We start from the raw sequence: 72,089 nt of genomic DNA on the forward strand, positions 1-72,089 counted from the left end.
TCAAATCATGTAGAATAATCTGTACTTATCTTTGAAAATTACATATTTAGTCTCTGTGGAATACTTGGCATATTTTATATACCCTGTGCTCTTTACCAAATAAGACATGGGGTTATGGCAATAATGAATTCATGCTGTTAGAAGCCAATAGCCAGTAAATCCATGGGGAACTGAAGAGGAGTGCCTTGAGAGTGAGGATTGTGTGAAGTCACACAATGAAAGATACCCTTGAGAGCTTGTGTGGAGATTCTAGCAGGGGAGTGCTGCTACTTGTATACACATGACTGAGGATTTGTCCTGCTCCAGTTGGGAAAAGTCCTCCTCTTTGAACAAGTGTGCACCTTCAGGAAGGATGTACATGGAGTGGTGAAGGAGGAAGGGAACACTTTCCTAGCCAGTCAGATCATATGAGTCAAGCCTGGCCCTCAATGGGGTGACAAATGTTGCAGCCAGACCAACCTCCAGCCATCATTGCAAGGAGCCTGCTTGAGAATTCGGATGGTGTTAGTAGTCATAGGTAGACACAGCACCCTAAGCAGGTATGGATGACATCTTGAGAAGTTTATCAGTTAGTGAATGTTCAATAAGGCCTGTCAGTGAAGTCCAATAGAAGTTTACTAACATTACAGTGAAGGCCAGCATTATCATTAGAGGATATAAAAATAAATAAATATAAAACTATACATGAGGTCTGTCATCTTTCAATACCGAAATCTTAATGTTTTCACCTTTTTAAAAGAATCAATTTGAAAATGGTCAAATATTATGTAGATTATGAGGCATATGGCTGAACCATTTTAAGATATGAAAGTATTCTTTCAGCTTAGTGCTCTATGTTCAGGTAGCTTATGAAGCTTTGGATGGATAAATATGGTAATAATATTTTCTCAGTTACCTCATACTCTGTTTGTATAGGGGTATCAATTACTTTTGCAGAAAAGGTAACTAAACGTATAAAATTCACCTATGATTCAGTATATCTTAATATACAGTTATGTCTAATACAAAAAGTATGTGTTGGTCTTTACACTGAAATATCCCTAACATGTCTGTTTCAACAACAGCAGTATGTGTAGCTTTGTAGAAGGTACACAACTCCTCTGCTTTGTGACAGAATAATATATATGCAGACATGTTTATCAGTTAGTTATTTTCCTTGATGCTCTGACCAATTACTTGACAAATTGGCTCAGTTTGAGAGTACTGTCCTCATGTCAGCGAGAGCAGAAGCTGCTGGGCATATTGGTACTGTAGTCAGGAAACAGGGGGGGCAGGGGGAGAGATGAACACCCTGAGCTCCACTTTTTTTTTTTTTTTTTTTTTTTGGTCTGGGACTCTAGGTCATGGAATGATGCCCGTACTCTCTCAGTGGGTTTAACCCCTTCCACCAGAGTGAGACCCCCAAACTGAAATGCCCTCACAGACTCAACTTATTTGTCTCCTCAGGAATTCTAAGTTCCATCAAAATGAACCATTGCAATCTGTCTCTCTTCCTGCAAAATAATTAACAAATCTACTCTATGAGAGTGCAAGTTCACTGAGCAAGAGGGGACTTATTCTCATTTTGGGAGATAATGAATATGAATATGTGTGTGTAATCAGATTATGGTGCCTGTAGTAAATACTTGAAATAAAAAAAGATAATCTTGGTACCCGGAAAATCGTGAATTCAATAACTTGTTTAAATAATTTCAATAAATATAAAATTGAATAAGTCAGTTTGGAAAAAATTTTCAACCAAATGAAAGCATGATATAAATACATTGATACTTATGTATTGTTTATTTTTGATGAAACTTACAAATTACCATTAGGAAATAACCAAAAAATTACTCCATCACACACTAAGACTAGTAAAAATGTTTTATATTATCAGGCAGTGGGGGCACATGTCTTAATCCAAGCATTGTAGAAGCTCTGGCAGTCATATCTATGAATGAATTTGAGGCCAGTCTTTTCTACAGAGTGAGTTCCTGAACTGCCAGCACTACACAGAGATACCCTGTGTAAAAAAAAAAAAACAAAAAATCACTTTTATGCCTATCTGTTAAATAAATCTTTTCTCCATGCAAATGACTAAATACTAAACAGTTTCAGAAACGTAAGTTTTCATGCTATGAAGAATCTAATAATTCTTATTTCTGCATGAACCGTCAGAAAATGAGCAAAGTGGAGAATCCAATAAACTCCATGAAAATAGATACAATGACAGAAAATAGGCCAATGACAGAAAAAAAAAATACAAAGAAATTAGAAAAAAACTCTTGATAGTTAACTCACATTACCAATTCCTACTTGATGGATTTCACAAGGAGGGAGTCTTATGAATAAGTTAGGTTTACATAATTTAAGTTAATAATTTATGACTATATAAAAAGGTGAAAATTGCCACGTAAAAACAAACATTTTTATGTACAATGATAAAGTGAATAGAATTGTTCACTTCAAATCCCAATAAAGACAATGGGTAGAATCAATTTGAAGTTATTGATTTGAGATCATTTAGGAATTTTCACTATGGAAGACTAATTTACTTGGGTCTTAAACTGTGAAGAGAAGAGATGTAGGTATCATGCCAGACAACTGGTTCTGGAAAGACTCTTGGTATAAAAGGGGAGCTTGAGCACAGCCTCAACAAAACTTTTATTTATGACCAGATGTAGATAATTGCGTGAAGTGTCCTGATAGACACTATGCAAACACACAACAGAACCACTGCATCAAGAAAGCCGTGACATTTCTGTCCTATGAAGACCCCTTAGGAATGGCGCTCTCCTGCATGGCCCTGGGCTGCTTTCTACTGACAGTGGGGGTTCTCAGTGTCTTTGTGAAGCACCACAACACTCCTATTGTCAAGGCCAACAATCAGGCTCTCACTTATATCCTGCTCATCTCTCTGACATTCTGTTTTCTCTGTCCATTGCTCTTTATTGGCCATCCCAACACAGCCACCTGTATCCTGCAGCAGATCACATTTGTGGTTCTATTCACAGTGGCTCTCTCCACTGTCTTTGCAAAAACTCTCACTGTGGTTCTGGCTTTCAAGGTCACCATTCCAGGGAGAATGATGAGGTGGCTGATGATATCAAGGGCCCCCAACTTCATCATTCCCATCTGCACCCTCCTCCAGCTTATACTCTGTGGAGTTTGGCTGAGCACCTCTCCTCCATTTGTTGACTCAGATGCTCACTCTGAACATGGGTTCATCATCATTGTTTGCAACAAGGGCTCAATTGTTGCCTTCCACTGTGTCCTGGGATACCTCTGCCTCTTGGCTCTTGGCAGCTACACTATGGCCTACCTCTCCATGAACCTACCTGACACATTCAATGAAGCCAAGTTCTTGACTTTTAGCATGCTGATGTTCTTTAGTGTGTGGATCACATTCCTTCCTGTGTATCATAGCACCAAGGGGAAGGTCATGGTGGCCATGGAAATCTTTGCTATCTTGGCTTCCAGTGCAGGCCTCCTGGGCTGCATCTTTGCCCCCAAATGCTACATTATTTTGTTAAGACCAGATAAGAACTCACTGCATTGCATCAAGAACAAGGCACTTTCTAAGGGAAAATTCCAACCTATAACGTAATCCACATGTTTCTTAATAACATATAAGTCTTTAATACAGTTTAGCACCATCCCAACAGTCAGATATAATGTAGCAATTTCAGATTTTTTTGTTTATTGGTTTCCTGTGTTGATGAATTCAGTATTTATTCTCTCATCTTCCAATATAACTTACTTTTTTCTCTGCATTAGAAACTTGATTTCCATAATATTAATTATATTTGTCTTCTAGTATTAAAGAGAAAGGATATGATTTGTATATTATTCTTTACCTCTTCAAAATTTCATAACTTTGCCTGTGAAATAACATATACTTCCTTATGTATCTGAATGATTCTGATGTTTTTGATATGTTCCACGAATACATCCTGCTTTCATTTCATATATGCTTTCACTCTGAATAAAAGCACATTTTAAAAAGTGAATCAGATCTTGACATGATGGAAATATTTTGCCAACTGTTTGCTTAATGAGGTGCATGCTACAGGAGAATGCAGGTCAATTTATATCTTTATATCATAACCCAAGGTTAGATATCAGAAAACTGGATACTCCCATTAGCAGATAATTACAGGAAGCTTCTGTTAAATCTGTGAAGAATGTCAATGTCCAGGTGTAACCAGGTCATCAGAACCTATATTCAGTTCTCCCTCTGATCTTCGATATTCAAATAGTGGTTTTTGTACTCCCCTCTTCACAATTCTTCACGTTTGATATTTTTTCTGTATTCTTTCCATTGAATTTGTGCATTTTGTTGCAGGGAGCCGGGACAATCGCCATTATAAGATGGCGCCAACTTCCTTGCATTCTGAAGATTTATTACCTATTAGACAATGCTTTTGATGAAATACGCGCCTCGGCTTTGCACATGCGCAAGCTATATATATTGGTCCCTAGCCAATCCTGTGGTGCCTGGTGGTGGCAAGCTAATTTCAGCCAGTCAAGGAGCGATCCGTGCTTCTTTTCCCTATATAAACAGCCGCTTTTAGTGCTCGGGGCCCCTCGCTTCCAGCTCTCCCTTAACCAAAAGGCTCTCCAATAAAGTGTGATTTGAGAAGAATCCTTGAGTGGTGGTCGTTCTTTCTCGCTGGTCGAGAGGAGACTGCCGCAACTGGTGCCGAAATCCAGGGAAAATTTGGACACCGAGCGAGGGGCGGAAGAGGATTCAGAACTCAAGACACGGAGAGGAGACATCAGTAAGTATCAGCTGGTATCTCCAGGGATGCTGACTACTGGGGCGGAATTCTAGTTGCTTGCTTTTGTCTTTCCCTTATGGGTATTTCTGGTGCTTGCCTGTTGCTTTTGTTTGCACTGTGACGAACCCGGAAGAGAGTGTTGGTGCTTTTTTGAAAAGTAGCACGGAGTTCGCCTAAAACCAAAAGTAAGTCCGCGGTAGATAACGCGGCTTTTCGAGAGAGAAGTCTGCCTTTGTGCCGCCTTCTCTACCCGTGGATAAACTCACTCACAGATAAGAGTGTGCCATGGGCAACACGCAGGGGGCTGGCGCGGATGCCGCCAATTTTCATGAACCCCTACCGGCGTTACTCCATCAACACAACTTAAAGATCTTCGCAGGTACTATAAAAAGGATTATCAAAGACATAGATAAGATTGCACCATGGTTCGCGGTGTCCGGAGACCTTAATTTTGCTTTCTGGAATAAGCTTGGAAAGGATCTAGAGAGGGTGAAACAGGAAGACAGGATAGGGAAGGGCACTCTGCCTCTCTGGCGGCTTGTCCGCTCCTGCCTCAGGGACGATCGTCATCTTGACATCATTAGGGAGGGAAGACGAGCATTGATGCAACACCAGGATAGCCTTTCAGAGTCAGAAACAAAAAAGGAGGATATAGTTAGGCCTAAAAAGAAAAAAAGATAAAAATAAAGAAAAAACTAAGAGCTCTAAAGAGGATACCGAGGAGGACCTTTGAGTCCTTCAAAGGACTTTGAGTCCTTCAAAGAGATAGAACAGGAGAGGGAGGGGAGAGCCAGGGCAGTAAGACAGCTTTATCCGACCCTGGACGAATTTATAAGCTTAAAAATAACAGATGAGGAGTCCAGCGATAGGGAACCTCACAGAGAGTCAGAGGGGGAATCAGACTTGGAGTTAGAAGAGGAATTAGACCCTAAAGACAAAGTTCTAGAGGAGACAACTGCGAGGTATGAGAAAAAAAAGATATGGGCGGCAGCGACCTCTTGTGACTGAGGATAGAAAGGAGACTACACCTTGCGCGCCCCGCCATATTCTCCGGCGGCTGGGAAATATCACTTTATAAAAGGAAACACCTGGTCCTGCTTGGCGGCCATGTTCCCAGTTTTTGAAAATGCTGTTACATTTGAGAGATTTTCTTCGAGCCCGTCTCCTACAAACAGATAAAGGACTTGGTGGAGGCAGTACGCACTTACGGAGTAGCCGCCCGCTTTACAAAAGCTTTGCTGCGCAGGCTCACTGTTAATGCTATGACGCCTAATGATTGGCTTGAGGTCGCTCGAACATGTCTCAACCATGGGCAGTTTCTTGATTTCAGATCCATAATTATGGACAAAGCTCAGGCCCAATACAAGAGAAACGTGCAGGAGGGACGGCAGATATGCTTCTTGGCCAAGGGCAATGGGCCATTGATCAAACAAATTATCCCTGGGAAGTATACAGGCAAATAAATGAAATTTATTATAAAGCCTGGCGGGCAATTCCCAATAAAGGAGAGATGGCCAGTAGCCTCACTAAGATTATCTAAGCCGTGGCCGAGCCATTCTCTGATTTTGTCGATCGCATGATTGAGATGGCAGAGCGTGTTTTTGGGGATCTTGATGCCTCCATGCCGTTCGTGCAACAGCTTATCTTTGAACAAAGCACAAAAGAATGTCAGAGAGCAATAACACCAGTCATGGACAAAGGTTTAGAAGTCTGGGTAAAAGCCTGTAGAGAGGTGGGCGGTCCCTTGACCAATGCAGGCCTGACTGCAGCTGTTCTGTCTGCCGCTAGGGCAGCTAAGGACGGAAAAGGAAAGGGCTGCTTCAGATGTGGCCAACAAGGGCACTTCAAGCAACAGTGCCCTCAGGCTGCCCCGCAAGGCCTTCCAGGGAGTCAGAGAGTTCCAGGAACCTGTCCTAGATGTAAAAAGGGAAAGCATTGAGCTAATGAATGCAGGTCAGTAAAAGACATTAATGGACATCCCATTCCCCCTGCCAGTACAAACCCAGAGCCAAAAAAACGGGGGGAAGGGCCTTCGTCCCCAGGGCCCGCAAATCTATGGGGCACTCCAAACTCCGGCCCCCATTCCCAGCCTACAACAGTCATTCAGGCCAGAAGGGCAATCTCAGGCTCTGCAGGGTTGGACCTCTGTGCCTCCTCTGGATTGGTCTTAACACAGGCCATGGGAGTACAGATATTGGATACTGATGTGACAGGGCCTTTAGATAAAGATACTGTAGGAATGGTTTTGGGGCGCTCCTCTTCTACTATGAGAGGACTGATAGTCTTTCCTGGGGTCATAGACTCCGATTATACTGGAGTGATCTGGAGTGATAAAGGTCCTTTGTCATGCACCTTATGGTGTAGTTTCCATAGCCCCAGGAGACAGGATTGCTCAGCTCTTGATTTTGCCCTCAAAACACGGAAATTTCCCCTCACTACAAAAGGAAAGAGGAGCTGCAGGCTTAGGCTTTACAGGAGTCAACCTTGCATGCTTATCCATGGAGTTAGACCAGAGGCCCATGCTGTTCTTAAAAATTGAAGGAAAACATTTTCCTGGTCTGGTGGATACAGGGGCAGATTGGAGCATTATTCAGATAAAAGCATGGCCAACACAGTGACCACTACAAAAATCCTCCCAAACTCTACAAGGTCTTGGCTATGCTAACACCCCATGTGTGAGTGCAAAAGAATTGATTTGGAGAACTGAGGAAGGCCAAAAGGGAACTGTACAACCATTTGTGCTCGATGTCCCCATCAATCTATGGGGGCGAGATGTACAACAACAATTAAGACTTAGATTAACTAATGATTTCTTAGAGGCCAGTCAGAATATGATGAAAAGACAAGGGTATATCCCGTCTCAGGGACTTGGAAGATGCCTCCAGGGGCGTCAGGAACCAGTTGAGCAGGTTCCTAAGTCAGATCGAAAGGGACTGGGTTTTTCCTAGGGGCCGCTGAAAAAGGAGCTTCCAATGAAGGTACGGTGCCCATACCCTGGCTAACCCAAAAGGAGGTGTGGGTACCTCGGTGGCCCCTTTCACAAGAAAAGTTGGAAGCTGCCAGAGAACTAATTAAGGAACAGTTACAATTGGGCCATATTGAGCCCTCTGTGTCTCCCTGGAATACACCTATTTTTGTCATCAGAAAGGCCTCGGGCAAATGGAGGCTGTTACATGATTTAAGGGCAGTCAATGCCCAGATGAAAGTTATGGGGGCTGTCCAGAGGGGACTTCCGCTGCTTTCGGCACTGACTCACGACTGGCCTGTCCTGACTCTAGACATCAAGGATTGTTTTTTCTCTATCCCTCTTTGCCCTGAGGATAGAGAGTGGTTTGCTTTTACTTTGCCATCTGTTAATCATGAGCAACCAGATGCCCATTATCAATGGAGAGCCCTCCCACAGGGCATGGCCAATAGCCCCACTATATGTCAGCTGTTTATGGATTCGGCCCTGGTGCCTGTTAGACAAAAGTTTCCTTTAGTCTGGATTGTCCATTACATGGATGACATTTTGTTAACCGCTTCTTCGCAGGAGGTGCTCCATAAAGCTTTCCAGGAGGTTACCTCTGCTCTTATTAAGTGGGGACTTACCATCGCCCCTGGTAAGGTTCAACAATCCCAAGTAATAAAATTTTGGGGGGCCATTATCTCTCCCTCTGTTATTAGGCCACAAAAGATCTCTATCTGGATGGCTCAGTTAAAAACACTTAATGATTTTCAACAGTTGATGGGCAATATCAATTGGATCAGGGGGTATTTAAATGTTCCCTGGTCAGAGTTGTTGCCCTTATTTTCCATTCTAGAAGGCAATCCTGATGTTACATCTCCTCGGGTGTTGACACCGCTGGCCCTAAAATCCCTAGAAAAGGTCGAGGAAGCAATGACCAGAACTCAGTTAAATCGTTATGATCCGACCATGCCAATTTCATTATGTATTTTGAAAACAAAAAATTATCCTACAGGGGCCCTATGGCAGGATGGCCCCCTGTGGTGGCTTCATGGTAATTCTGTTGGGGCTAGAACTGTTCAATATTTTCCCGAGCTTGTTGTAAATCAGGCGTTATTGGGCTTAAAATGTTGCTTGATGCATTTTGCGAGGATTCCAGAAAAATTGATCATTCCTTATACCAAGGATCAAGTAGAGACCTTGGCTGCCACTGTGGATGCATGGGCAATCTTGATGTGTGCGTTCCCTAACCTCATTGATAATCATTATCGTAAACATCCCTTGCTTGCAATTGTAGAAAAGGATTTGGTTTATTTTCCTGTTGTTACTTTAAAAGAGCCTTTGGCCACCGCCTTGACAATTTACACTGATGGCTCCAAAACAGGCCAGGGTGCCTTTGTGGTTCAAGGCCAGGAACCAGTGATTTTGACTTTCCGACCAGATGTTCCACAGGTTACAGAATGCCTGACAGTCTTAGAAGTGTTTAAGAAATTTGATGAACCCTTTAATTTGTTTTCTGACTCACAGTATGTAGTAAATGCAGTTGCCTCTCTTAAAGTTGCAGCCTCTGTCAAGAGTACGAGTGCTGTTTCTAATATTTTATTACAAATTCAAGACCTTATTTTAAAGAGAAGATATCCCTTTTATGTTGGTCATATTCGGGCTCACACTTTGCTACCAGGCCCTATGTCTGAAGCTAATGCTTTGGCAGACCGGGCAACTCGAGCTCTGGCTCTGGTTGTAACAAATTCTATTGAATAGGCAATAGATTTTCATAGGTTATATCATGTGCCTGCCAATACTTTTAGAAAAAAGTTTGATATCTCTAGAAATACAGCTAGAGATATTATTAAGGCCTGTCAGTCCTGTGTAACCTTTCTTCACCCTCCTCATGTGGGCGTAAACCCTAGGGGACTAAGACCAAATGCCTTGTGGCAAATGGATGTAACACATCTGACAGAATTTGGAAAGCTAAAGTATTTACATGTATCAGTGGACACCTTCTCTGGTGTGATTCATGCCATGCTCCTGGCAGGGGAAAGGGTTTCGAATGTGAAAATACACTGCCTGGAGGCCTGGGCAGCCTGGGGGAAACCCCTCAGGCTAAAAACAGATAATGGACCAGCATATACATCTCATGGCTTCCGCGCCTTTTGCGCCCAGATGCAGGTAGCCCACACCACGGAGCTGCCATATAACCCACAAGGTCAGGGCATTGTGGAAAGGGCCAATAAGAGCCTAAAAGATATGCTTCAAAAACAAAAAGGGGGAATAGCTGAGACAGCGTCCCCCAGGGAAAGACTTTCCCTTGCACTCTTTACTCTTAATTTTTAAATTTTGAATGATGCTGAGTCAGCTGCAGATCGACATGTGTCAGAGAAAGCTACAAAAACAAAGGACACAGTTATGTGGAAAGATGTCATTGATAACAAATGGTACGGACCGGATCCGGTTGTGACGAGATCCAGGGGAGTTGTTTGTGTTTTTCCACAGAATCAAGAAACACCGCATTGGGTTCCAACCCGTTTGACAAGAGTCATCAAAGATGTTCCCATGGCCGAATCCGAGTTGCTGGAAGATGAGTCTGTTGCTGCTCCTGATGATATGGGCCCAGGGGAAAGCGGAGCAGAGATGGGGGATCTTGTCAGCCTTCCCCAAACCCATGCCAGTTCGTCATAATGCGGCTGTGTTTCCCCGATTCTTCACGACCCAAAAGGCACTAGGCCTCCCCTTACTTCCCCTAGACAGGCAAGTGGCTCCCTTGGGAGAAAATAGAAGTTTCCAGGAGGAGGGGTTCCTGTGTTTTATGCTAGAAAGATCAGAGGAATCCAAAGGACCATGTATGATCCTTAGAAAGCAGGGCCTGGCGTGGTTTGAGAGTCAGAGAAAGTGGGGAGACACATCGTTAGTAGAGAAGGAAGATTGCGCCGAAGCAAACGTTTCAGCCTGCTATAGAGTGCTCAATGCCTCTTTTACTGAGAGGGCGGTGTGGTTTAATGGAACCTTCCTGGTCCCTGGAAATGTTTCACGAATACCACCACCGCCACCCCAGCCGCGGCTTGCCCCGCATTGCTGGGGCTCCTATGAGAATGAGGTCTGGCCATGGTCTGATTGTCAGTCAGCTATAGTCACCTGGGCAGACAGCAACAAAAGGTTCACTTTCTCACCTGACATGCATGGTCCGCCTGACACAAGTAACCCATGGACTCAGGGGTTTTTCCTCCAAGATGAGAGAATGAAGCCTTACGACAAATGGATACTCTGTGGAGTTAATGGCAGTTGTACTGATCTGACCACTTTTTCCCTCCTATGAGGAGGAGTGGCATGTGTCAGTAATTTCTCAGGAGCATTTTCTGAGGCAATGACCATGAAGGAGACACCCACCAAGGATTGGGGCACTTCTTGGAATGTGGGAAATTTGACTGGTGGTATCACTGAGGCAAAAGAACATTTTAGTTATACCACTTATTTGCCTGCCCCGGTGTGTGTTTATCCCCCATTTTTATTTGTGTTAAGCAATTTTTCTTTCAAAGTGTGCTCCAATAATACATGCTTTTTGTCTCAATGTTGGGATGCGGAACGCTTCACCAAAGCCTTGGTACCCAGGGTCCCATGTGGGTCCCTGTGCCAGTAGAGGCACCTAGCACCATGACGCTGTTCCGACTCAAGAGGGATTTTGGCATTACTACAGCGGTCATAATTGCCATTTCTGCTGCTGCCACTGCAGCCACTGTTGCAGGTATAGCTATGACCACCACTGTCCAGACAGCTGCCACTCTAAATAATCTGTCTACAAAGGTGGCTCAGGCTCTGGATTCCCAAACTGCTCTGGACTCACATATAAAAGGAGGATTGATGGTTGTCAATCAAAGAATCGATCTTGTCCAAGAACAACTGGATATGCTTTGGCAACTGGCTCAGTTGGGCTGTGAATGGAAGTTTAATGCGCTGTGCATTACTAGTGTGCCATATGAAAACTATACTAGAGCTGCCAATTTGTCTTGCTCCTTGTCTTTACATCTTGCAGGGAATTGGTCTGAGGAGTTTGATGTTCTGGGAGGTCTCCGGCGCGCTGTGGTTGCTATCAACTCCACGCGAGTGGACCTCAGTCTGGCAGAGGGAATGACATCCTGGATCACCTCTGCTGTTTCCCTGTTTAAGGAGTGGGTGGGGGTAGGGATGCTTTTGGCGTGCTGTCTGGGAGGATGCGTGGTTTGCCTATGGTTGGTCTGTCGCTTGCGAGCCCAAACCAAAAGGGACAAGGTGATTATTTCTCAAGCATTGGCCGCAATGGAGTGTGGCTCCTCCCCTCAAATTTGGCTTTCTGCCTTAAAGAGCAATTGACCTACTCGGCCTTTGCACCCTCAGGGACAGAATTGCCCATTACACAAGGTAAGGCGAGTAGAGTTGTCTTGGCCTTAGCACTGCCTTTGCACCTCCGAGGGCTTGATCCCATTGCACCGGAGAAGGAGTGTCTATCTGGCCCTAGGCCTCCCTCGATCAGTCCACACATCATGAGGTGGGGACCTGAATGGGAGCAAGTCCTCATTTTGCTCTTATATTTAAACAAAAAGGGGGAACTGCAGGGAGCCGGGACAATCGCCATTATAAGATGGCGCCGACTTCCTTGCATTCTGAAGATTTATTACCTATTAGACAATGCTTTCGATGAAATACGTGCCTCGGCTTTGCGCATGCGCAAGCTATATATATATTGGTCCCTAGCCAATCCTGTGGTGCCTGGTGGTGGCAAGCTAATTTCAGCCAGTCAAGGAGCGATCCGTGCTTCTTTTCCCTATATAAACAGCCGCTTTTAGTGCTCAGGGCCCCTCGCTTCCAGCTCTCCCTTAACCAAAAGGCTCTCCAATAAAGTGTGATTTGAGAAGAATCCTTGAGTGGTGGTCGATCTTTCTCGCTGGTTGAGAGGAGACCACCGCATTTTGTGAATCCTGCATATTTGTAAATACACTTTTCTAAGAATTTATGAACCTATTCTCTGAGAACAACAGGCTTTCATCCTCTCTTTTCTAGGGTACTGCATTTTGCATAAATATGTTAAGTCTGCCATGCATGCTTTGTATATTGTCATCTCTAACCCTCTTTTAATAGTCCTCAAGCTGTAAACTTGCAAGAATAATGTAGGGGATACATTATTTTAAACTGTATAGTTATATTAATAAGAAGCTAGATTCTATCTTTGAGAATTGGTTCATTTGTTTTTTGTATGTATATATGTATATGTATGCATGCATGTATCCACATTCAACATCTAAGAGTAGTACTGGGATGATCTGGTCCCCATGAGCACATCCCATACTTTCACATCTGCATGTGTAGACGCATTACCTCTGCTTATTTCAGCTACACACCATATATATGGCTTTCCTCAGCAGAAGATATCCTAGATGCAGTATACTCTCAGGTCAATTTATAGAGACTCAGAGCCAGCCTTACCCTACTTGTTTTCCAGAATTCTGAAACCTATATACAAGCTACCTTGAACCCTTTATTTTTACATCTTGTTTTGCTTCCTAAATGACAGAAAATTTAAAGTATAGTCTTATTTTCCCCCCATCTGAAAGTGTAGTTTTGTCTATATGGTATGGTTACAAATACCAGGAGATTGTGTTTTTAAGGGACTTTTTTGATTCATAGGCAGAAAGTTGTGGTGTACCCACACATGGAACAGACAAGTAAAGCAAGCTCTCTAAGGGCTACTATGAATGCATGGTCTCACTTCAGAATTTTACCTGAAGTGTGTTATACATCATGATAATTCTAGTTCTGGTGAGGCTGGGATAACATTATACTTTTTTTTTTTTTATAGAAACAGGATATTCAGGGTAGGAAATATAGTCCATTAAATTAATAGAAATTTTGCATATGAGTCCTCTTTCTCAGTGTTGACGATTCCTCTCTGGTGGTTCAGGACAAGAAACTATTGGTTTTCTTTGGCCTTTATATTATCTACTAAGGTAGTCAATAGAACCCTAATATTTTAATCAATACATCTCTTGTATTAAATCTGTACTGTCAAGAACATCCAAGGGAAAGTTTTTCAGGAAGCAACATATGCAAATATTGGGAGTGTGTTGAATTTCTACAAATTCCTATAGCTGAAGGTTGTGAGGGAATAGGAAATCAGATTTCCCCTGGAGAGAGGTGGAGTCATTTTTCTCTGTAAGGGAAGTAGTCAGAAATTTTCTGATGTCACATCATATGCTCTGCTTGGGATAGAGAAGAGAAAGAGCCTGGAGTTAACACAGATATTTTTGAAACTCTGAGTTTCATCAGGAATTCACTGTAAAATTATTCGGAAGTGAGAATGGACTTTTTCAACATTTTTTTATTATTTTTTTAAGTATTTTCAACTTTTGGAACTAGAATAATATTGTTTTGATGCAAATGTTATTCATCATATTTTCAATTAGTTTCTATTTCAGCTTATATTTGGGTCATTTGAACTATCCTGAATGACCATGTCCAGTTCTGTCATTTCTGTCAGACAGTCCCGCTGGGTGCAGCTGTCATGTGCTATTGTGTCTTTGATGCTTAAATTCATCTGCACTCATGTGGATGGTCCACATACATGACCATAAAGATCATTTCAGATTCTATCCTAATTGAGAGGAGAGATGGACAGGAAGAAATTATGTACAGCTTTTGCAAAAATGAGTCCAGTCATCCTGGTTTTCTCTGAAAACACAATCATGACAATTCACCTGCTGTTCCAAGAATCACTGTTAAATGCGTTTACAATTTATGATGACCCCAATTCTCTAAAAGGTTTAGTAGTTACTTTATCACATGCTTTTCTGACATGGAAAGTCTGGGTTTGGAAGTCAGAGTGACATGCTCCTGCACATTCTAATTGGCTCAGGTTTTTTCATTCCATGGGAGTTTAATTTTTCATACCACCATGCAGAAATTTCTTGTTTTATGCAGAAAATTATCCTTCCCAATATCCAGAAGACATTTATCTTGATATTTTGTAGCAAATACTCTTCAACTGCTTATTTAATGGACCTGATTATGAAACTTTGGGTAACTATCTACCAAATGCCCCCTTGGACAAGTTGCCTGGTAAACTTTCAAATGTTTTTTCATGACCAAACTGAGTTATTGTGTATACACGCCTGTGCATTTTGTGTCTCACAGTCTCCATGAGGTGACTCTCCATCAAGTACAGATACAACTTTCCAGGTATAGATAGAGAAGGGAATTTCTTCCCATGGCAGCTACATTAAGTTGTATCATCAAAGGCTTTAAATACTATTGTACATATTTGTATGTTTTACTAAACAGCATAAGAGAATTTTTGCAATTCTTTGCACAAAAGTCAATGCAGAACAATGTGTCAGTGTCTCTTCTGAGTTGGGTGTTATTAGCACAGAGTAGATGTATTTAAGTAAATATGTAGTTTGTGTTACAAATATTTTAAAAAATTTCTCATATTGTTATCTTCAAAGAAATATGAAAACCCCAAATTCCCCAAATATTTCTCACAGCAGATATAGGAAGACTAAATCCTCACATGTCAACATGCTGGTGAACATGACTACAGTTGTTTTCATGGAAGTGATCAGTTTAATTACCTTCTGGACACCAACACACAAGTTTTGTACACTAAATTCTGACTGTAGTCCTTAAATAAATATAAGAAGCTAGCTCTTCAAGGAGCCTAAATATTCCAAGTCAACATTTAGGGATTATTTAAAGTTTTTTTTTTTTTTTTTTTAAAATCAATGCTGTATTTACACACTGACATTCTGGAAACAGATTGAGGATGTTTTTATCAATGCTGTATTTTCACACTGAGATTCTAGAAATATAAAGATAGTCCTATTCTCCAATGTAACCATTCACTTACTATCATTCATATTTAGGTTCTGGTTTTATTTTAAAGACATTCAGAGACTTTTCTTAATTGTGCTTCTGTTAGATGTCACTGTCTCCTGAATATTATAGGAACATGCATTGTTATTTATTTTTACCCACTGTAAACATATATTCAATTTAAAAATCATACTGGCAACAATGTTGGTTTTGATTGGAATTTGATATAAATTACAGTATTCTATCTTTTTCTCTCACCCTCTCTGTTTTTTTGTTTGTTTTTTTTTTTTTTTTTGTTTTTTTTTTTTGCTTTTCAAGAAACAATTTCTCTGTATAGTGTCACTTCCAGCTTTTGAAGAAAGTCATAGACTAAAAGCCTAAATAAAAATTTTTCTCCTAAAGTTTTACAGGGTAAAAATGTAATTTTGTCCGAGCATAAGATAAAACAACCCACAAAATTTATAGAGAGGGGTTCATACTTATCTAAAAACGCTGAACTGTACATAAATAAAAATATGTTTCTAAATACAATACCCTCTTGTGGCTCATCAGGACCTTCCAAATACACAAAAGAACTGCCTTTACAGGATTTTTTAAATTGCTTTTTAATGTAATTGTAATCAGTGTAACTGATTATTTTCCAATATGTTTCTTCAGGGTGACTTATTTCATGTTAAAAATACAGTGTATGTCTAGAAAAACTTGTGTTGCTAAAAAAATACCTGACAAGGGGATTGTTCAACAACAGCTTAGGAAATACCAGTGCATGATCACTTGACCTTTGCTTTTAGTTCTTTAAAATACTTAACAATTTCAACTTCGAGAAGGTGGGTTTTATTTTTCTCATGGTCTGGGATGCAGTTATTGCAGTGGATGAATATGCAGGAACCTGAGAGAGTGAGTCACATGTTTTTACAACCATGAAACTTGCAGCAAGTAATGGCATTGCTCACAACTACTGTTGTATTTTTAAAAGTCAAGTGTGTGTCTATATGGAGATGTGTTCTCATGAGCACAAGCACTCATAGAGTTCAGAATACAATGTTGGAACCCTTATAGGTTGTATTTAATGAGCCATTTGATGTTGGGTAATGAGAAAAAAGACTCAGGTCCTCTGTGTGAGCAGTAGATGCTCTTAACTGCTGTATCCTTCTCTCTACTTCTTCCCTGCCAGGTTCTTTATCATTTGATATGGGACATCAGCCAGTAAGATGATTCCACCTGCTACTGCAGTGTATCTTCCCACATCTAGTCCCCTAATATGGAAACTACCTCACAGAAATATCTAAGAATTTGATTTCGTGTTGCTCCGCAATTTTGTCAAGGTGACTATAGATATTAAGCATCACAATGGTAAAACAGCTGATCACTTCAATAGAAGGAAGTACACAGGCAATGTCTATCTTGAGTCACAACATGCCCTTATGTATATGATCTCCCTGAGCTAATTTACTGCTACTTGGCTCTATCTTTACCATTTCCACAATTGTGCAGTAGAGTCATCATTCTAGGGACAGTGTTTCAACTCTATAGCACACCTTATTGATAAGTAGCATGGACACATAGTCTGCATGTATAGGTACAAAATTTTGTCCCTTGACTATTCAGTATTGTTGAATTCATAATACTGTGCATTTGTTAGTATATTCGTGTAATTGTCAGGTTCCTTGCCCTGTGTGCAGTGCTGTTGTCCATTATTCAAAAATCTCCTGGAAATTGGAAACATGCTTCTTGATTTGATTTCAGTCTTTGTCTTGACAATGAGATGTTGATGAAGGAGAATAATGTAATTCTCAGTGGGAAGTTTCTCGCCTCTTTGTAGTCTTCTACAGTATGTTAGCAGAGTTTAAGACTGGGAGAGAATGGTATTAACAAGCTTTTTTCTTCACTCAGAAGTTTCATTATGCATTTTGACAAGATTTCACATATGCTAACAAAGATGGCCCTTCCACTGCCATAGGGAGTAAGGCAAATCAAAGGCTTTGAAAACCAAGAAGGCTATGCAGAGGATCATCCACAGCCACAAAAAGAAAAATATCTTAACCTCAAGTACTTTAGGAGGTCAAATACACTGCAGCTCCAGAGGCAGCACAAATATTCTTGCAAGAGCAGAGCCAGGAGAACATATCATCATTATGTTCCCTCTGTTCACCTGGTCAGGTTAAATGTGACAAAGTACAACAACACATTCGTGTTCATAGTTTATATAAAGTCTAACAAACCCCACTTCTAAATGGCTATAAAGAAACTATAAGACAATGATGTGACCAAAATCAGTAACATGATACAGCCTGATGGAAGGAAAAGGTGTGTTTATGACTGCTTCTAGAATATGATTTTCTAGATATTGTCAGAAAATTGGGATCTAAAATATGTACATCAGCCAATTTTAAGCAAAAAATTTCCCCATAAAAGATTTATAATTCCAGGTCATTGTATTTGGTGGTGCCACTAAATAGATTCTATGATTATTGCTTGGCTAAGGAGCAAAGTCCCAGTTCTTATAACTTTGTGAAAGAGACTGTGGATGAAATTCTAAAAGGTCTTATTAAAATAAAAAACACAGAGCCAAATATAGGAGTGAAAAACCTTAGAGATCAGGGAAATAGGAATAGCTATCAGCCAACCTTATCTTACCAGCTCTGTGGATTCCAAATGCCACGACTTCCTGTCTACCCAGGCTTTTATTGCCTTGCTGTTCTGCCCTCACATTGGCTATCTTAGCCCAGCTACGTCACTTCCTCTTCCTATGCAGCTCTGTCATTTTCTGTCTGTCTGCACAAACCTCCATGTCTCTATGGTTGGTACTGGCATGTGTCACCATGCTTGGCTCTGTTCCCTAGTATGACCTTGAACACACAGAGACCCTATCTGCTAAGTGATCAGATTAAGGGCATGTGCTACCACTGCCTGACTTCTAGGTTTACTTAAAATGACTTGCTGTTTCCTGTGATCTCCAGGCAAACTTTATTAAAGCACAAATAAAATATCACCACATTTCCCCATTTTTGTCTAATAAAAATAAAAAAAATTAAAGAAAGTTATAACTAATATAAGAAAAACTATATACAATAAGTACAATAACTATATGCAATATATACAATCAATAAATACATCAACAATGTTTGGTCCATTTGCACTGACAAATTTAGAGAAAATATTTTATTATCTATCCTATTTTGGTGAGTCCAAAATGTACCTAATCGTTTATCAAATTATTATTCAAAACTTCTTATATATGAAATACATAATTGTGAAATAATATTGTGATTACTAACTAAAACGACAGTTAACACTTCCAGTAATATTACTAGAGTGAAAAAGCCACTTGTACATGTGTCACAACATCTCTGGACACGGAAGAGGGGAATCCTGATTTCCAGGCTATGATGTGCAAAATATGGAAACATTTATATTGAAATTCATTCAGAAAACATAAAAGAGGCAAAAGTTATAATTATCATCAGAGTGGCTTCATTCAGCAAATGATGGATACAAATGTGGATACACACAGACAAATATTAGGCATAGCTCAGGGAATCCTTGGACAATAGGGAGGAAGGAGTCAGAGGGGTCAAGGACATTGTAGAGACCTAGAGAGGTTTCCTCTTGAGAACTTACTTAGGGTCCAAAAATCTGAGCTTGCTTTTTCCAATATGGCTGCATAAGGGGATGATTTGACTATGGATGTGGTTACCAGGTATTTGGAAGGGTCTACACTTGGCTGTACAGTATGCTTTGATCCAGCAAGGGGGATGTCTTTTTACTCACCCCTTGGCATTGTTATAAAAAGCCCCTTTGAAGAGACAGAAGGGATTGATCCAGGTTTTCCCAAAGTTATTCTGTGTTTCTGTCTTTCTCCTCTTCAATATTGTTCCATCTAATATTTTCTTATCCCTCGCTCTTCCTCATAGGAACCCTTTAAAAGGTGAGAGCTGTCTTAGCACATGACACTACAAAAAACCCCCACAGAATCAAATATCTTGGGCTTATAGGGTCTCACAGAGACAAACCTGACAGTCAAGGAGTCTGCATGGGTCTAGCCAAGGCCCTTTGCATATATGCTATGGTTGAGTAGCATTTTCTTCTTATGGAACTCCAAATAGTGGGAGCAGGGTCTGTCCCTGACTATTTTGCCTATTTCTGGGACACTCTTCCTCCTACTTGTTTGCCTAGTCAATTGTTAATAAAATGGGTGGTGCCTTGGCTTACTGAAGCTTGATATATCATGTCCGTTTGATACCCCAGAGAGACCTTCCATTTTCTGAAGGGAAAGGAGGAGGAGGAGTAGATGGAGGAGAGGTAGGGGAGGAACTTAGAGTGGGGGTTGGTGGGGGAACTGTGTTTGGGATGTAATAAATAAGAGAAGAATAGAGGGAAAAAATCTAATTTGGGCTGAGTTCTGAAGTGATTTACTGAGACATTTTCTCTATTTATTATAGAGCAGTCTAAATTATGGACAACTAAAAACAAAAGAATTGATAATATTTCAAAATAAATTTTCATTCACTGTTAATATTTATTGGAAACCCATCTTGGAAAACATATCTGGATATACTATCTCTCTGAATAGAAATTTCACTATCTTCTTAAAATTTATGAAACAACACAATGTTAAAATGTAGTTTACTAGTAAAAATAAATACAGTAATTTTGGTAATACAGTAGTGAATAGTGGTAATGAATACATTACCCCAGTCTTGGTTCAGCTACAAACCATTCATATGGCTTTCCTCAGCAAAAGACATCTGAGATGCAATATTATTTCAGGGCCTCCTTACAGGACTGTGGTCATACCTCACACCACTGGTCAATGGATTATGAAACCCTTATGGAAGCTTCCTGTCTTCCATGTTCTCCATCTTGGCCATTGATCTTTCCAACCACATTGGTTCTAACAACAATGACCTTATCCACCCTCATACTCTCATAATATAACCCATTTTCAATAAGGAGTCACAGTTATCAGGGTTTAGAGTCTTAACAGAGCCATCTGGGAGACACAAGTCTAAAGTTACTTATAACCTTTGTCAAGATAAAGAAACTGCAGGTCCCTGCGACAGTCAGTAGATGTCATTGTTTCTTTCAGACCTTGCTTCTTAATACACAGCAGATGAATATTAGAGGTGCATGGCAAGTGTTCAGGTCGGAAGCTAGCTGCTGTGTTCAACTTTTGCCACATTTGGTCTGTAAACTAGTACAATGTAACAAACATGAAGCTATGGCTGTGATATTAGTTATATGTGTTCTTGTGAAATTGTTCAGACTTTAAGTTTACAATCATGGCACTTTCTGCTTTTCAGATTAATAGCATTTAAAGTATTCAGAATGAACATTTTATACATGATGGGTGGAGTATATGAGCTCTTATTTACTTATGGAAAATGGAAGGGGTTCTTTTAATACTTCATATTCAAAGAAAAGAAAACATAGTGGCTGAATCTTTTCTTTATGACTCAACATTGAAAAGACACACAATAGAAGAGTAGGTGAGAGTTCAAAAAGTAAACTGAATACCTAATCTCATCATTGATTGAGCCATTGATTTGGAATTCATGAATTCAGCCTATCAGTTTGCCAAGACTGAGACAGAAACATGTTAGAATATTGTAGATGTAACCAACCATCTTATTAAATAAGAAACACAGAACCAATGCAAAGAAGAAAGCCAAGAGATCAGAGTTAAGAGCCTTACCCGCCTGCTGCAGCTAGCCAAGAGACCTCTCCAAAAAAGACCTACTTCCTGTGTGTTTGTCTTTATATAGTCTTTCTTTTCTGCCTTCTCATTGGTTGTAAACCCAAACACATGACTGCCTTGTCACTGCCTGTCTGTAGAGACTTCCAGGTCTTCTATGGTTGGTATTGAGATTAAAGGCGTGTGTCTCCAATGCTGGCTGTACCCTTGAACACACAGAAATCTACCTAGCTCTGCCTACCAAATGCTGGGATTAAAGGCGTGCACCACCACCGCCCAGCTCTGCTATGGCTTGCTATTAGCTCTGAACCCCAGGCAACTTTATTTATTAACATACAAACAAAATCACATTTCAGTACAAATAAAATATCACCATAGAATATGGGGAGACATGGAAGGAATATTGGTATGCAGACACACAAGATTTATAGAAAAAGTCCTTTTAGACGCCTCCATGACATTCACAAGTTAGTTTGACACAGGCAATAATCAGTTTTAAAAAGCAGGGTGTCTTACTGATTTCCACAGGGCCATGTCTGGTTGGGACATTTTCCAGGATGTTTTCTGTGTCATCTCCCTTGACATCCTCCCTTGCATCATCCTGAGTCGTTGTCTTGTGTAACTTTTGTGATAGAGAGCTTTTGACAAGTCTATTCAAGAGGAGTCATCCCTGGGGTCTTGATGTCCTGTCCTCTTAGATGAAGTCATGGGGCCTGTGGTTAAAGAAGATCCCAAATGTATTATGAAGTTTGTTTTTGTCTTTAATGGAGGGTCTCAGATGGGAAGTCTCAGGGAAGAGAGATTTCCAAAATTCCCCACAGAAAGTAGAAGAGGCTTGTCAAAAATACATGTGATTAGAGTAATGACTTCAGTCACCTGGAATATTACAAACTCTTGTGTCTGCAAAAATATGAGCTCTATATGTAGCTGATAAACACATTGGGATCTGTGTCCCTCATGCTTATACTGTGGTAGACATTTCTGCTTTTTGATGCTCTCTCAAATTTTTATTTTCTTGCTCTTGCAGACTCTTGTTCCTTTGTCCTCCTTGGATGATTTTTTGTGCACGTTAAAAGCACTAAATTCTTTGCATAGTGATGGAAATATGGTGATTGCTGCACTTGTTCCTCTTTTCCATTATTATCTCAGGAAAACAGATGATCTTAGAGGTGAAGATATGCGTGATCTCTGGTAAGTGCTTTTATAATTTGTTCCTTTTCAAAATTCAGACTTCAGTGTCCTCAAGTAAGTTTGGATTCATGTGAATTTAATGCTAATTTCCCATCCTGGCATTCCCTTTCTTGTATTCACAAATCTCTTTTTCAGGTGTGCTGTCCTGTTCCCTGTTTTCTTCTCTCAAAGAAAGAAGAGTTTGTTTTAATTCATGTTATTTTACACATGCTACTCTGTATCTATGTTCTTCTGCCTTGCTTTTAGCTGTTCAGGGGTAGACATGTTCATGGTTTTGTTCCTTTTCAAAATTCAGACTTCAGTGTCCTCAAGTAAGTTTGGATTCATGTGAATTTAATGCTAATTTCCCATCCTGGCATTCCCTTTCTTGTATTCACAAATCTCTTTTTCAGGTGTGTTGTCCTGCAGATGGAATATTTTTAAAAAGCTGACACACTACTTCGGGCAGTTTTCAAAGTCTAGTTGTTCTCCTTTGAGAAGAAATGATACCATTTATTGCAGTGGCTATAGAGTCCTTCCTGATATGATGGTGGAGTGACAGGGACTGCCTGTGCTAGTTGCTGCTGTTTTGCAAGTCAGAATACAATAATTTGGAGTTGGAACCTCTGCTGTGAAAATGCTTTCAAAATGACTTACAGTTTTCATCTATAATTTTGATTAGTAATCTTTTAGACTGTGTCAATTTTGCACCATTTGCTCCATTTCATTCCGGTGTTTCTGATTATTAACAGTTGGTATGGATGTGTTTGGAGATCATATAGATGTTGAGGGCGACTTCTGAGTGTTGGTTCTTAGTTTTAAGGCTGTGGGGCATTGGCAGACAAATTGGTAAAATTATGTGGACTCTGCTGGAGATAAATGTCTATGTAGGATTCTTTGTGAGGGATGTGAGATTTATTTATTCCATGCAGACATTTCTGTAGTTGTAGAATCCATGTATTAAGAAATACAATGGAGGAAGATGGCTTGCATTCAATTTAGAACAAAACTCTGTAAAATAGAAATGCAGAAGCACTGTCCAGGTATAATGTCAGCAGATAGACAGGCGTGAACAGAAATTTTGGTCCTTGTGATGCAATTGTGTTTTTGCTGAAACTTGAATGCAGTGCTAAGTCATCAGCCCTGGGAATATACAGCAAGATAAATGATCAGAGAGGAAAATTTGGTAGATTAAGTATGTTTTGACAGCTTAGTCTGAAATAGACAGAACAAATATGGTGAGAGAACTCCATTCACAGGAGCATGCCTATCTGACTATATATGGAGAGTGGGTTTCTCTTGTTTTTTCCCGTCTTACTTGATTCTCCTCATATTTTGATTGAATGCACACAGGCAAGTTCTTTCCTATAATCATAAAATGTACATGAATGTACAATAATGTTTTTGTGGCTTAATCTCTAATTTTATTTTATTTTGTGAGGTCCTAATTTAAAAGATGATAAGGAAACACTATATATATCCATATATAGCATTGTAAATACACATACATATATTCCAAGATAATAAATATGTATTTATTACTATATATACATATATAAGTAAGGATAATATTTCTTTCCAGATTAATGCATATTAATGCCTATGAGAAGTATGGCTAGTTTCCTGGTCAGGTACTTTTTAAAGTCTCTTTGTAAATGCACAATAATATCCCTCATAAGAGATTACAAACAGAGAATCTCTCTACTAGTCTGTGAGCATCATTTTTTCACATTTACTTAAAGGTAAATTTGACAAGACAAGTCAAAATAGCATTTGAACATACAATTACAAGTTTATATATTGTTTTCAGAAACTGAAACAAATGCATGCTTCTTCCCTTCCCTTGAGCCCTCCTCATTACTTAGCTTCTATGGGTTTGTGGATTGTAGCACAGTTCTCATTTATAGCTAATATCCACTTATAAGTGAGTATATACTGTGTTTGTCTTTCTGGGTCCAGGTTGCCTCACTCAGTATGATCTTTTCTAGTTGCATCCATTTGCCAGCATATTTCATGATGTTATTGTTTTTAATAGTTTTTAATGAGTAGTACTCCATTGTATTAAAGTACCAAAATGTCTTTATACATACTTTGGTTGAAAGGCATCAAGGTTGTTGCCAGTTCATGGCTACTAAGAATAAAGCTGCTATGAATATAGTTGAACAAGTGTCCTTCTAGTATAGTGCAACATCCTTTTGGTGTACTTGCAAGAGTGGTATAGCTGGGTGCTTGAGGTAGATCTATTTCCAATTTTCCAATAAACCATCATTTAGATTTCCAAAGTGGTTGTACAAGATTTTACTCCTAGTATCATTGGAGGAGTGTTCCCCTAGCTCCACATTCTCACTAGCATGAGCTGGCACTTGGATTTTTGATCTTAGCCTTTCTGACATGTGTAAGATGGAAGACCAGTGTTGTTTTGATTTGCATTTTCCTGATGGCTGAGGATGTTGGCCATTTGAGATTCCTCAGTGGAGAATCTCTGTTTAGGTCTGTACCCCGGTTTTGAATTAGATTATTTGATTTTTTGATACTTAGTTTCTTGAGTTTTTTCATATGTTTTGAATATCAGCCTTCTGTCAGATGTGGAGTTGGTGAAGATAATTTCCCATTCTGTAGGCTGCCATTTTTTTCTTTTGACAGTGTCCTGTGCCTTACAGAAGGTTTTCAGTTTCATGGAGAATATATTCCTTGATAATTTGGATTTCATAATGTTTCTAATTAGATGCTTTCTTCCTAATAAATATACTTCACGTTAAAGGAAATAATACTTGCTTTGTGGTTACCCTAATAATTCTCACAGTATTATGTTCATTTCAAACACTTTTTATATTTATTATTGAAAATAAAAATATGAACTTCAAGATTTCTCAAAAGATTTCCATCCTTATCTTGATCATTCATTTTTCTCATGTATAGCTATGGTCCAATTATGGATATAACCACCTCAAATTTTCTACTCCATTTCCCTTCATTAATAATATGAACTGCATGTATTTGGTTTCCCCTGAAATATCAATGGATTAACCACCTATTAATTTTTCCAGTGTTTATTATTCTCCTTTTAACTGAGTTTCTAACAATTATATCTTCTTGGATTTTCAGTGGAAAAGATGTGAAACAGCAAACATTCAATAATCCATAGCAGGCATTTCTGTTCTTCGTCTCTTCCTGCTGATGTATCTTTGAATCTTGAAACATTATTACTCTACTCAAAATATTTAAAAACAATCAATGCTTTTTTTTTTAGTTTTGCATTTATGTGATGATCGCTGATGTTCAAAATTTTTGAAAGTGGCTGCTGGCTATATGTGTTTTTCTTTTGTAAAGGATCTGTTCATGCCATTACCCATTTGTTGGCTGGATGTTTTGTTTCCTTGATTTATAACTAACTTCTTTCAGTTAATTAAAACTTTAGATATTAGATCAACACTTAGAAAACAAATGGAAGATGTTTTCTCCTATTATATGGTGTTCTGATAACAATTTTCTTTGCTCTACAGAGTATTTTTTTTTCATTTTGTTGTAGTTGTACCTTCATTTTGTATGGCTCCATCTGTTGATACCCAAGGCTAATTTGTGTAACACTGGCATTCTCTTCAGTAACTTCTTGCCTACACCAGTGTCTCGACAATCATTAAGTATGTGATCTTCTATCAATTTCAGTTTTTCATGTTTCAATCTAAGGACTGTGATTCATTTTGAAATGATTCCTATTCAAGGGGAGGACAATGATCCAATTTCTTTCCACTTCATGTTGATACTTAGCCTGTCAACAGATTTGTTGTATAGGCTGTTTGTCTTCAATTTCTCATTATCTTCCTTGGTTATAAATAAAATACTTGACTGTTCCTTTTGTATTTAAAGCAAATTACAACTATCTAGAAGTATAATAGTTATCACCAAGAAATCTAATCATAAGTATTTGAAAGGCTGTTGGCAAAGAGAAATCCTTATTTTCTATTGGGGCATGAAAATGTTTAGAGATATTATGGAGATCATGTTGGAGGCTCATCAAACGTTTAAAATAGAAATAACATGACGTATGACCTAATTATTCTACTTCTGGACTCATCTATAGGAAACACTACATGCTGTCTTGTTCATTTTCTATCATTGAGAATGAGGTTATTAACATTTTTTAGTTGTTTTGTTTTATAATTTTAAAATATGTTTTGATTTTCTTCAGTATACATTTATATTTTTTTCAATATGTTTTCATAACTAGGTACACAATTCTACAAAATATCCATTTCTTCATGAAGAGAGAATTCTATTTCTTTTCCTTGCTCTTCAAATGCATGGGTTTGTGTGCATGCGTGCGTGCGTGTGTGTGTGTTTTGAATTTTTGTATAATGTGGTGCAGCATGAATACTTTATGTTATTGGAAACAGCTTTCAAATTTTATGAATATATTATTTTTTATATTTACATAATATCTTTTTTATTTTCATTCTATACATTAAGGTTTATTTTATCTCTGTTGCCAGTGTAGTTATTATTATGTGCATTACTACTCAATGGATATGTTTTTTTTAAACTTTACACATGCTTGCATGTATACATGTACTCCTCTGAGTACATTATGTAGAGGATCAAGGTAAATACCATAATTAGATATTTCAAAGCCACGTATCTTGATATATATTCTAGAATCCACAAGGAGTAGGTTCTTGTGAAGGAATGGATTAGGTAGTGGCATGGTAGCATGCAAGAACAAAAGCTTCCTTCTCCCATGTCCTTATATAGGTGCTCATCAAAATTAGATGTGCATTAAAAGTGTTTCTTCCTGACTAAAGATCAAGATTAAGGAAGTGTCTAAAATACCTGGATTAAAAGGATGTTTCCCTACCTCTAAGATCCAGATTATATGTCATCAAATAGATAACCAAGAATAATGATCAGAAGTCTGTCCCTTGCCAAAGAGACACATGATCATACCTCATTTTGTTGTGATTAATTTCCAAATGAAAAGACCATGAGGCATAGGAGGTTTAACAACTAAATTTACTGTCTATTGTGAGAATATTCTTTCATTGGGGAGGCCTCAAGTAATATGTATCCCTTCTCTTTAAGTTCTCAATGACACCAAGTTTCATTCTTGTCAAAGTTCACCATAGAGAACCCATGAATTCATGAGGCTTACAGAAAATAAGTAAGATCTTTCTGACGACAATGTGGGTGACCTAAGTTTAGTCACTGAAAATTCTTTACTCAGTATATATTAAGATAATTTATCATTACATAGATAGATATCCCCCTCCCACCTTTTAAAAATATTGTTGTCATGTTCTCATTTTTTTAAAGTCCTATTAATATTTAACTTGTTCTGGTGTTGTCATTTTAGTCTACCAGAATTGTAGGTAGAGTCTGCTCGTTGTTGTTTTACTTACTAGACAGGACAAAATGCCTGTGTTGGATCTTCAAACACATATTTATTTATTTATTTATCTATTTATTTATTTATTTATTTTTAATGAGGCTTCATTGGTGCGAAATGTTCTTATAATCATTAAAATGTTTATTTCTTTATATGAATTCATACATATATCATATCTATATATATATCACATTTACAAGCACAAATATATCTTACTCATATATAAATGATGGCTATATTCCAATATGACTAAAATATCCTGGTTTAGGAACAATAATATCTTAAAGGTTATCAATAACCTTAAGTGGTATGAGCTATATTTTAGAACAAGAGTTGGGATAAGCATCAAGGAGATATAATTTTGACCAGAACTATATGATTCCATAAGTCTTGGACTTAAAAGTAGACATTAAATTTATATGTAAAACCTCAGGTTAATTGTTCCAAAGAAGTGTTCAGAAACATAGTCATTTCTATTTATTTTATCTATGTGGTCATGTTGATTATATACATATTTGTATTTAAGATTTTTTTTTATCTTTAATATTACTATGAACAAAATAAATAAAGGCCAAATCAATAATTGTAGTTCACAAGAGCATTTACCTATAATCATTTTGTTATTAAGTACATGATATGAACAACAAACCATAATTTCAAAGGAACTGTCTATATATAAGTAATGCAAAAGACAAATGCTAATAAATGAAAATCTTATGATTATTGCTTATTGGCATTAGAGTTTTATTTTTTTCATTGTGAAAGGGAAACTTAACGTAAGGATCCTTAGTAAATATTTTGTAAGTTCATGCAGAAACAAAAGATATTCAAAGAACAAAGGAGCAAAGGACATTTTAGAGGAAAAGTAGTTTGGACTTACCAGTCCAAATCAGCAGTGAGACCCACTTGAGACTACTCTAGTAGCACTTTCCTGGCTGCACCTTGTCTTTCAGTTGGCAATTCATTCTTTGCATCTTTGTTGGGATCTGTGGATTTCAATTAGATTTTATCTTTGGAATCCAGCAATTATATCATGCAAAGCCTATTGATGTTAAAACAAAACACTAAAAGTTACAAAATAAACACCATAGAAGTCCAAAATTTTCTCCATGGTTGTATATAAAATGGGTGTGGTGGTCCTATTGTACTGAATGGGACCATGAAGCATAATGGTGGCCACTATTTTGACTTGTCCCAAGTGGTGACATTAACCATGATGGTGGTGAAGTCACATGGCATGTGCTTTCTTTATGATATCATTAGCAAAGTTAGCAGTCAAGTCAGATGATGGTTCTATCTTGATGAGAATCCTCAAGTCATGTGTGCAATAAACTTGGTCATATTTTCTGTTCAAGTTGAAATCAGCTGCAGGGTAATAAAATTACATCTGTCATCTGGTATTTGAGGTTGTTGTGTAATTGACTTTGTGTGGGTGGTAAGAACATAGTGAAGGGAAAGCAAAAAAGGCAGTAAGATTAGGGAAAATACTAAAACCGAGCACACACACAAACAAAACCCCCAGAGGATTCAAATCAAGCCTGTTAGGCTGTTAAACCATTGGGAGCTAACTCAGTCATTCTACTCTTAATTGTATGGCTCTCAGAAAGGAGAGAGAAATGGCAATGGAAGAGAGGAAATGAATTCAAAGGGATGTGCTTGGGTGTGGGATACCCTCAATCTCCTCCCAGGTTTAGATCCAAATGTTGCTTTGGGGTTGATACATGTGATACAGGTAGACATCACCATAAGCATCATTGGTCCTCCATCAGAACAATTGAAGGGCTACAGTCTCTCCGTCTATGTACAGACATAGTGAGTGTGATGTGGAGGACTTGGGGGTTTTATAGGACAAAACAGGGGAGCCTTAAAGGATGGAAGCTTAACATCTTCTGGTTATTTCACTACAGTGTCAAAGAATTAGGGGAGTTTGTTTGTGTTTGTCCTTACCAGAGATTCCAAGGTTGCTATCAGCTCAGGTCAACATTCTTGTCCAGAAATTTTAGATCCATCTGAGGCTTTTAGGTTTAAGCCATCACTTACTGTATACACTGGTATTAAACTTACAACCATTACCGTGATGACAAAAAATATTACTTGTAGATGTATAATACTGAAGGTATAAAAGCCCTTGCATCATACTGTTCAATATGATATGATTCCCCTTCATAAATATTGACAATCTTTCTGTGCAGGTTCAAGTGGAGGAGCTATCAATTTTCTTTGGCCTTCATATTTGCCATTGAGGAGATCAACAGGAACACTCATCTCTTACCCAACACATCTCTAGGATTTGATCTCTATCATGTCCCAAGCAATCAATGGCATATTCTCCGGGAAGCTTTTACTTGCCTCACAGGAGCTAGAATAATCATTCCGAATTACACATGTAGAGGACAGAAGAAGGCCGCTGCTTTACTTACAGGAACATCATGGGCAACCTCTGCACATATTGGGAGACTGCTCAATCTCTACAAATATCCACAGGTGAGGGACTTGGCCATGAAGAAAAAAGAAACCAGTATTATACTGCAGACATTTCAGGTGTTTTCAAATGTAAAGAAATGATGCTGTGTCATTTATCTTTCAAAGTGTATAAATCAGGCATTTGGTTATATAGCCTCATATACTTTGCTTGAGATTAAAAAAAATATGGTGGAGCCTATACTGGTTGTTTAGAAAAACAAGAAAAACATATTCTGTCTTTGAGTAATTCTATAAAGTTCTTCAAAAACAAAATGAAAGTTTAAAACACCATGAGTAGAAGTTAGTTTATACCAATCCAAAGTGTCACCTCAGGTCTTAAATTGTGTTCTATGTCAATGTTTTCACTCTTGTTTCCTATTTGAAATTTCCTTCAGATTAATTTTGGGCCATTTGACACTATGCTAAGTGACAGAGCCCAGTTCACTTCTCTCTACCAGACAGCACCCAAGGACACATCTCTGTCACAAGGCATTGTCATTTTGATGATTCATTTCAGCTGGACCTGGGTGGGACTGGTTCTCATAGATGACCACAATGGGGCTGAGATTCTCTCAGACCTGAGAAGAGAGATGGACAGGAACAGAGTGTGCATAGCTTTTGTAGAAATGATTCAGGACAACTTGATTTCCTCCAACGACTTTTCCAGAACAACTTACCTGAAGATCCTGAAATCATCTGCAAATGTGGTTTTCATTTATGGTGACACCGAATCTTCACATGGTATAATCATAAATACAGGGATACGTTTAATGAATGGGAAAGTTTGGATCATGAGGTCACAATGGGATTCAACTACTGATTTTGAGTATTTCATATTTGATTCATTCCATGGGAGTCTCATTTTTGCACACCACCGTGCTGAGATTTCTGATTTTAGGAAGTTTGTCCAGACGTACAACCCTTCCAAATACCCAGAAGATGGTTATCTTGCTGTTTTGTGGAACACATACTTCAATTGTCCTTTTTCTGGACCTGATTGTAAAATTTTGAGTAGCTGTCTACCCAACGTTTCCTTGGAAATGTTGCCTAAAAATGTTTGGGAAATAGATATGACTGAAGAGAGTTACAATGTATACAATTCTGTGTATGCTGTGGCTCACAGTCTCCATGAGATGACACTCAAACAAGTACAAGTTCAGCCCCATGGAAATGGGGAGATAAGTAAATTCCCTTGGGAGGTAATTTCTCTGCCTGTATATTTTATCAATGTTTGTATACTTGTATATTTTATCAACATTTTAGCCCAGTGACATACTGAGGTTTTACAAAAGCACACATTTCATGATTGTACATTGTGGCAGGTTTTGCAAAAAAGCACCTGAGAGACTGTATGTAATTCAACATATAGAAGTGATTGCAGACACATGTCATTGTTCATGAGAATGGGTGGCAATAACAAGGTTTAAATGTATGTCATTATATACTTTGTGTTACATTTAACCTCAGAATATTCTCATGATATAATGCTCAATAGAAATCTCATTATCTCTAAATACATTACAGAACAGAAATAGGAGAACTATATCCTTAATGGTCAAATTCTATTAGAACCTTGTGGTTAAAATTCTGAAGCTATGGTTATGTTTCCTAACTGACCGTTTTCATTACATTTTGGACATAAACACCCCAGTTTACAAACTGAAACTTTGACTAGATTACTTCAATATTTGGATGTAGCTAGCACTTGAAGTCTGTGGATATTTGCTTGAATTCACATTCATCAATTAAATCTATTTGTTTATTTGCTTGTTATTGTGTGTTTGTGTATGTCAGTTCTTTCTTTTGAAACTAACTTGTGGTGATATTTTATTTGTACTCTAACAAATAAAGTTCACCTGGGGATCAAAGGAAAAAGCCAGCCACTATATCAAGCATAGAGGTCAGGCAGCAGTAGCACACACCTTTAATTCTAGCATTGGGAGGCAGAGATTCATCCGGATCTCTGTGAGTTCAAGGTCACACTGGGAACAGAGCCAGGGTGGTGGTACACGCCTTTAATCCCAGCACTAGTTAACCATGGAGGTCTGTAGGTCTGTACAGACAGACAGGAACTGAAATAGCTGGGTGGAGAGAGGAAGTAAGATGGAAGGGCACAGAAAGGTATATAGGTGTGAGGATACAGGAAGTATCTCTTTTGGGATGAGGATTTTCTAGTGGTAAGAACTTGTGGCCGACTTATTCTGTTCCTCTGATCTCTCAGCTTTCGTCCCAATAACTGGCTTCAGGTTTTTTGTTTGTTTGTTTTATTAATAAGACCATTTAGCAATTTGTGTTACACTAGCTGTCTAGAAACGTTATGACAATATTCATATTTGGTCTTAATCCATTAAAAGGTTGATAGCTTGGTATAGCTAGCAAATAATGGCAGGGATTTAGGACAATGAGACCCATTGCTTCATTGGGTTCTGTTGATCTTTCTAGGAACAAATACATCACCAAATTCTGCATCTCTTTTAGCTTCACCCATTTCTCAAGAATATCCATTTCAAAAATGGTGCTGGAAACCTTGTGGTTTTGGATTCACAAAGGAAATTAGATGCAGAATATGATATTCTCAACTTCTGGAATTTTCCAGATGGTCTCAGGCAAAAGATGAAAGTTGGAACATTTTCTCCAAAAGCTCCACAGGGCCAAGAACTATGTTTGTCTGACCATATGATACAGTGGGCTACAGGATTTACAGAGGTGGGCTGGATCTTATCTCATTGCTTTGATCTTTATGTCAATAGACATTTGTTTGGGAATGTAATGATTGTTGTTTCCTTACTCAGTGCCCATCTGTACGAACAAAACTACTGTTAGATGAGAAAGCATTTGTTGCCTTATTCTGAGGAATGGGATTGTTTATTTTTCCATGCCTTTTTTTCTATGGGTACTTATTTCCATTGGTAAATACAGTATCTATTTATTAAGATTACATTCCTATCATGACACCACCTGACAAGAGTACTAGTTTGACTGCCAAATTTGAAAATATCAGTGCATGGTCATTTTGCTTTCAGGCACCTGATAATGCATAGTAGCATGGATGGCACATGTGAATGGTTTAATTGCATGTTTTGCTGCTGAAAAAAGGAAGCAATTTGTCAAACAACCAAAAAAAAAAAAAAAGAAAGAAAGAAAGAAAGAAAGAAAGAAAGAAAGGAAGAAAGAAAGAAAGAAAGAAAAAGAAAAACCTGGCAGACATAAGTTAAGAACATTGCTGTGGGATGGTCTGTATGGCAAATGTGTTGCTCCGATTGGTCAATAAATAAAACACTGATTGGCCAGTGGTTAGGCAGGAAGTATAGGCGGAACTAACAGAGAGGAGAAAAGAAAGAACAGGAAGGCAGAAGGAGTCACTGCCAGCCGCTGCCAGGACAAGCTGCATGTGCAGATGCCGGTAAGCCACGAGCCACATGGCAAGGTATAGGTTTATGGAAATGGATTAATTTAAGATATAAGAACAGTTAGCAAGAAGCCTGCCATGGCCATACAGTTTGTAAGCAATATAAGTCTCTGTGTTTACTTGGTTGGGTCTGAGCAGCTGTGGGACTGGCGGGTGACAAAGATATGTCCTGACTGTGGACAAGGCAGGAAAACTCTAGCTACACGTTGACTTTATTGGGTCACACTTAGCATGAGCATTTCATAATGATTCAGGCAATCATGTTGGCAAGAGCCTGAAAAAGTGAGTCATGTTTATCTTCAGTCAGGAAGTATACTGATGTGAACACTGCTCTTCACATCCCTTTTTTTCTTTCAGTCCTTAGCAATAACAACCAATGAAATAGTGCACATACTTATAGAATATGTAATCTCTCACAGAAAGTCACAAAGACTAGTTCACATGTTTATTTTGAATCCTGTCAAGCTGACAAACGTTAGCCAAGCATCACTACTGAGAAACAAAGCTGCTCACTCCAGCTGTCAGGAAGTACAGAATAGGATCAGTATGTCATTACACTTGCCCATTTAGACACGTACTTCATGACCTAACTTTTTCTTATTTTGCCCTATCTCTTATATTTTCACAATTGTTCAGATTTCTGTTGTCTTTAGATCATTGTTTAAACACATTGATCTTCTTGGATATACTATATTGAAATTAGAAGTAATGCATCAAAACAAAAATCTTCAAATAATAAATAATAAATGAATAAATGAATCTTGCCATATCATTGTTCTATATTGAAAAAATATTGTTTTTATTATTTTAAAACTATACACTCATGAATATTTTCTCTTTTATATTTAATTCTCAGCTTCCCTGCTCTGTGTGCAGTGAGAGCTGTGTTCCTGGTTTCAGAAAATCCTCTCAGGAGGGGAAAGTTGCCTGCTGCTATGATTGCATTCGTTGTCCAGATAATGAGATTTCCAATGAGACAGGTAAGTGCCAGTCTAACTGGGGTATTTTCCACCTCTCCACAGTGTTCTTCAATGTCTAAACAGATGGACAAGTTCTGTGAAGTAACAGCAGAGATAAGTCCTCTGATTCTTTCAGTTAGAAGTAAAAATATTTTAGTTCATTTTTTCAGTAATTTGGATGGTGCTCTGGACATTGAAACTCATACTTGATGTATGTTGTTGATCTACAACAGCCATTATTTCCTTTGGAGATAAGCTTTACCCATCACAGAGTAGTCTGCTTTCTTCACCATGGCATTTCACACACACACACACACACACACACACACACACACACACACACACACACACACACTATAAATTACTGACTTATCTTTTATTTCAAACCATAGTTAGTTCATAGTTAGCACACATTGAAGGGTTGATTTCTTATGGCCCTCAGTTGGATAATTTCAGTCATGAGTCTGGGTTCATCAGGAGTGATCAGAAAGGTCATATTTGATTTACCCATGTACATATTTAAATTTTTTTATTTTATATTTTTTCATTTTGTTTTATCTGTGAATGTTTTGTCTGCATGCATGTATGTGCACATGTACTTGTTTAGTGCACATCAAAGTTAGAAGAGGACATCAGATCTTCTGGTGATGGAGGCACAGATAGTAGCATTGACCCCCATGTAGGTGCTTGCAACTGAAACTAGGTCCTCCTAAGAGTAGCAGTATCCTGAACCACAGAACCATTTATCTACCTTTATCTTTTTTATTTCCAGTATAAATAACATTCCACATTCCCTTAATGAGTATCTTTTCTTTCCTGTTTTCCTCCATCCCTATGTGAGTACTAGAAACATCAAACTATGTAACTTCCATGGTGAGGGATATCCTTTAATAACATAGGTATTAAAGATCTTATACATGTTGTGGACAAATATATATCCATTGGGGAGGTGTGTCAAAATATTATTATGAGAATCTTACATTGAACACATTTTTTTTAAATCAATAGATGCTATGTGTCATAATTTGAATGTAGATTTGTATCTCTTCTGTTTTAATTTGATTAATATAAGCCAAAGAATGTGATAAGTACTCATTAACTTGTTTTATACAAATAACTCTATTTTCTATAAAGAGTTAATGGAATCATTATTAAACATAGAAGTGGTAAATTATGAAAGAATGTCTTGTGACAACTAGTTGAAATGACACATTACCACTTCCATTAATGGCAGCGTTGTGAATATACAAGGCATAGGTGTACACCCTTGTTCTTAGAACAAGATAGGACACTGAATTTGATGGATCCTCTTTTTCAGTCAAAGGTGGACATAGTAGAGGAACCTTATGTCAAAATACATCCAAGGAACAGAAAATAGGCAAGAGACAATTGAAACAGTGAAAGTGAGGAGCACACACAGACACAATGTTGAATATAGAGAGAAAATAAAAGAGGATTCCTCAACCTTAACATTTATGTCTGATTATTCATGTATCAATAGTAATGTTTTGAGCAACATAATGGTTTTCCTGAACATTAAGATGTTTTAACTTTGCTTTGTATAGATAGAAACTTTCAATTTTTTTTTGGTTTCTTTAATTTGCCTAATTTCAAACTGCATATTGATACTAGCTATACATACCATCAAAGATTTAATGTGCATATAGGTGCTTTGAGTACATTTGTGCCATAGTAAGTTCATGCGCATGGTAATTATATTCATTGGTGGACTAGAAACATCAATATCAAATTCCCAATCCCACATGGTTGCAGATTAAGTAGAAACTTTGAAATATTTTTAGTAAGAAAGAAAAAGCTAAAACATAAATCTAAATATTTCAAAACAGTGAATGCTATAACTCAAACCACATTGAATGAGGTGGGTGTATATTTAAAAAATGTGTTTAAATCTCTATAAAATATTTATCATGACTTACTTATTCTGTGCTTTCACTAAAGTATATATGAGGTTGTGCGTATGAAGCATTCATGCTCTGTTAGAAACCAATAGATGTAAACACATGGGATATAGTAGAGACAGAGTGCCTTGATAGTGAAAGGTTAGCAAGAAGGCACATCTGGAATAAACAACAAATAAAATGCTGACAATGGAATAAAAGATTCTGTAGGCAATATCACAATGATGAATTCAATAGATTTTTAATTAGAATTTTCAACCAAAATTAAATTTCAAATTCCACTTTGCAAAACTATGTACATTTTATGAAAAATACAAAACAGAAATATTTAATGAAAATATGGAATAAATACGTTGATATTTACATGTTTTGAATTCATGATGAAACTCACAAATTATTGTGGTGATATATTGTGTATCAAATGAAGCTTGCCTGAGGATCAGATGACAGAGCCAGCCATTAGATTAAACATACAGGCCAGGTAGTGGTGGCACATACCTTCAATCCTAGCACTCGCAAGGCAGAAATCTGTCTGGATCTCTGTGAGTTAAAAGCCACCCTGGATTACATGAGATTGATTCAATCTAGGAGAGAAACAGAGCCAGGCAATAGTAGTCACACACCTTTAACCCCAGCACTTGAGATCTCATGCATGTTGCTATCAGTATTTGGAAAGCACACATGCCTTTAATCCCAGCGCTAGGAATTAAGTAATATGGCTGAGCAGAGAAAGGTATATAAGGTGTGAGAAGACAGGAACTAAGTGCCTTTCCACCTAGGTCCTTTTGACTGAGGACACAAAGGAAAACAGTCAGAAGATTCATGGAGTGGCGAGGTGAGACATGGCAGTGGCTTGTTCCTTTGTCTCTCTGATCTTTCAGCATTTACCACAATATCTGGTTCCAGGGTGTTTTTTTTTATTACAAGACCCTTTAGAAATTCAAGCAACAAATTATAAGTAGTAAAGTATCAAAAAATTATTCCATGGCATACTAAAATTAAAACAAGTATTTTACATCTATCTGTTAAATAGATATTTTCTCCCTGAAATGATTAAACAGTTTCTCAAAGGGAGTTTTTCCATCTTTCAGGAATCTAATAATTCTCATTCCCACAAGTACTGTCAGAGAAAGAAACACAATGAAGAATTAAATCAATTCTATAGGAATAGTTAGCCAAAATCTGATGACTGAGAATAACATTGCAAGAAATTTCAAAGCACATACTCCTTATACTGAACTCACATGACAGTCACACAAGGTATTTCAGAAGGAGGTGATCCTATGACCTAGTTAGGTTTATGCAATTTAATTCAATAATTTTGACAATAAAAATTAATAGAAATATGTAGCTAGAGTTTTCCTGCCTTGTCCACAGTCAGGACAAATATTTGTCACCTCCAGTCCCACAGCCGCTCAGACCCAACCAAGTAAACACAGAGAATTATATTGCTTACAAACTGTATGGTCATGGCAGGCTTCTTGCTAACTGTTCTTATATCTTAAATTAATCCATTTCCATAAATCTACACCTTGCCACGTGGCTCGTGGCTTACCGGCATCTTCACATGCTGCTTGTCCTGGCGTTGGCTGGCAATGACTCCTTCTGCCTTCCTGTTCTTTCTTTTCTCCTCTGTGATAGTCCTGCCTATACTTCCTGCCTAGCCACTGACCAATCAGTGTTTTATTTATTGGCCAATCAGAATAATTTGACATACAGACCATCCCACAGCAGTAATATAAATTATTACTTAATTAAAATTATATTTAAGTATAACAATGAAAAGTATAGACTTGTTCACATTATGTCCAACAAAGAAGATAGTATCGATCTGGTATGATTGATTAGAAAGCATTTAGTAATTATCACTATTGAGAACTGATTTACTTGAGTCTGGAACAACAGAGGAAATGTGGTCAAATGCCAGAGAACTGGTTTTCTGAATTGGCTTGAGACAAAAGGGGAAACTGAACAGAGACTCATAATAACTTTAATTCCTGAGTAGATGTGGATCATTGTGTAAGGTGTCCAGAAAGTCATTATGCAAATGCACAACAGAACCACTGCCTCCAGAAAGCAGTGACCTTTCTGTCCTATGAAGACCCTTTGGGGATGGCACTTACCTGCTTGGCCCTGGTCTTCTCTGCACTAACAGCTGGTGTTCTTTGTGTCTTTGTGAAGTACCACCACACTCCCATTGTCAAGGCCAATAACCAGGCTCTCACTTACATCCTGCTCATCACTCTGATCTTCTGTTTTCTCTGTCCATTGATATTCATTGGCCATCCCAACACAGCCACCTGCATCCTGCAACAGAGCACATTTGCAGTTCTGTTCACTGTGGCTCTCTCCACAATCTTGGCCAAAACTATTACTGTGGTTCTGGCTTTCAAGATCACATTGCCAGGAAGACTGACAAGGTGGATAATGATATCAAGGGCTCCTAACTTCATCATTCCTACCTGTACCCTCATCCAGCTTGTGCTCTGTGGAATTTGGCTGAGCACCTCTCCTCCATTTATTGAGTCAGATGCTTACACTGAACATGGCCACATAATTATTATATGCAACAAGGGCTCCACTCTTGCCTTCCATTCTGTCCTGGCATACCTCTGTTCCATGGCACTTGGGAGCTACACTTTGGCTTACCTGTCCAGGAACCTGCCCGACACATTCAATGAAGCCAAGTTCATCACTTTCAGCATGCTGGTGTTCTTCAGTGTGTGGCTCACCTTCCTCCCTGTCTACCACAGCACCAAGGGGAAACTCATGGTGGCCATGGAAGTCTTCTCTATCCTGGCTTCCAGTGCAGGTCTGCTAGGCTGCATCTTTTTCCCCAAGTGTTGTATTATTTTGTTAAGACCACATAGGAATGTGCTTTCTCATGTCAGGAACAAAGCATATTCTAGAAGAAAAGTCAATCTTATAGCTTAGTCTGTGTTCTCTTAATTACATGGATTTCTTCAAGCTTGTTGAGCACTAATATAATTGTCAGAGATAATATAGAAATTTAAGGTTTTATATATATGTATATATATATATAAATTTTATTCATTGATGAAAGTCATCTTTATTCTCTCATCTCCTATTATTTACACATTTGTTTATATTAGAAGCTGACTTCTAATTTAGAAGTCTTCAAGCCTGTTTATTACCAACCCAGTTATCAGAGATCATATAGCAATTAAAGATTTTCTATTTATTGGTTTCATTTATTGGTGAAATACATCCTTATTCTCCCATCTTCCAATATTTTTGTACATTCCTCTAAATTAGTATGCTTACTTCAATAAAAATTCATTATCTCTCTCAATTAACATCAAAGAAAAAAATGAATGGGATATATGTGTATTCTTCACCTCTTCAACATTGTATAACTTTACCGTCATAGTACCAAAAGTTTTCATACATATCATGTATTTTTGATGCACTTGATATGTTTCCTGGATTTATCATGCTTATATTTTATGTATGCTTTTGCTATGAACAAATGCACATTAAAAAAATGAATATGATTTTGACATGAATATATTACTCTGTTAAATATTTGCATAATGAGATGCATATTAGAATTGTGCAAAGACAAATTTATTTCTTAATTATAACCCAAAGTCAGATATCAGTTAATCAGATACATACCCAAACAGTCAATTACATGAAGCTTCTGTTAAATCTGTGGTTTGAAAAGCCCTTCTGTAGCCACTTCTGTACAACATGTGCTCATGTCTATCTTTGACTAGAGATATCCAAGCGGTTTGTGTGCTCAGTCATCTACAATTCTTCAATTTTGATAAATTGTTCTATATTTTTTCAACTGAAACTGTTTATTGCATAACTTCTGCATATTTATGAGTACTCATTTCTCCATATTGTATCAACATTCCATAAAAAATATGAAATTTTTAGGAACAGCATTTCTGACGCTACTAATTTCTTGTGTAATGTACATTTGCATAAATTTCTAAGACATTATGTTCTGTGTGCCTTGTATTGTGCCATTTGTCTGTAATCAGTCTTTTTCTAGTTCACAAGCTGTAAGCTTTTAAGAATAAGGTAAAGGATAAATTATGTCAATCACTATAGTAAAATTGAAAACAAGCCAGATTCTAATTTTGAGAATAGTTTCATCAGGGTGACTCTTAAAACACATTTTTGTACAATACTTTGTGATCATGGTTTGTCCTCCCTCGTCTCCTCCCAGACCCTCCTTAATAGCCCACCCACCCAACTTAATGACTTCTTTTTCTCTCTATTTAGAAAACAAACAGGAAAGAAATCCAAAAAGAACAAAACAAAACAAACAAAGAAACAACAACAAAACAAGGCGAAGTATGTAGAATACATGGAAATGTAGACACACATACAAACACACACACACACACACACAAACATAAATTCACACACAGGTGCATATACAGACTGCAGCATAAGCTACTGTAATAGTATATCTTGGGGGAGTAACCAAGCCACATCTACTTTGACTTTAGGTCCACTCCATGAAGTGGAAAATACATCTCATACTGTTTTCATGTGTCAAAGCATCTGAAGCAAGATAGCTCAAGGGCCTAGGGTAAAACCAAATACTACAGTTCTATTAAAGGAACACAGCAATAAAATGAATACTAATGACATTCTACAATGTCTCAGTGCCTTCCTCAACTATTGTAAAAGTAGCTTTCTTCTGCAGCAGATGAGAGCCAATACAGAGACCCACATCCAGATAATATGCTGAGAGTGGTAGGCAGTGGAATTCTGAGCCCTAAATTGCATGCCTCCATCTAATCCCTCCCCTCAGCACACACGGAACACTGTGGTAGGTGAGGCACAAGGAGTGTTGGGCACAGAGGGTATAGAGGACACCAAGAGAACAAGGCGTCCAAATTAACAAGGTAGATGCACATTTGAACTCACAGAGACTGAGACAACATGCACAGGGCCTGCAGAAGTCTGTACCAGATGAGTTCCCAGAGCTGAAATGGGAAGCATTCATATTCCTCTATTCCTAACCCAGTAGCTATTCCCAATTGCTAGCCAATTGCAAATTAAAGTCTAGTTGTCTCTAAGAGAGTCTCGTGAAAGCAACAAAAACTTTTAAGTATAGGCTGCAAATGTAGCACTAGATTGTCAAGTAAAAACAAACTCAGTGGTGTTGTTCTAGTATCATAATGTCTTATCTGGCTTTTCATTTTTTTCTCTTTTATTTTATATTATGTATTTTGTGTATGTATTATGGCTTCTAGATAAGTGGTTTTATGAAATTCCTGAGAGTGTGAACAAGTGGGTCTCTCTGTCTATATCTGTTTCTTATGTGCTTTCTTGGGCAATTTTCCTCTTGTGTGGTAGTTTAGTACTATTTTGGTATGGTACTTTTTGTTTCATATGCTACTGTATTTTATTTTGTAAGTATTGCTTAGAAGCCTGATTGTTTTCTTCCCCCCCCATTTTAAAAGAGATTTTCTACTCACCCTACATAACACCCACAGATCCTCCCTCCTCCCACCCCCCAGCCCTCCCTCACAAGCCACCTCCCATCCCCACATCCTCCAAATCAAGGTCTCCCATGGGGAGTCAGCAGAGACCGGAACACAGAGCCTAGGGAGGTCCAAGCCCCTCCCTGCCTCACCAAGGCTGCACAAGTTGCCACACCACAGGCACCGGGCTCCCAAAAGCCTGCCCATACACCAGGGATGGATCCTGATCCCCCTGCCTGGGTGTCCCCAAACAGTTCAAGCTAAACAACTTTTCCAGCCTCTTCCCACTCCCATAATGTTTTCATCTATCACAGTATCTCCTGCCCTGCTCTCCCACTCCATCCCCGCTCCTGCTTGACTCTCCCATTTTCCTATGTTCTTGCCCCTCATTCTGTGCCCTCCACAACCCCAACCCCTACCCCCCGTCTGCTCATGCAGGTCCCATCCACTTCTACTTCACTGGGCTATCCATGTGTTCCTTCCAAGGTCCCTCCCTGTCAGCTAGTCTCTCTGAAGCTGTTGGCTGCAGTCTGGCCATCCCTTGCCCTATATCTAGTATCCACTTATGAGTGAGTACATACCATTTTTGTCCTTCTGAATCTGTGTTACCTCACTCAGGATGATATTTTCTAGTTCCATTTATTTGCCTGCAAAATTCATGATATCATTGTTATTTACTGCTAAGTAGTAGTACTCCATTGTGTATATGTGCCACATTTACTTTATCCATTCTTCAGTTGAGGAGCATCTAGGTTGTTTCCAGGTTTTTGCTATTACAAATAATGCTGATATGAACACAGTAAAGCAAGTGTCCTTGTGGATAAGATTGAACATTCCTTGGGTATATGCCCAAGAGTGGTATAGCTGGGTCTTGAGGAAGATTGATTCCCAATTTTCTGAGAAACCGCCATACTGATTTCCAGAGTGGCTGTACAAATTTGCATTCCCACCAACAGTAGAGGAGTGTTCCTCTTGCTCCACATCCTCTCCAACATAAGCTGTCTTCAGTGTTTTTGATCTTAACCATTCTGATGGGTGTAAGATGGCATCTCAGAGTCATTTTGATTTGCTTTTCCCTGATGATTAATGATGTTGAGCAATTCCTTAAATGTCAGGTGTTATTCTTATGGGTCTGCCTTTATATGTTACTTGGCCTTTTTCCTTTGCAGCTCTTAATATTTTTTCTTTATTCTGTATGTTTAGTGGTTTGATTATTATGTGGTGAGGGGATGTTTTTTGGATCCAGTCTATTTGGTGTTCTGTAACCTTCTTGCATCTTTATAGGCATTTCCTTCTTTAGGTTGGTAAAGTTTTCTTCTATGATTTTTTGTTGAATATATTTTCTGTGCCTTTGAGTTGGTATTATTCTCCTTCTTCTATCCCTAATATTCTTAAGTTTGGTCTTTTCATAGTGTCCCAACTTCCCTGGATGTTTTATGTTATGACTTTCTGGCTTTAGTATTTTCTTTGATTGATGAATCTATTTCCTCTATTGCATCTTCAACACTACAAATTCTCTTTCATCTCTTGCATTCTGTTGGTTATGCTTGCATCTGTAGTTCCTGTTTATTTACTCAGATTTTCCATTTCCAGCCTTCTCTCAGTTTGTGTCTTTTTTTATTGCCTCTATTTCAGTTTTCAAACCTTAGACTGTTTCATTCACCTATTTAATTGCTTTTCCTTGGCTTTCTTTAAGGGATTTATTGATTTCTTCCAAATTTTTGTTTGTCTTTTCTTTGAATTCTTTAAGGGTAGTTTTCATTCCCTCTTTAAAAGCCTCTATCATCTTCTTAAGGTCATTATTAAGGTCTATTTCTTTGCTTCTTCTGTGTTGGGATGTTTAGGTCTTGCTGGTATAGGTTCTGATGGAACCATATTGGTCCTTATGCTATTGGCTGTATTTTTGCATCAGCGTCTACCCATCTCTTTCTCCACTTGGTTCAAGCGGTGTCAGAGTGAGCCTCTCTTGGTCTGATAGATACTCGGTCCAGTGGGAGCTCTTTGTCTAATCAGTGCTGATGGACTCTGTCTCAGGGAGCTGCTCTTAGTCCAATTGGCACTTGTGGACTCTGGCTCAGGGAGTAGCTGAAATGTAGGCATGTGGGTAGGTTGGTAGGTGTTGGGCTTGTGGGTTTCAAGGCTGGTGGGGGATGGTGGTAGTCTGACTTGTCTGCAGGAGGCCTACCTATTGGCTTGATACTGGGGCTGCAATGGGTGGTCATGTGGGGGCACAGGGTTGTTTTCCCCACCTAGACAAAGACTCACTTCTTAGTCCAATCGGGTTCTGGCAAGCTCTGTCTCAGGGAACAGTTGCAGTGTTAGAGGGTGGGTGGTATTTGGGGGAGGTGGGGACTTGTGGATTACAGGGTCTGATGAGGGATGGTGGTAGTCTGACCTGTCTGCAGAAGGTCTGCCTGTGTACTGGCCTGTAACTGGGACTGCAATGGGTGGTGGTGTGGGGGTGCAGGGTTGTGTCCCTGGGCCCAAAGCCTAGGGCCTGGGATGTTTGGGTATGAGGATAAAGACTCATCTCTTAGTGCAATTGGGTGCTGGTAGGCTCTGTCTTAGCCAACAGTTGCAGTCTTGTAGGGTAGGTGGGTTTTGGGGGAGGTGGGGCTTTTGGGTTACAAGGTCTGGTGGGGGATGGTGGTAGAACAGGCGAGCCTTTCTGTTGAAGAGAGGAGATAGCTAAGAGTTAAATTGGCCTAATGGCATAGTATATTTCCAAGAGGATAAAATTTTATAAGTATTCCTAAATATTTGTTTTTGTTATCCTTTACAACTATATAAGCAAATATATAATTTAATTATTATTAATAATAACAATAATATTAACAATAATTATTAATGATTAATTAATTAATTAAATCCAATTTAATTAAAATTTAAAACTTGCTTTAGGGTTGGAGTGGGGCTCTCTCCTTTTCTAAACCCAAGCATGTTTGTTAAAGGAAAATCCAAAATCTCTGTCCCTTGTCAGAAGATCCATACAATATGGAAAGGAAGAAAACCAAATTTTAGGGACTTTTTTTATTGCCAATAATCTCACCAATAATCTCATAATCCTTTGGTTTTATTTTAACTGTTAAAAATTTTCATAAATGTAAATATTAGTTATAAATTTATGACTATTCTGCATATGACATTTAAAATGTTTAAGTTTTCAGCAGTGAACCCTTAATAGTCATAACAGCAAACTTGATGTCTCTATACCATTACAGGGACAGGCACCATCCAAAGATCAGTATCAGACAACAACCTGCTCAGGACAACTCTAAAGTTTCTTGCTTAGAGTGTTGAACCTCATAGGATACTTTAGCCAGGATTTCAGATAAGCTCTGTGCTTTCCCATTACATAATGACTGGACAATGAAAGTTGGAGCTGGTTTTCTCAGGACTTGGACAAAATTTCAGTTTTTCCTGGGTATCATTGCTCCCAGACAATAGGGAATAATTTGGGGTTATAACACCCACATTCCTAAGAGGTGGGGAGAATGGTATTTGGTCATTTGGTGAGGTATGGATGATTGTCATCATTTATGGGGGGTGTTTACTAATTGTTACTGGTATTGGCAAGGGAGAATATTATACAAATGATATTACTTTCATGTATCTGTTTAAAAAAAGAACAAAGAGAGGAGGATATAGGAATGACAAAAGAGAAGGGTAGATTATTGAATATACTATAGACTAAGGGACAACTATTGATTTCAAATATTTTACATTTGTTAGGATTTTTGTATATTGACACAACTTTAAGGTAATTTTTGTTGCAACACACTGTATGTATGTTTCCTTTCTTGTTTGGGTTTTTTTTTGTATGTTGATAAAAATTTAAGGTTATTTTTCTTACAACATAGTGTATGTGTTCTATTTTTGTTTGAATTATTGTGCCTATGCAGTTCATTTTGAAATGTAGGGTGAAGTTCTAGATTTTAGAATGCTATTATTATATGTTCTATAGGATTATCAGAAAACATATATTAGTGGTTAGTCATTTATAACAATCAAAATCGTAGATATGTTAGGTGTGCTTTCCAGAACATATAGAGATACATATCAGATATATATGTCATATATATATATATATATATATATATATATATATATATATATATATATGGTCTTCAAACCTTTCAAAGACCTACAGAATATGGCATTTGAAATGCTTTGTTAACTTAGGACTTTTCATAACAATGAGATACACTGCTGGTAGCACCAATTTTCTTCAGTTATGATGGGCATTGAAGAAACTCCCTATGGAGTTTGATTTCAATGTGGCAAGGCTAGCCATTTGGGCAAGAAGCTGCTCTTGCCTGGACTGATTGACAGTATGTTGTATAAACTGGACACACAGGACACACAGGAAAATGACCACTGAACTTTGCCAAAACAAGGTTTGGGTGGTCCTTTAGGGTTCCTGCTTCACAGAAGAAACTGCCAGATATTCTGCAGGACACAGAGGAAAGTGACTGACAAACTTTGCCAATATAGGCAGGATAATATTTTAAATTTCCTACTTCATTGAAAAGTCTGAAAAATACTATGGGCCTGTAGGATAAAGATGGATGCCCCAACATTGCAGAGAAACATTGGGTGACTGTCCAGGCAGCCAAATGTCTCTGTCATTTATAGAGATTTGGAAGCTGTTTACAATTCACCTTTTGTTTACTTAAATAATATTATATCCTTCATGGGGCCTTTGGTGGAGTTGAAGACTAAATAGTTATAGTTGCAGTTTTCTTTAGATGATATAAAGTAAGTTAGGTTTAGAATTTTGGATTTACTAAGTTAGGATAGATTATGGAGGATTTTCTTTAAATTTACCAGACACAAATGAATTGGAATTCTGTACATTGTGAATGTAATCTTTACATGATAATTTTTCTTATTGTATATAATCTTACTATGTTAAAGTTAAAAGCTTTCATTTTTGTTTAGGGAAAAAACGGGGAAAAGGTTGGGGAACATTTTTTTAAACTGTTGCATTTTTTTCCTACTGCTTTTTGTTAATAATTCAAAGAGGAGTTTGAATAAATAAAATTAACCTGTGAGCAGGAGGCTGAGTCAGCAAGTGGTAAGGAAGAACCCCATGTAGCATTTTTTTTTTCTTGTGTGTGTGGCGGGGGTTACTAAGAGAAGGATGCTGTTTTCTTTGGAGGACACTGTTGTGCCCAGATCATAACCCCCAGAGAGACCACCAAGGACGAGCATACCAGAATGCAAAAGCAAGGTTTACTTCTGCTGCAAGTCATGACAGGGAACTCATCTCAAGCCATCTCAAGTGAGGCAGGGAGGAGTTCCTCTTTCTTGGGGAAGTTAGTTTTTATAGGTAAAACCCATAAAATTTCTTAGAGGAGAGGAGGTTAGTATGGGTCCATCCTTGATTGGTCCAGTTTTTCCCGGGCCTGGACTTTACTTATTCTAGCTTATCTGTTTGCCCTGTCAGGAGTTTTACAACTCCTCTCTGGGGTCTGGTCATGTTATTCTGGAGAGGGGCATCTCTGTTTAATGGTTACCATCAGAATCCTATTTTTTTTTTTTTTTTTTTTTTTTTTTTTTTTTTTTTTTTTTTTTTGATTTTTTTTGACCTTGTGCCATGACTTTAGATACAGAATAAAATAATGTATTAATTTAAAGCTAGGACTTAATCTTATCACGAGTTGAGCGCTCTGTAGGCAGTTTTAGCCAGCTGATCTTGTAGCTTTTAGGGGTCTTGTTATCAGTAAAAAACTGAAATGTGGATGTCAAAGAAAGAGTTAGAAAAGTTGAGGTCATTCTCATCGTGGAAGTTTTTTTTTTTTTTTTTTTTTTTTTTTTTTTTTTTTTTTTTTTTTTTTTTTTTTTTTTTTTTTACTCATTCTTGTCTTGTTATATCTGGAGGGGCATCTCGTGGTTAATTGGTTACCATCAGACATCCTGACTCTGTTCTTTTGTTCTTGGGGCTGGTGCCAGCATTTCTGGGGACTTGAAACTGGCTGGCCTAGATCAAGTCCCAAAGCTGCCACTGAATACTTTAGGTACAGAATGCAAAAGTAAGGTGTTTTCTAAGTCTCCAGGGAGGCTCTTCCAAATCTCTCACTCACAGCAGGGAGGTGGGGAGAAGGAGCCTCCCCTTTCTTTATGAGGCTAGTTCTTAAAGGCACAGACCATATCATTTATTTTAACCCACCTCCCTTTTTAGTCTTTTGGTCAAATATCCTGACTCTTTTCCAAAGTCCCTGTAGCAGATACAACCACCTGGGGAAAAGGGGTCTAAGTTCTTATCTACACTTAGGAATCCTGGTTTAAGCTTCTCTTTGTCTGTAGGGGATAGATTGGGGGGTTTTACTGAGGTATCACAGTCTAAGTTCTTATCTACACTTAGGAATCTTGGTTTAAGCTTCTCTTTTCTGTAGGGGATAGAGTGGGGGATTTTACTGAGGTATCACAGACACCTCCAAAGGGAGAAGATTAGCTACATGCTATTCAGTTTTTCTGAGTGAGAAAATTTCTACCTAAACTGTTGAATTGTGAGTTCTTCAGATTTGGATAAAGATTTTTTAGAAGATTTGAAAGAGTTGGTGCCCGAGGGAAGAGAGTGGCCCTCGTCCTGAACCACTGCAGGTAGCAGGAGATTGGCAATCTCTGACTCTGATAGCTGAGGCTTAAGGGGCCACCACTGTAGATAATAGAAAACAGCAGTAGGATGTACATAAATGCAAGCATGCAAAAGATTCAAATACACAAAATTAAAAATAAAAAGTATTTTTAAAATATAGCTTTTGTGAGTCACCATCTGTTCCGATGTGGGGGTTTGATGCTGCAGCTGCCTTTGGCCCATTCATGCTGTGCAAGTAACCTTTTAAACAAATTCCTGTAGCAACCTCATAAACTCATGTCTCTCCAAGGTGGGCTTTGGAGGTCTACATTGATCTGTCAATTGTCCTACTGAGGTCAAAGGGTATTTGCTCGCCTTTTTGCCAGAAAACTCAAATTGCATCATGTGTTAAGCAAATGGTTACCCTAGTCTTGGTGTCTCTTCACAGCAACAGAAAACTTAACTAAAACAAATGCACATACATATATAAATACATGTTCACATATGTGCTCACTCATGAATTCATGTATAGATTACTCAAGGCCCAGGCATTTCAGTCTGGTGTGGGATATCTGAGGGGAAAAAAAAAAATCTATGTACACTATGTTCTTATGTCTGTTAACTTTATTCCTCTAGGACAAAATTCTATCAATACAGCTACAGCTCCATCAGGCATTCAGGGCAGGAATAACTCTAGATGCATCAAGCTCCTTATCTGTCTACTTTATTTCTCTGGGATGAAATCCCTTTTTACATAGCTTCAATTCCATCCGGTTCCCTCTCATAGTCCTGCTAACAGCTAAGCTCTTATGCTTATAGCCTCATCTTTGACCTCTGTTTCTTCATTCTACATCTCTATTACTCTCGACTCCTGGCTCCAGAGTTCTGCCTTACCATCTACATTACCTCTGTGTTCTTCTCTTCTCCCTGGTCATGCCATTCTGTCTGCTCTACAAAAAATGCCTGTCTTTCTTTCCCTGGCCAGGAGGTTCTCTGCCTCATCAGGAATGTTGCTCTACCTTGATATGTAAAAACCTCTTTTGTTCTCAGTCAATTGCTCTGGAGAGTCACTAGGCCTCAAGGCAAGAGGATGGTCTGAGCTTCATTAGCACAAGAAACAAAGCTATGCATGTCCTGCCAGTTTGTCTTTGCCTACAGAACCTTATCCAAGTACTAGCTCTAGCAGGGAAGTTATTTACCTAGAAGTTAGCAGGTCTAAGGAGCTGAATTGTTTGCCAATTGGTCTGGGCACACAAGAATTTCATAACAGAACACAGTTGAAATATTAAAGACTGGATAACACCAAATATTCATAATAAATGGCTTGCCTTTTGACAGACCCTTGGCTGGTCAAAGTATAGCTTTAATACACAGCTGAATCTCTATAATATATTCTTGTGGCTTGCCACATTCATGTATATTATTGAATATATATGTATATATATATATGCACATATACATTTTTAGATATAAATATTGTCAACTACAAGAATTTATCCATTAAGTTTTCATGTGGGCAGAATATAGCATAAATTTCAGAGCTTTAATTACCTCCACCTACCATTTCATTATAAACTTTTGGGTTAAAATTTGATGGTCCCGGAACTAGAGTTAATGTGTAATAAAACTTTTTAACCTTGAGTTTGAATGTTACTGAGGAACTCACCAGAATTAGCAAATAAGCAAACATCAGCAATGTGGTTAACTTGCAATGCAAGGTCCACATGATCCCTCTTGAATTGTAAACAGGGTCAGTGAGGTTACTCAGAGGGGGAGGATAGCCCACCAGTACAGCCCCTGACAAGACTCTCTGACCTGTCTTATCCCTCAGCCTGAAAATTGTGCAGAGCTTCCCAAGTGCAGCTTTTGTGTTGGATAGATGGTTCAGCAGCTAAGAGCATTTGCTGCTCTTGCAGAAGACCCAGCTTTTGTTCTCAGCACCCAAATAATTGCTCACAATGGTCTACACTCCCAGTCCCCAGGAATATAATGGCTTCTCTTTAATCAAGCATGCATGGGATACACATATGTACATGCATGTAAAACTTTCATATGTGCAAAATTAAAAATAAATATTTTGAAGATAAAGCTTTTGTGAGTCATTGTGTGTTCAGGTGTGGTTTTGATGCTGCAGCTGCCTTTGAAAGCCATTCATGCTCCTGAAAGTAATCTTTAAAACACATTCCTGTGATAACTTCATAACCTTATGTCTCTCCAATATGGACTTTGGAGGAATAGCTACACTGATCTGTCAATTATTTCCTACCGAGGTCACAGGTCATTTGCTCCCTCCCATCTTTCCCAGAAATGTAGAATAGAAACATGTATTTCTCAAATAAACTCATGAGAGAATGAGCTACATAAAGCATTTTTTCTCTGTCCTCTTTCTTCCTAGACACTGGACAGCAAAATGGCAGGTTTCTTCTCTATTAAAATGATCAGTCACAAGGCACTTAGTTATTATGTTGGTAATACAAAAATCTCTGTGACAATACTTTCTGGAAAGGCAGGCCTGAGTCTAAGTAATCAATATCTCACAGATATTAATGATTTTTAATTATTACCCTCATTAGGAGTTCTAGGTCTCTCAAACCTTCCTACTGCAAAGTGACAAACAAATGATAAGATTAATGACAGAAAGTAAACCAAGAAAAATAGCTTACTATAACCATTTATAGGCTGCTCCTGATTGTGCACAGCATTGGCTCGTAAGAGTTGAGAACATTTGGCTGAAAATTTAAGTGAGTTAAATAGTTTAGCTTACAGCAGAAATGTGTTCAACTGTGGGAGTATGTATTTCCATTGGATTATATCTTTTGGTTTTTTGATAGGGAAAAAAGGCACAAGAATTATCCCAATTCTAAGGCCACAAAGGAGAGGTGTCCAGCCAATTACTCACAGGTGGAGGAGCACCAAGATCTTATCAGTACACCATGCTTCTGTGGAATTTTGGAATCAGGTCTATTGCTCTTCCTTCAACAAATCTTTTCTGACTTTTCCTTATAGATGTGGACTTGAGTTCTTCTGTGGAGTCCAGGTGTGAATCCATGAAGCTAATTTGCAGTACTTATGTGATAGAAAAGTGGGTAGAGCAGTGAGTAAAATGACCAATGTGTATCTATCATGGGTGTTGAGAATATGAGTGTCCTCTTCAGTTGACAATAGTTGATAGTTCACAATAACATACGTTTTGACTTTTTCATAATTTTTTTATGTAGGAAATTAATAAATAACTAAATCAATATTCTTGGTAAGACCAGAGGTCATGGATGTTTACTGGAAATGCAATAAAATGGGTGAAATTAAATTTCCTTTAATATTTCATGACTATCTTCTTTGCAAAACACATTAAGCCTTTCCACAGTAGCTCTATCTATAAATCTGTTTTATTAAGAATATTTTTATTCATTTTATATACCAATCACAGATCCCCCTCTTCCTACCTTCCACCCCTCCAACCTCACCCACAACCCACCTCCCATCCCCTCCTACCAAAAGCTAAGGTCTCCAATGGGGAGTCAGTAGAGCCTGGTACATTCAGTAGAAGCAGGTCCAAGCCCTCCTCCAGCCTCAAGGCTGTACGAGGTCTATATAAGCAAGACAGTTGTGTAGCTTGATCTGCTTAAGGGACCCCCTAAGCAGTAGGATCAAGATCCGTCCCTGGCCCATCTACAAATCTTTATACATGTGGCATTCCTTTATCTGGGTTCTTTTTGTACCATAGGCGATGAACTAGATTTTATAACCACTTTGTCAAAAAAAAAAAATCACTTCATCCCTTCATAAACTAAAAATTACCATTTTTTTTTCCAGATTTTTTGGGACAGAGTTTCTCTGTGTGCAGCCCTGGTTTTCCTTGACCTCACTCTGTAGACCAGGGTGGTCTTGAACTCACAGAAATCTGCTTGCTTCTGTCTCCAAAGTGATAGGAATAAAGGTGTGTACCACCACTGCTTGGCCCCATGCGCTTCTTGTGTTGTCTTTTTCTCCACCATTAGTGGTTTCTATACATATTCTCCTTACACAATGTTATTATTAAGGGAATAGTCTGTGCATTTCTCACTATTATATTCCCAGTCCCTGTGTCAGTTAAATGAATTAAAGATGTGCCAACAGGCACCAAACTGTGTTAGTGTCACCTCAGCACTTCCTTTTGGAGTAGTTTGACTGAAGAAACCCAGGCTCTATCTTTTCATTCCATCTACCACATGCCTCTGTCTATGTGCAGTATGTGATGATCTATCTGTGCACTTGAATTTGACTGCACCTATTGCTTATGTATGTGTTCCAACAAAGCACTTAGCTCTGTATTTATTAGACATCATAGAACACATTGATGACAAAAGAATAATGTCAGATTCTTTAGAGAAAACTTGAGCAGAGTTTACAGAGAAAGAACTAATTTATTGACCCAAACAAACACTGAAACACCCAGAAAACAAAAAAAAAATCACTGTAAAAACAAATATACACTAGTAACCAATATCTATGTGTTGATTGCATCATTATTGATGGATATTTGTTTATAGCCTTTAACTTGTTAGCTGCTTTCAGCAAATGATTAGCACAATCCACACATACAGGCAGGCATTACTCTGCGTCAGAATTGTAGGGAATTCATAATTTAAGATTAAAGCTGTGCATTAGTTTAGGTTCTAAAAGCTGGTTGTATAGGAATCCAAGGTATGTAAAGTTAGTTGTAATGTTCTCTTATAGGTAGGCTAAATAGACGGGGTGAGTACAGGTTAGAGAATCAAGGTAAGTCTTAAGTGATCTCAAGGTATATAATTAACATGGCTGTCAGATCCATCAAAAGTTCATTCTCTTATAACATGGTAAGATACCTAGAACCGTATCAATAAAGAGTCCTAATCAGATTGAACATCCAAATAGATTGCTGAAGTTGAGTTGGAGGTGTTTTTAAGTCATAAATGAGTTTATAATCGTTCAAAAAGTGGTATGTTCTATATGGATGACCTAACTGATGGCTTCACTGATGCTGAATTCACAGGAAATAAAACAACAACAGCAACAACAACAACAACCTTAGAAATATTACTTTATGGTGATTTCCACTGTCTCCTGTGAACTCACACTGTACTCCTAAAGGGACAAGCTTGACAAGTGAGTTTTTTAAGAACCACACAGTAGGGGCTGTGGAACATCTGCATAGTTCAGAGTTCTTGCAGCTTGTTAACAGAGACCAGTTAGGATCCCAGTTTACAACTCCCTGTAACACCAATTGCAGTGAACGCGGCATTCCCTTCTGACTTCCATATGCACAAAGCTTCTATGTAGTGCACAGACAAACACTCAGGCAAAATACTTGTACATATAAAATAAAATTAAATCTTTTTTTAAACAAAATAAGGCTATGTTTGTGAGCATCATTCCTTTCGTATTCTTTCTTACTGTCACACTTTCCACAGTAATACACAGACTGTACACCAACTGTAGTTGCAGGAATGAGGCATCTTGAAGTTCTGCCTTGGAAAATAGTAATGCACACACACTCCTATTTGACCTTCAGTGACTTCATAGTCTGTGGACTATTGATCTACACAATCAATGTTATCAGCAAACCTAAAGATTACCAAATACAACTCACTCGCTCGCTCACTCACTCACTCACTCACTTACTCACTCACTCACTATTACCATTTTTAACCTACAAGCCTCTGGTGGTATATGCACACTGGCTAGTGGTAAGAGGATTCTTCATGGTATAACATAATCACTAGTTCATCTGCTTGCTTGCTTGCTTCTTTAAGTGTTGTTATTTTGTAGATGATGGTGATGATGGTTTTACAAATGTGCATACATCCTGTTGTATCTGAAAGACACTGTTTCCCAGGAGTCACCATCATTTGTGGCTCTTACAATCTTTGTGCCTCCTTTTCTTTATAGATCCCTGAACCACGAGGGTTGCTATATTGAGATACTATTTAGAACGGAATGTTCCAAGGTCTCTCACACACTGCACACTGTCCAGTGGTTGGTGTGTGTTTTATTTTCCATTTACTGCATTAACATGTGTCTCTGATGAGAGCTGAGTGCTCTTATCAAGGCCTAACACTGATGTATGGGTATAGAAATATGTCATTAGAAGTTGTGGTAATTTGAAGGTAGTTAGCCTCCATAAGTTCATGGGAAATGGCACTATTGAGAGTTTGGCTTTGTTGGAGTAGGTATGGCCTTGTTGGAGGAAGTGTGTCACTGTGGATGTGGGTTTTGAGGCCTCATACATGCTCAAACTATGTTTAGTATCTCAGTTCACTTCCTATTGCCTGTGCAAGAATCTCTGCAACCTCTCCTGTGGTGGTATTGTGTTTCCCAAAATATTGTGTACCTTTATAAATTTATTTGGGGTCAGAGAACAGACAGCCACTAGATACAAAGGCTAGAAAATGGTGGCACTCACACCTTTAATCCTAGCATTCCAGAGATAGAAATCCCTCTGGATCTCTGTGAGTTCAAGGCCACATTGGAAATAGTCAAGCATGGTGACACATGCCTTTAATCCCAGAAAGCCAGCCTTTAATCCCAGGGAGTGGTGGTAGAAAGCAAAAAGATATATAAGGAGTGAGGACCAGAAACTAGAAGCATTTTGGCTGGTTAGGCATTTGGCTGGTTAGGATTTTGGCTGGTTAAGCATTTGGCTGGTTCAGTTCAGCTGAGATTCATTCTGGATGAGGACTCAGAGGCCTCCAGTCTGAGGAGACAAGACCAGCTGAGGATCCGGCGAGGTGACATAGCTGTGGCTTGCTCTGTCTCTCTGATTTACCAGCATGGACCCCAATAACTTGCCTCAGGTTTGATTTTATTAAGAACTTTTAAGAATCCTGCTACACTCTCCAGCACCATGTCTGCCTGCATTACATCATGTTGCCCTATGACAATAATTGACTAAATCCTTGAAAATATAAGCCACCCCAATTAAATGTTTTTCATTTATAAAAGTTGCCATGGTAATGGTGTCTCTTCACAGCAATAGAAACCTCAATTCTATTGCTGTGCAATCTATGCTATTGTAGTTTTATTTCTATGTTCCATTAGAAGACCAATAGCATTGTTTTTTTTCTCTAGACCATGACCCATCTAGTCTCAGGTTATTTTTCACTTTAGCAATGTCAGTTATGGGTTCCATCTCATTGAGTAGGCCTTATCCATTCAGAAACTGGTTACTTACTCTAATAATCCTTGTGCCATTATTGCACCAGTATATCTTGCAGGAAGGTCACTGCTGTAGGTTGTGGGGTTTGTAACTGGAATATATTGATGATTGCTTTTCTTCTCTGATAGCCCTTTGAATGCATTCAGGTACTGAGAATGCTAGTCATTATGGTTGAAGTTACTATCTGGGTAACAACTTGACTTCTTTATGTTTGATGACAAATATAAGTCTTTTATTCTGCAATAGGACCTTATCATCAGGTTGTGGAGAGTAACCAATAGCCTTGGCAATACATGGTAACATTTAGGGGTTCCAGTTGGGCCCCTTTGTTCAATAATCAACAAGGTGTAACTCCAGACACTGAAGGTTTTACTTGGTGGCACATGATGTCTACTGGGCGCATTTTCTCCTTTATTGTTTGTTGACTCTATTCAACTTCCTTTCATACATGCATATATTTTAAGAAGCTTTTAAAGTAGTAGGTTTTCCCAGTGGTTTTTATTGCTATTTATTCCTCACAATATTCCTTCCTTTACCCTTCTCTTCCACTCACTCTTTATTTAATCCTCCTGTTTCAGATTCTACATACTCTCTCTCCATAACAATACATTCCATTTTACTTTCTTTGGAAGACCCTCTCCTCCTTAGTACTCCCTTTATAGGAATCTAACTTCTGAAGTTATTCCAATTGTAGCACATATATCAAAAGATTAAAAGGTAACATCCCCATAGAATGTTTCTCTTTGTTTTGTTTTGTTTCTCTTTTGTTTTCTCAAATGTTTCTATTTGTTTTGCAGAGGGGCTAGTTTCTATGCTCAGGATATTTTTTTTTCCCTAGCGCCAGTCCTTGTCCTATGCATTTCCTTTTTCTTAGTTGTTGAATACTATTTAATTGTATAAATAAAGCATATTTTCATTATCCATTCATCAGTGATGAACATTTATAATGTGTCCAAATTCTGCCTATTTTGAATAGAGTAACAATTAACATGGATTAACAACTATCTCTATAGTAGGATGTAGTTCTCTGGGCATGTGCTGACTGGTGGTACAGTAGGGTCTTGAGGTATATCAATTGGCAGCTTCCTTGGGAATCATCACATGGCTTCCATAGTGGCTATACATGTTTGCATTCACATTAGTGGTGAATATGTGGTCCCATTTCCTTGTATCCTCATCAGCATATGCTGACATTGGTTTTATTGTTTTACTGATCTTTGGAATTCTGATTGGTATAACATGAAATCTTAAAGTTGTTTTGAGTATCATTTCATCCTATGACCATGGATGCTTACCATTTCCTTCAGTGTTTCTCACTTACTTGTGTTTAATTTTTTTTTAAGAACTCTGTGCTCACTGGGTAGTGGTGACACATTCCTTTAATTCCAGTACTCGAGAGTTTGAGACAACTGGGGCTACATAGAGAAATCCTGTATTGAAATAACAAAACAAACAAAACTCCATGCTTATTTCTATATACCATTTTAAATTGGGTTATTTTTCTTTATTTTCAGGTTTTTTAAATTATATAACTTAAAAATTAGTATTATATATCTATATATACTAGTATTATGTATATAAACTTATATAACTAATATTCTAGATACTAACCCTCTATCATATGTATAATTGATAAAAATATCTTCCTGTTCTGTAGAGTGCATATTTGTCTGGGTGATTATGTCCTTTGTGTAAACTTTTCAGCTTCATAGGCTTTATTTATTTATCTGTGCCTGTAGTGCTTGTGCTGTTGGTGAGCTGTTCATTAGTACTTTTAAGGCCAATGAATTCAAGTCTATTTCCCACTTTCTCTTTTATCATATTTAATATATCTGACCTTATACTGTGGTTCTTGCTCCATTTTGATTAGAGTTGTATACAGAGTGTTCAGCATGAATCTACATGTGTTGTTCTATATGCAGTCATCCATGTAACCAGCACCATTGCTGAAGATTATCTCTTTCCTCCAGTGTGTCTTTTTTATTTTTTTATTTTTGTCAAAAATCCGGTGTCTATAGGTGTGAAGACTCATGTCTAAGTCTTTAGTTCAATTCCACTGGTCAGTATGTTTGTTTTTATGCCAATATCATGCTATTTTTAATACTATAGCTCTTTATTAATATTTGAAATCTGGGATGGTGTTATCTCTATTAGTGCTTTTATTATTCAGACTTGTTTTAGTTATCCTGCTTTTTTCTTGAAGACCTAGGGCCAGTTCCCAGTACTCATATGATAAGCACGTATTTTGGAATTGTAGTTTTAGGAAATCTGAGGCCCTTTTCTGTTTTCCTCGTGTTTCAGATATGCACATGGTACACAGATATACATGCAGGCAAAACACCCATTTAAGCTTAAAGAAGACACTTGACTGACACTTGTTTATCCTTAATAATCTAAAGAGATTTTATGCATGTTTTTAGACTGTTTCATTGTAGTGAGAGATAGTGGATATTACAGGTACAGTACAGAATTACAGAGATTAGATTTTTCTCTATACATAATTTTCCTGTCTTAGATTTTCAGTAACTATTGATGAAAGAATCAATTCTTGCTGTATTTACTATAATTCTAAATGCAAGTATGGGAGTTGTGTTTCTTGTTGAAGTTTGATATTTGCCCTGTATCTCTGGCACAAATGTTTCACCTTATTGGGCAGGACTGCATCAATCTCACACTGAAGTTTCTTTTGGACACCAGGGTGAGTTGCCAGTAAATACGTAATAAAAGAAAGAATACTGCTTGTTGTTTCATAGCCAGCAAAATAAATGTAGCTGATTGGGCCATGATCTCCAGATCAGAAATCACTAAAAGGAAATTAGGCATTTTACATCAATGATCAAGGCTGGTGCCTACACAGAGTTTTCACCTACTTTGTTTTACCATCTTTGGTACAGGAAGGTACGCTTCCCTATATCTACAAACGTGAACTGCCTGCAAGATATGCTAGGACAATGGTGGTACAAACTTGGGACAGTAACCAACTAATAACTAATTTGACACAAGACCTACTCCATAAGATGGAACCAAGACTTGGCGTAGCTGGAGTTTTCTCCAGTCCCGCTTGGGCCCCCATAGTTCCACAGCCCCCTTATAAAATGATCACTCAGAAGCTCATATTAATTAAAATTGCTTGGCCATTAGCTCAGGCTAACTATTGACTAGCTCTTATCTTAAATTAACCCATTTCTATTAATCTATAAGTTGCCTCTTGGCTCATGGCTTACTGGTACTTTACATGTTGCTTGTCATGGCAGTGTCTGGCAGCATCTCCCTGCCTCAGCCTTCCACTTCCCAGAATTCTCCTTTCTCCTTGTCCCTCCTATACTTCCTGCCTGACTACTGGTCAATCAGCACTTTATTTATCAATCAATCATCCACAGCAACTTGGCACTGCTTAAGTGACCTGAAACTTGAGACTAGATAGCCTGGAGACCAAGGGCAAAACTAAATAATACTGACGTAAGGAAAGAAAAAGAAATGTGGAGATAAAATTGCTGTGGATATCACTCTGTATGCTGCAAATGTGTTGCTCTGATTGGTTAATAAATTACTCTGAAATACTAAACACAGTTACAATGAAGAAAAGAATCAAGAGGAAATATATTATAAACACTGTGGTTTACCTTCTTTAATGCACTATGTTGTTATGAAAGGAAAAACAAGTTTCCACAGTCCCTAAGCTAATGAACACACTCCAATGCATGAACCACAGTGAAAGTTGGTATCTGAATATGGTTTTTCCTGACTGGATGCTATGGCAGATTTGGAGGTAGAGGTTCTGATTCAGTGGCCCTGCATGAGGCTGAGAATCAGCATTTGACTGATGTAGGTAACCCACACGTCACTGAAGACTCTTGGAGTGTGAAAGCCGTGCTCATAACAGAACTTCAGATTTTTAGTAGTTTAATTCAAATATTAATATTTCATTTCTTCCTTTCTTTCCTCCCTCCTACCCCTCCCATGCCAAACCTTCACTAACTCTCAAATTTAGGGCCTCTTATTTAACCATTTTTATTACATATAAAAATAAACAAATAATCATATAAATGTAACCGATGAGTCTGCTCAGTTTTGCCTACTTGCACTTGTTTCTGGGTTGGCTAAACAATCAGGGACTCATCTCTGTGGAAGACTAATTATCTCTCAGCTGTTCTAAACTACCTGGAGCTCTTCTTCTAAGGATGGGTTCTCATGAGATTTTACCCATTTATGTTGGAAAGTCAGATGTTGTTGGGACAATTCATGTCTTGGTTAGGCAGCCATATTGATATTTCATGGTTGTGGTTTCCCTATTATTGATGTAAGGTACAATACCTTGATATTTTCTGTATGCATATACTCCATGATTTTAGAAAAATTTTCAGGCTGCTTCATATAACATAGCATGCCTGTGTCTTTTGGCAATTTAGTAGGAAACCTTCTCTGCTTGAATGACACCTTTACATTTTAAGAACAAGCCCCTCCCCCTCTCCCTTTTAGACCCCAAGGTCTCGGAATTCTGGGAGTTCATCATCAGCTGAAGAAAATCCACTTGGTGCTGAAATTAGACAGAAATTTTAAAGGCAGAAGTTGTGTTGTGAAGCCAATGCATGTGGAATGGAACCTTAAACTTGAATAAGTGAGCTGAAGGACAGAAATCAAAGGATTGTCTCATACTTAAATCAGCATCAAGCATTCAACAAAACCTGATAAAACCACATGTGATATGCAAGAATAAATGAGGATATTGGGTGGTATGGGAGAGAATTGTGTGTGTGTGTGTGTATGCCATGAGGAAATTTTTACTTTGTATGCTAACTAAAAATAAATTTAAAATTTTAATAGATTTGAAAAATAGCCTACATAGCTACAGAGAAAAACAATGGATAGATAAAGCAAAATGTTAAAAGCTTTCTGGTGTTTTTCACAAAGGGATCCTGAGGGTTGTTGACGGAATCCACCTTCACTTCAAATGAGATACCAGTGATCACACCCATGCTATAGGCCCCAAAGATCCTGAGTAGAGAAACAAGAGTTGGTAAGTGACCCACACAGGCCCTGCCTCGAGCTCATGAAGCATGAATACTTCCCAAACTCTCAGAAACCGTGTTGTGCTTGGGGGAAGTCATCTCTGTTTAATAAAAGAATTAAGGATTTTTCTGGTTAAAATACAAAAATGGACTCAGTAAGTTTTTGGTACACTAGAGCTATGTAATAATTGATGTTCTTCATGCTCCAGATAGCCTGAGCTGACCACTTTCGTGTCATCATAAGGTAACAGGGTTTTACTACCTACCCCATTTCTAGAACCTTCTTTCTTTTGAGTTTGATGGAAATATGGGAGAAAATGTTTTCTTTTTGATATTTTTCTAAGTACCTCAGCAAAAACTCAGGTTTTAGATTGTTCAATGCCACAAGCTGTAACACTCTTGGCCAAACCAACTACCTTAGTATGTATCACATAATTCTCCTCCCACAGTTCCCAAACTCCACAACTATAGCTATCCTAAGATTATGTTCTTTCTAAGATTTATAATTTATCTTCTAGAATATACAAGATGACAAGAGCTAAGCTAAATTTCTCCCATGTGCATAGTTGGGGGAGGGGAGACTGTTTTTTCCAAGGAAATTGGGAGTTGCCCCTTCTCAAATAGTTCACAGCATGGGACCATCACATTCCTCCTTTATATTGGCTCTGGAATAGTTCAACACAGGGGACATTAGCTACCTGCAGGCATGGGGAGGTCTCCAGATGGGGCACAGAGCCCCCAGACAATGCATGCAGCACTACTCACTCTTTCATGGTAACAGTGTTGCCTTTCTCTGCATCTGACTCCTCTTTCACCAGTGCATCTCCATACTGTTGGATGATGGGGAACATCTAAGCACAAAACACAACACATTCTGCTGTTAAATGTAGGGTTCTGAGTTCCAACATAGCAAGCCTTTGAAATTATGAAAGGCCAGTCACATTTTCAAATGCAGCATAGAGCCCTTTGATAGGTACTTTCTTGCCTGGCTCCTCAAATTTGAGTTTCCTAACTTTATCTTCTCCACATATGCTCTCCTCCTCAGATGGAGCCCAAGTAAGGAAAGACTTCCAGTCTTCCTCTGCAAACTGTGTTCTTTAATATCTTTATCTTGATGATTCATTCACTCCATTTTCCACTGTCAGGATTTATCCCTAGGAGATATGGACCCAAAAATATTTTGGGGGACAGAGAGGTGATGGCTAATCAATCTTCTGCAACTATTTCCATGCCAGTGAGGGACATAGTCTTTGCCTAAGAGGACCATGATTGTCTTATACTAAAATTAAAAATCTATTTCTTGGAGAGGAGGCCTTGAATTCTCAAGAATAGAATTGGTGGGAATACCTGTATCATAGCGAGTTTAGTCTGTTCAATGATAAAAATATTTCACTATTCTTGGAATATAGGCTGGTAATAGAGTCCTTCCTAGGTTGTAAAATATCATGGACTAGTGGACTTCAGTGTAAATATATAAACATTAAAATATCTTCCTATGTCAAAATGATATTATTAGCGATGACTGGAATTGGGAGGCCATATGGAAACCTAGTGCAGTGGAAATTCCCTGGAATCTATGAAGTTGACCCTATTGAAGACTAGTAATGGGGGATTTGGAGCCTGGACTGTTTATCTTTTGTAACCAGACAAGGCTTACAATATTGGAATATCAACCCAACCACAAAATCTTTGACCTACAATCATGCCTGCAAGATGTGTTGGGTTAAAGGTAGCAGAGAACTTGTGGGAATGGCCAATTAATGAGTAGCCTAATTTGAGGCTCAAGCCAGGAGACTGAGCCGATGCCTGACCCTCCATAGATGGCCAGAAGCCAGAGGCTGGCTAGCCTAGAGACCTAAGATAGAACCAAACATGACTAGCCAAAAAGAAAATTCAATGAAATGATTCCTCCTGATAGTCTACTATCCTCATAGACCAGAGCCTAGCACAAACATCATCAGAGAGGTTTCATCCAGAAACTGATAGGAGCACATGCAGAGAACCACAAACAAACATTAGGCAGAAGAGGGGTGAGTTACAGGAGTCTAAGTGATCAAGGACATTACAAGAACACAGATCATCGTATCAATGAACCAGGGATCATATGGCCTCACAGAGATTGAAGAGACAATCATGGAACCCCTATGGGTCTGAGCTAGGTCCTCTGCATAAGTGTTGTATTCTGCTAGCACCTTACCATTGGGATATGGAAATTAAGCAGTATCCTTGGCAATAGCTTGTGATGCTTAGGAGTACTCAGTGGTCCCTCTTTGGCCAACGACTCAATGAGGTGTAGTCATTGAAGGTTTTACTTGATGGCATAAAATGTCTTGTTGGGGCATTTTCTCCTTATTTGGTGCCTCTATTTAAATTCCTGTCACATACATATATATTTCAAGAAGTTTTTATAGGAATAGGTTTTCAAATGTACCTGATTATTAGTTGTCAGTCTCTACATTCCCCCCTTTCCCCCTGTTTTCCATTGTTCTTTCTACATAATCCTCCTATTCTAGTCTTCCCTGTATCTCTTCATAACAATATGTTATATTTCTCCTTCCTCAGAATATCTTTTCTTCCACCCTGCTCTCTTAGTAGGTACCTAACCCTGAGGCTATTCAGATTGTAGCACACTCATTTCAAAGACTTAACAGCTAACATCCTCATATAAGACAAAAATATTTGTCTTTTGTGGTCTGTTTCTTGACTCAGGATGATTTTTTAGTTCTCTCTATTTACCTGCTAATTTCATTTTTTAAACATATTTCACTCTGTAAAAATATCATATTTTTATTATCTACTCATCAGCTGATGAACATCTAGGGTATTTCCAATCTGCTATAGGTTAGCAATGAACATAGATGAGCAAGTATCTCTGTAGTATGATGTAGAGTCCTTTTGGTGTAAGCTTACTGGTGGTATATCATAGCTTGATCTTAGAGTATATTGATTGGCAGTTTCGTCAGGGACCCCCCACACTGATTTCCATAGTCACACAAATTAGCACTCCCATTAGCAATGAATAAATGTTACTCTTTCCTCATATCCTCACCAGCATGTGCTGTTATTTGTTTTATTGATCTTTGTCATTGTGACTGGTGTAACATGAAATCTCAAAATAGTTGAATTTGCATTTCCCTGATGTTTAAAGATGTCATACATTTCACCAGGTGTTTCTCAGCTATTTGTATTTCATCTTTTGAGAACTTTCTGCTTAATTCTATATCAAATTTTAAAATTGGGTTGTTTGTTTTCTTAATTTTCATTTCTTCTAAGATTTATGTATATCCTAGATACTAACCTAATACCATATATATAATTTATAAAGATAATTTCCCAATATATAGAGTGTCTCTTTGTAGGACTACTGGTGTCCTTTGCCATACAGAATATTTTGAGCTTCATGAGGTCTCATTTTTTAATCATTGGTCTTAGTGCTTGTGCTATTAATATATTAATTAGAAAACACTTTCAATGCCAATGTGTTCAAGTCTATTTCACACATTCTCTTTTATCAGATTCACTGTGTCTGGCCTTATGTTAGTCTGTTCAATGATAAAAATATTTCACTATTCTTGGAATGTAGGCTGGTAATAGAGTCCTTCCTAGGTTGCCCCCCCTTTTTTGTAAGAAATCAGACGTTACAGAAGTGTGGACTTATGTGTAAGTCTTCAATTGATCAATGTGTCTGTTTTATGACAATCCTAGCATTTTTATTACTGTAAGTCTGTAGTACAGCTTGAAGTCTGGGACGATGGTATTGTCAGTAGTTCTTTCATTGTTATGATTTTAGTTATTGTGTGTAGGTGTGTTAGTTTGAATGTATCTGGCCCCCATAATTCATAGGGAGTGGCAATATAGGAGTTGTGGTTTTGTTGGAGGAAGTGTGTTACTTTGGGGGGCGGGCTTTGAGGTATCCTATGCTGAAGCCATGCCCAGTGTCTCAGACCACTTCCTGTTGCTTGTGGGTCAAGATGCAGGGTTCTCAGCTCTTTCTCCAGCATGTCTGCCTGCATGTCACCCACCATGAAGATAATGGACTAAACCACTGAAACTATAAGCCATCCTAAATAAATGTTTTCCTTAATAGGAGTTGCCATGGTCATGGTGTATTTTCCACAGACCCTAACTAAGACACTGTGTATCGGTATATGTGTCTGTGTTTCCATATGAAGCTGAATATATAGATGTACACACACACACACACACACACACACACACACACATATATATATATGTATATATGTGCAGACTTGTGTTCGATGTGTTTTGTTGGGTATTTCATTGACTCTGTAGATGGCTTTTGGTAGCATGACAGTTTTCACTATAATCATCCTACTGATCAGAGCACATGGGCGAATGTTACACCAGAATGTTACATCTTCTGGTGTAATTGTCAATGTCTTTCTTCAATGTCTTAAAGTTGTTTTAGTTTTCAAAAATACAAATCATTCACTTTTCTGGTTAGAATTATCACAAGAAACTGATTAAAGAAGAAAAGTTTTATCTTAGTAGTCACTCTCTTGCAGTCATTTCAGAAGAAGAATTAAAAAACATTCAAATCCTATTTACGAGGCAAAGGAATTCACAAACATTAAGAACATTTCTTGAATCAGAGAAGACTTTGAAAATATCATACAGTTCTTAGAAAACTCAAAACGCTGTATTGTTGCATCATTTTAACATTTTAATATCTGTGCATTTCACCTTTCCTGAAGTAATTTATTGGTGAAATTATTAAGGCCACTCCACTTAGTTAAAAGGAAGATTTATTTAGTGGGTAACTTACAAAAAGGGAAAGGTAGGTCGCAGGGTCTGGGGAAGGTGTATCGCAATCCAGTGGTGTTCTCTGGAGCTCTGCTCGGTCCACCTCCACCGTTCAGGGTCCCGGCACAGAGAGAGCGCTCACCCATCCAGCTTTTGGGTCTCCAGGCACCTCCCCTGTTCCCGCCTTGTAGGCATAACCGTTGCCAGAGTCTCAATGGGGGTTGGAATTTCCAGATCCAAGCTGGAATGGCTACCCACTACAGTAATTCATTTTTAATAAAGGAAATCCCATCAGATATCTTATTTTGACTTCTATAAATCAGACTATTCTTAGTTATTTTACTCAGAAAAAAGATATAGAGCTGCAAAGATATTTTGGTGGGAAAGGAACCTGACACCCAGTATGACCAGCTGAGTTTGACCTGTGTGACCCATGTTATGACAGGAGAGAAATGACTCATCAAAGTTGTCTTCTTACCTTCATCCCCATGCAGTGACATGAGATGGAGCCCACAAAGGCACACAATAAAAATTCCACATATAATAAAATTTTAAAAAGAAAGAGATGAATTGTATATACCATAACAAACAAGAAAAAATTTAAAAATAACTGGAAATAATAAAATATTTTTCAAGTTCATGAGGCTTCATGAATTTATTCAACTTCAAGGGACACAGGAAAAAAGAGGACCACTAGTTTCAAACTTGTAAATCACCTCAGTTCACAAGATGTCATCTTTAACCATCACTTAAATTAAGGTCTTCTTTGATGAGTACATGGAAATAATGAATTCACTATCCATACAGTAAACAATTATCCATAATTTTTCAGGACTTGGTGTGGTGTATCAAATAAAGCTTACCTGAGGATCAGAGGACAGAGCCAGGCACTAGATTAAACATAGAGGCCAGGCAATGGTGGCACATAGCTTTAATCCTAGCACTCGGGAGGCAGAGATCTGTTTGTATTTCTGTGAGTTCAAAACTACACTGGACTACATAAGATTGATTCAGTCTAGGAGAGAAACAGAACCAGGCAGAACACACCTTTAATCTCAATACTTTGGAGGCATAGGCCTTTAATCTCAGCACTTGAGATCTCATGCCTTTGGTACCAGTATTTGGGAAGCACACATGCCATTAATCCCAGCACTAGGAAGGAAGTGAAATGGCTGGGTGGAGAAAGGCATAGAAAGTGTGAGGAGACAGGAACCAGAGCATCTTTTCAGCTGAGGACTCAGAGGCATTCAGTCTGAGGATTCATGGAGACAAGATCTCCACTCCTTTTGGGCCTGAGGATTTGGTAGTGGTGAGAAGTTTGTCTAGTGACTTGTTCCTTTGTCTCTCTGATCTTTCAGCATTTACCCCAAAATCTGGCTCCAGGTTTTTATTATAAATCCATTTAGGATTCATGCAACACATTGGTAAGGGCCATTTGTGGAGACATGTCAGTATGCTACCACCAAACCAAGGATTTTCTGTGAGTTCTAACCAACTCAATTTATACAATTTCTTACTTCATGAACACAATGCTTTATTTTGATCAATCTCAAGGCATATTCCCAGGTAGCTGGACCTTGTCAAGCTGTCTGAATTAGGACTTCACTGTGCTTGGTATGATGATGCATCGAGGGGGGCAGATCAATAGGTCAAGTGTGCACAAAATCATTCTAAGGGAAACCAGACCAGACACCCCAAAGAGGTATTTTGATGCAAAATCTGTAGAGACAGCACAAACTCAGTGAAGGCAGATCTATGGAGAGCTAGAATGGCATGGATTATGATTTGAATGAAAATGATTCCCATAGGCTCAAATGTTTGAATATTTGTTCTCCATTTGGTTGAACTCTTTAAGAAGGATTATGAGGTGCAGGCCTGTTGAAGGAGTTGTGTCACTGGGAGTAGGCTTTGAGGTTTCAAAAGGTTTAGTCATTCCCAGTGTCCTCCTTATGGATCCAGATATGAGCTCTCAGCTGTTCTGTCTCAATGGCTTTTTTCTCCACCACAAACTTTAACACTCTGAAACTTTAAACCCAATTAAATGCTTTCTTTTAGATATTGTCTTGGTCATGTTTTTTTTTTTTTTTTGTCAGTAATAAAAAAGTAACTAAGAAGAAAGGTGCAACCAGGCAGAGGCCTATTGCTGTGACAGGCCTGTCTATTTTGTTTTCAGAGGAATATTAAGGAATATTAATGACTTTGGGGTTTTAAACTAGAAGCTAGGTTAAATCTAGAACCAGAATTTAACGGCCTATCCTCGTAGCAGCTAGGAAGATATTTTAGAGAGCCCTATGGAGGTTGATGGCCCAGATACAATGATATTTCTTTATCATTATGATGCCAGCTCTCTGAAATCATAAATCCAGTTAAACACATCTTTTATAAACTGTCTTGAGCACTGTGTTTTGTGACAGAAGTAAGAAAGTAACTAATACACATGAGCTTGATGCAATCTTCTTGTACTACCATGGAAACAAAGTACTTCTACACAAGAAGGTAAATGGAAATGTATGGCTGTGAAAATTGTACCACTTAGATGCCATTATTGCTTTTTTTTTTTGTTTTGTGTTGCTGTAGTATACCTGAGACAGGATTACTCCTAAAACTAAATTATTTGTTTTTTCTCCTTCTATTTTCTTTCCTTCCTTCCTCCCATTTTCTTTCTTTCTTTTTTTCATTCTTCTTCCCTTCCTTTCTCCTCCTCCTCTCCTTTCTGTGCCATGGTGACACCCAAGTAAAATGCAAATGAAGCATACTATTAGCATCTACCAGGTGATGCCTTAGCTGGTGTCCCCATCCCATATATTCCCTTTCGCTCTCTGGAATAAAATTTGGCTGTCTCCGTGAAGCTGACTCTCAAGGTTCTTTCCATAGTGCTCTAGCCATATAAGCACTTCTGACCACTTCTGCTCCCTTTGTCTCTGTAGCCTAGTGGCCAGTGGACTATGAGAAAAAGGGAGACCCCTCACAGCTGGCACCCACCAAACAGGAAGTTATGGAGTGCACAGAGTTTGTGAGTGCACCCCTTCCACCACTGGCAGAGGGTAGCTGCAGCTTGCCTGACTATCCTGGTTCCAGGATCAGTCTTCTCTCTTCCTCTCTTTGTTTTACTTTTGTTTTGTACCTTTGCCAGGGATTGGATACATGCCCTACATTGAAGATTATGCTCCTTTAAAAAACCAAAGGTATCCAATAAACAGCCCATTACCAGATGTAGGATATCTACACTCGGATTGTTCACCAGAATTGTCCTTAAGAAGACCTAAAAATACAGGAGACTGCCATTGCTTTTTGTTACTAATCAAAACATGAGGGTAAGATCCTATTGCAGCAGACAGTAAACACATTGGTTATAGGATTTGTCAACATTGTACTGACCAGGAAACTTTCTCCTTGATGGCAATCTTTTATAGTACTGGGTGGTGCTTGGGAAGATTCATTGAGGGAGTCTTTCTTACTCAGTAGTGAATCCCATGAACTCCTCTAATGACTGTCATGGCAAGATAGGAGTGTATATAAGAAAAAATGGTATGAATTTTATGGGGAGTAGCCCACCACTTTCTGCTTGGATTTAACTCCATTCCATGGGAGAAAACACATGCTTAGTACTCTATTTCTGGCCAATGACCCAAGGTTGTAGAGCTCAGAGCCCAAGAATGAAAGGATTATTCTGACGAATAGTCTTAATATCCAACTGCCTTCTAAATTTGCATCATTTACCAATAGATTAATGTATCCCTCAGATCTAATCAAAGAAATTTCTCTGTGAAGTGGATAGTGGTAAACAAAGAAACTTAAAACCCATCAAAGTGCCAAGAATAATTGTCAGTGGAATGCTCTACCACAAATGAGAATTAAAGATTCAATAATGGAAACAATATTGACAAAATTAATGAGAAATCTTTTATCAGCATTGAAATGAAACATTTTGTTTTGTCTCTGGGGAAATGGGCAAAATTTGATATTAGAGAATATAAAGATTGCTAAATAATTATTTTCCTTCATACACAATAATAGAGACTCTATCAAGACAATGAAAAATAATTGAAGACTCTGGCATGAAGTGTGGTAGATTAAACTCACATTCATCTAGGTTTTCTTCAGGAGTAAATTAAAATCCAGGTATTTAGAATGCACTCTTTGAAGAACATATCCGAATTTGAGATAAAATCAACCTTCCTTTATGGCTCCATTTCTTGAAATAATCTTCAGGAAAATAGGGTTTTCTGGAGTATGAATAACTTTCTTACCTAATTTCAAGGGAATCTGAAATAGTTAAATAAATACACTGGTAAGTGTATCAGTTTTACAGAAGACTGGTAGAACTAATATGTTCAGAAAAATTGTTGTCATGTGTTGTCACTTGGCTGTGACCCAGCATTCAGAAGTAAGAGAGAGGAGTAACACAAGACTAAGACTTACTTAGCTACATAGCATGTTTTGTACCATCCTGAATAATACAGACTGCTTTCTAGAAATAAATCTATCTTTATAAGTGAAAAATGACTTTTAACACTGTGATAGTTTGAAAGAAAATGGCCCTCAAAGGCAGTCATACTATTAGGAAGTTTGGCCTTGTTGGAATAGGTGTGGTCTGATAGGAAGTATGTCATTATGGAGGTAGGCCTTCAGGTGTCATGTGCTCAACTCATGCCCAGTGTCTCAGGCTACTTCCTGTTGCCTTTGGATCAAGACAAAAAATTTCCCAGCACCATGTCTGCCTTGAGGCCACTGTGCTCCCTATCATGATGATAATTGACTAAACATCTGAAACTGTATTTTCCAGAGAGAACAGGGAAGATGCACATATAAACTTACAAAAATGTGACAGCATGCACATCATGTGACATGTGCAAACTCAAACCAAATGGAGTGCTTGTATGGATATGAACATTGTCTCACCCTTGGTTGAGGAGCTTTGATGTTTGATGGTTGCTGTGAAAGGCAGTCTGTATTTTTTATTAAGTCTGTGACCTCTATTAGTCAGTCAGATTCCAGGCCAGGCCACACACATAAGAGCAGTCATCTAACAGAAACTGGACTTGATTAACTTAAAAATTAGAGAGAAAAACAGAGAGAGAACTCATTGAGTGTGAGGTGCGGTAGGGATGTATCTGGGATAAATTGTGATGATAGGGTGAATGTAATCAAAATGTATTATATGAATTCTCTAAGAATTAATAGCAATGTTTAAAGAAATGCATCTATGAAAAATTTTGTTTGTTTTTAATACTTAGAAGAGTTTAAAATGTTTAATATATTTATTAAGGGATTTAATATAAAAATGTCCTCCAAGGCACCATTTTAATTTTTGGATAAATTAGGTGATTTAGAAAGTGGGGGATGCTTTAATGAATGAAGAGAAAATAATAATAATGAAGTACATGTGGGTAGTTCACGGGTTTTGGGGTTGGAGAGCAGTGGCAGCCTGAAGACACCATATCTAGAAGACAGGAGTAAAGTGCACCAAGAAAATCTAGTGAAGGTTCTTGACTTGGGGGAGTCTTGATTGATATGAACTTGAAGGATAAGAAATAAAGATGAATAAAGAAGGGAAGAAACACACAGATTTATAAAAATTTGAGTGGATGCCTGTTAGGCTAGACCCGAGTTTCTAAATGTGAGAACAAGTACCTATCATGGCCAAACAAAGGAGTCCTTCATACCCATGAATAATGATTTAATGCAGTGATTTTTGTCAGTGGCTGTAAATTGGAACCACTGTGGAATATTTGAAGTGCCTCTGGTGGGCGAAGGATTTTGGATATTCTGAGATGACACAGGGATGGATCATAAGGTGATCCTAACAGTGAGAAGAGGGGTGTTTCTGACTCTTTTACCTGCTCATGGGACATTTTCCCTCCTACTGGGTTATCTCACCCCTGCTTGATATGAGCATTTATGCCCAGTCTCATTGCATATTGTTATGCCATGTTTGGTTGATATCCCTGGGAGGCCTGCTCTTTTCTGACAGGAAACAGAGAAGCAGTGGATCTGGGATGTAAGGGAAGGTGGGGGCTACTGGGAGGAAGGGGGGAAAGCAGAGAGCAGGCTGTGGTCAGGATGTATTTTATGAGAGAAGAATAAATAAAAAAATAACTCATAGTTTCTATGTATGGTATAAACAAGTATGAAAATGCTATAAAAATTCTATATGATAAAATGCATATATACTTGTAACAAGAAAAATACTCAAATTCAATGATACTATATGCAATCATAAAAGGAATATCTTCATTGACCCTACATGAACTTAACATTTACACTTAGACATAGATTAACTGGTTCAGAACTCAAGGGCCCTAGGGCTCAAGCATGGCTTCATATAGATCTTTTGACAGAGAAAACATTAATTAAAGATAAAACAGTGTATTCCATATATATTTCATATATATATATATGTGTTTATATATAAATCCAAGTTTATGAAAATGTCTATGAATATAAAACAAAAACATGCCAAAAATCATATATTCTGCCTCACCTCTGTTTCTTCACAAGGATACAGGGAAAAGTTCTGTAGGATTTTGACAATTGCAAGCTTCATGTTAAT

General features: G+C 38.2%; 2 protein-coding genes and 1 pseudogene across 2 annotated transcripts in view; 2 read left to right on the forward strand and 1 right to left on the reverse strand.

Annotated features, from left to right (window-relative positions):
* LOC114682208 overlaps positions 1–3,806 on the forward strand; it is a 21,318-nt pseudogene extending 17,512 nt beyond the window's left edge.
* A 7,549-nt stretch (positions 3,807–11,355) lies between these two features.
* On the forward strand, positions 11,356–39,472 carry LOC114682222 (vomeronasal type-2 receptor 116-like). The gene is made up of 7 exons (XM_028856024.2): positions 11,356–11,880; positions 22,266–22,429; positions 29,981–30,272; positions 30,647–31,450; positions 32,730–32,957; positions 34,517–34,640; positions 38,544–39,472. Exons 1-7 carry the CDS (start codon positions 11,356–11,358, stop codon positions 39,470–39,472), a joined length of 3,066 nt encoding a protein of 1,021 aa, XP_028711857.2.
* A 29,944-nt stretch (positions 39,473–69,416) lies between these two features.
* LOC114687328 (cytochrome P450 3A13-like) overlaps positions 69,417–72,089 on the reverse strand; it is a 190,302-nt gene continuing 187,629 nt past the window's right edge. The window contains exons 12-13 of the mRNA XM_037198463.1: positions 72,021–72,089; positions 69,417–69,802 (exon numbers count right to left, since the gene is read on the reverse strand). The exon at positions 72,021–72,089 is cut by the window's right edge and continues 94 nt beyond it. Coding sequence (XP_037054358.1) covers positions 69,707–69,802; positions 72,021–72,089 — 165 coding nt within the window. The 3' untranslated portion in view covers positions 69,417–69,706. The remainder of the gene's footprint in view (positions 69,803–72,020) is intronic.

This window comes from Peromyscus leucopus, chromosome 23 (assembly GCF_004664715.2).
Source record: "Peromyscus leucopus breed LL Stock chromosome 23, UCI_PerLeu_2.1, whole genome shotgun sequence".
NCBI classification, from domain to species: Eukaryota; Metazoa; Chordata; class Mammalia; order Rodentia; family Cricetidae; genus Peromyscus; species Peromyscus leucopus.

What these genes read in the sequence shown, in the direction of transcription:
- LOC114682222 (XM_028856024.2), top strand. Translation starts at nt 11,356, where the DNA reads ATGACGCTGTTCCGACTCAAGAGGGATTTTGGCATTACTACAGCGGTC. An exon ending in GAAGATATGCGTGATCTCTG is followed by an intron (nt 22,430 to 29,980) that starts GTAAGTGCTTTT and finishes CTTTCTGTGCAG; the next exon opens with GTTCAAGTGGAGGAGCTATC. An exon ending in GGGCTACAGGATTTACAGAG is followed by an intron (nt 32,958 to 34,516) that starts GTGGGCTGGATC and finishes TTTAATTCTCAG; the next exon opens with CTTCCCTGCTCTGTGTGCAG.